Genomic DNA, 71,390 nt, shown 5'->3' on the forward strand with positions numbered 1-71,390 from the left:
ACCTTGTAGACCAAAGCAGCAAGTGCCATTTCAGCTGTTTCTGGAACACCTTCAGAGATGCTGACTCCACCACCTCTCTGAACAGCCCATTGCAAGGTTTAACAACTCCTTCTGCTGCCAAACCACAGAAGAGGTAAAGAACTTTAAACATGAATGTAGACTTCTTTAAATGCCAGATTTACTTCCTTCCTTACAGAACAGCTGTTCTGGTCTGCAAATTAATGGACAAAATAAGCCTTATTTTGATTTTCACACTGTATGTGCTTTAAAAAAGATGGATTTCTGGTGACAATCCCTACAAATTGAAACTCAAATTAGATTTTATCTTCTCATATACTACCCTGTTTTACAACTAACTCTGAAAACCTTGAGGTTTTACTACTCCTGCTACCCCTGGCTCTTCCTGCTACAGTACAGAAACTATACTGCACACATATAAACCTGTATTTATGTACATACACAGAATCACAGAAATAAAAAGTAGGCAAATGTAAAAGCTGCCATTTGAGTTTATACTCTCCAATAGGAACTCCAGTTCAGCAGTGTTCTGCACACAAATGTAAAGAATTTTTTCATGGCCTTCAGGTCAGGCTCAGAAAGAATATCTTAAGGAAAAACTGCCAACTCCATTGCAAGATAAAACCTACAGCTCCTCAAAACCCCACCTATTTGAATTAATTTTCTTATGCTAACAACAAAAAATATACGTATCAAATTTTTAAAGTAGCAAATTTTATTTTTTTTTTCATACAAGGACTTTTTACTAGTTTTGTTATAGTACAGATGATCCTCCCTAAGAGAGTATTTACAGACAAGGAAAAATAGTTAAACATCAGGATATTTATTTTGCATACAAATATTTACAGAAAAATACTTACAAAAATTAAGTATTCAAATTTTAATTGACTCCACTTCAAAAAAGCTTAATGCTTTCATCTTATAAAAACATGTTGCCTTTACTGTGCTCAAATTTGCTGTTCAGATCTCTGGATTTTCTTAAAAGAGCTTTCTTTTGTGCTTCATCAAAGCGATTGACTTTGAGATCCTGCTCTCGGTCAAACGGCCTTCTCTCCTGAGGTTTGCTCTTCTCTTCAGATGCTTTGCTCTTCAGCTTTTTCTGGTGGATGTCCATGAGAGACTCTGACCTCTTTGACTCCTGGAAAAAATGAGGAGGAAGAGGAAGTAAAGTATTCAAGAACATCAACAACAACATACAGAAAATCCAAATGGAAAGATTGAAGTCTGGAAGGCTAAAAATTACAGAAGAAGACAGCTTAGTAAATGGATGTAGAATGATAAATTTAGTATGCATGGAGTAGAAAGTGTGAGCTATCTTGTCTAGGCTAAAATACTAACAATTCACTGATGTAGATGGCCATAATGCTGTAAATAGTCATGATGCTGTTGAATCTCTGCAGGCAATGCAGATAAATTATAAACTTAATGCAAAAGAAATATAGAAGTTGCTCTGACATTATTGGCAGAATGAAGAAACCATGTCAAAAAAATATCTCAAAATACAGGCCAAGTTTCCTATACACATCCCCTAAGCACATGGATTTGGTCACTGCTAGGGGCAGGAACAAGCTAGACACCTTTTTAATCTTTCAAGCACTACAGTGGGTTTTTAAATGTGTGCTCCTAACTTTGAATCATCTATTGAAAGCCCATAGGGTGAAGTCACAGGTTTGAGCTGGAGCATGTGTTTTGCCAACTCAAGGGCTTTAGCTGCATTTCTTAGAGAGCATGATCCAGCTCAAACACAACATAAAACTTCTGCTGCTTTCACACAGGAGCAAGATTAGCTCTCACAAGACCATGAGGGCCCTCACTTACTCAGATACAATGCATTTGTGTATCTAAACCAACTGTCTCATCAAAAAGTGCAAAAGTTGAGCACCTCTGTTTTCTCATGATTCTCCTTCACTTCCTGTGCAAACACTCACTACATCACATGCAAATAATAGCTTATGAATGAGTTAAGAGAATATTCTCAAGGAAAATAGACAATACTTATTCATGTGTTGAAAAAATTTTGCATCAGCATTGAAAAAAACTACTTTAAGAACAAAATCCTTTCTAGTGAGGTATCCTTGGTAAATGTCAGTGGAGAAAGAAATAGGAAAGAATAGAGGAATAAATTTTAAAAGAAAAATACCCAAAACAAGCACCTTAAAATCAGAAAAGAGGTGATTTAACAAAAAAAGAAAAAGTAACAACAAAACAACCCATGAAACATTGTTCTTGAACTTTGAGGCAACTCCATGAATATTAGAAACAGGAAAGGCCTGTATATGCTTTATTCCACCAGTGGCAGAGAGCAAAACCCATAGTTTTACATGAAAATTATTCTACTATATTCATAGTGACAGCGGAAACAGATGCTAAAGAAGAACCTTAAGACAGAATGCTAACAGCTCTGGATTTGCAAGTCTCTAAATCAGGAGAAACATGATTTAATCAACTACAAATAAATTCTCAGAAGTGCCAGATAAACAAGTAAAATAAGCCAAAGATGTGATTCTCAAGTGACAAGACTGCTATCCATAAGAGTTCAGGCCATCCATCAGGGAAGAACTGGAAGTAAGAGCTGTAAGGCAGGCAGTGGTCCCCACACTCCGAGGGACAGGGCTGACATAGAGAAAAGGGAGAGGGAATTTGACATGGAGTTCAGATCTCTAGTAATCAACATCTGTCTGTGAACATTAGCTGCTCCTGTAGAGATTGAGGAAAACTACATGTAATGAAGTTACTGCAATGAGTAGTTAATTTAATTAATGACAGAGGCTAATTAATGCAGTGACCTGCTTGGCCCATCAAGCCTCTTTAAGGTCAGTGCATTATGTTGGCCTAAAAGTTAAATCTGCACTATTGTTTTACTCTTGGGATGTCAGTAATTGGGTGAAGCAAGCTAGTATTTGAATTAAGGTTCCCAGCAACCCTGTCCTGACATGAGGATGACTGAAGGAAAGCATCTAAAATGGACGAAATATACACAAACCCAAATCCTGTCACTTTGGAGAGGACCCAAACCTGCTCTTGTTGATGTTAATGCCAAGTATTCTGATGTCTTTAAACAACAGTAGGTTTGGGCACTAAAAGGGAAAACTGTAGTGGCATCACCATGGAAACCAGCAGCATTAGAAATGAGAACCAGAAGAAGAATGAAGAACTAAAGGATATAGAAGAAGTATTTTGTGATTACACTTACATTGTATGAAGTCACCTGCTCAATAAGCCTCTTGTCCCTTCCAGATAATGCCATTTCTTCATTATCCTTACTGCTTGACTTTTTTGCCTCTTCTCTTTCCTGATGAGTAGAAGAAAACCACATGTTACAGTAATCAGACTGTCTCAAGTAAAAAGCAAGCAAATCTATACCTATTTTAATTAAATCTGGAGGGTAAAGTCCATGACAGAGGCCATCAGATATTTTCAGCTCAGCTTGACAGAAGAAGAGACTGGTCATGCTAATTGGAAAGTCAATGAGCTGATACAGAGTATCTGACTACTGCAAAAGTGAGCAGAAATAAATGCATATCAATGATATTTAAGTTGTTACTTCATTGCCTTTAAGCCTGAATTAGTAAATTTTGTTAACAAAGAAAAATCTGGTAAAGAAAATTTCATAGAACAACTCACAGTATCTTTACTGTGTTTACATCAATAACACCTACTGCCTGCAAGTGTATATGAAGGAATAAATGCTCACCTTGGCTTTTCTCTCTCTGTCAGCTGGAGTATCTGTCCAAATAGATCTATCACCTGATTTGTCATCAGCTCGTCTCTTGAATGTTCTTGGGCCAAATCCAAAGCTTTTCAACTCAGGTGGAAGCTCTGTCATCCATGATTCCCTGGTAACTTGTTTGGGTTCATCCTTTGCAAAAGAAGTAGGGGTGGAGGGAAGAGTGAAAAAAGCATAATCAAAAATTATTGCCTGAATCTCTTGGCTTCCAGCAGAAATCATAGATTTTCTGTGTTAACACCTGCACACATGTAGCCTCCCAAGCAGAACTGCAACCAGGTTTATACAGAAACAGGCAAAGAGAAAGACAAATACACTCCAGCAACAAAACACTAGAAATTAAGAAATCCAACTTACACTGTCTGCTGAAGTAAGCTTTTCTTTCATTCTCTGAGCTCTGCGTTCAAACTCTTCAGCCACATCAGACTCCACTGGTCCTTTTGCAGGCATTGGGCCTATAAAATTGTCTTCATCCTCACTACTATCTGTCAGCTGCCAAAAATAAAACATTTCTTTCAAACATAGTGTTAAGAGCATAAAGAAACATTTGAGCTTTATAGAATTAGAAAGACTTTGCCTAGAAAAGCATATAAACCTAATGCAACGCATCTCCCAGACAACAAAAACCTGGATTGGAACTCCAGATTAGACCTGTTCTAGCACTTGAACACAGACACTTCATCTCCATTTTGCAAAAGCAGCATCTCTTGTCTGAGGTAAGACTGCTGGTAAAGGCAGTGGCAGCACACTGAGCCCTGCTACTTCACACTGCTCTGCATGCAGCCTCTGTGGCCATGGGAAAATTTGGAACACACAAGCATACAACTTCCATATTTTGGGCTTTACCATCACTAGCAACATTTGGATGTATTTCCCTAATAAGGATCACAATTTCACACTGCAAGAACTGTCTCCAGCTCAGTGGCATGCATGGTACCACTCCTCTGTGTGTACAGCATCTCCAGCTAATCCCTTGGCTCTCTCACTCACTTCTTTGACTCCTCATGGATCCCTTCAGCAAGAATTCCTTCTCTGCAAGGGTTATCAAGCACTGGAACAAGCTGCCAAGGAGGTGGAGGAGTTATCATTCCTAAAAGTGTTGAGAACATGACTGGATATGCCCTTAGTGCCACAGTCTAGTTGACAGCGTGGTGATGAGTCAAAGGCTGGACTCAATGATCCAGGAAGTATTTTCCAACTTAATGATTCCTTGATTGTGACATAGCACTCTAAGCAATTTTTTGGAGAAGGGCTAAAAAAGTAAGTTTGTTAGGGACTAGATGTCAATAAAAATCTTCCTAGTTGCCAGGGGTTGTGCAGAAAGCTCACTGGTGCCTTCCTCCAAGTTCAAACAGTACAGATGTGGATGTAAGCAAAACTAGACAGAAAATGGTGATGCCACAGCGCCCTGGGAGCAAAGCTAAGGTGCCCAATACCTACAAAAGTGCAAAGATTTCTGACTGTGCATGATAAAGCAATGGGAGTAGGATGACAAGGCTGTGTAGCCAGGAGGCACAAAGCATTACTTAAGAATACACAAGGTGGTGAGTCATTAGATTCACTAAAGCAAAGTGAAGAGTCAGCATGCCTCTAAAGATGTACTTGAATACAAAATAATTAAGTATTTTTTTAAAAGCCAACAAGAAATCACTCATATTCAAAAATAAGAAAAAGAGTATTATTAGGAGGAAGTAATAAAAAGATAATTATTAGGGAAAGAAAAAAGATAAGTTCTGTAATACCAGTAAAAAAGCTGATGCTAGAAGATGTATTTATGAGAAAATAGACTTTTTTGTTTGCAAAATATAAAAGCAGGCTGGTTTTGACATCTTTGCCTCAAGAGATTTGTCACTGTGATAAATTGCTTAATCATTATTTGGAGTTATGAGACGATGAGTACCTCTGAAATGTCAGATAATCTTTCTGCACGATGAATTACAACACTACTCACTGCAGGAGGCTGGAGAATTACATGCTTTGCAACTACTAACCAAAAAAGTGAAGTTCCAGAGCAGCCTTTGCATCATTTTTTCCTAGCATGTCTAGCAACTTCCATAGTGTCTGGGAGTTAAATGTAAAAATGTAAGTATTTCAAAAATAAACTGAATAACCATTAATTCTCCCAAGAAATGAATTTAGTTTATCATAACATTAGAGAGATTCACTTGCTCAAGAAGGGCATGACCTTCTCTAAAAGTGTTACTCTCTACCTGCAAGTCCCCTCCTACAGGCAATTTGGATCCCTCAGAAGGTACTGAAAGCCTCCTTTAGGAAGCTCAATCTTCCCCACAGCTGTATTTTATCACACATCTTGTTCCTGAATGTTCTTTAGTAGCATTATTCTGCAACCAAGGATGGCAGACTACAGAACTTCTACCTAGTTTTACCTAACATAACCAGAAAAGTCAAAAAACATGAACTGAAAAGGTGTGTCAGTGTCACTGTCCTGCATGACTCACTCCCAGTTACAGGTATCATCCTGCAACTGCTAAGAACAGTTTAGTGACACTGCAATGCCATTCTTGATTGTATTCTTTTGGATAAACTTATTTAAAGGTTATAGCCACTAGTAAACATCTTTAAGGAGGTGAAGATGTGTTTTCTGCCTGCAGTTTAGGATGCCAAGACTGCTTGTGTTCAGTGAGTGCACCATCTATTTAACAGCAAAAGAACAACAAAGCAGACCAGTCTTTTCAGTTTCTCTTTTTTAAAGGCTTATTTATGCTTCGGTATTTGACTCCAGCAAAAATATGCCAGACACTTTCTAGTCCAAAATTAAACTGTCATCCTGAGAAGTATGTCTGATAGTCTCTTTCAGGCTGCAACTTGTTTAACCATTTCAGATAGCTTGCACCAAAAACAAAAAGCTTGTCTTTTCACAAACCTGGGGACGGGATTCTGATGAAACAGACTGTCCTATGAAACATCTGCTACTCCTGGTGTCCTCTGGTTTCTTAAAGCCAGGTGGTAATGCAGGACCTATAATGGGCCTTGACAGCAGGGAAAAAAAAAAAGGGAAAAAAAAAGAAAAACTTGGTTTTCAAGTTGAGGGGGAAAAAATATAACAGATCAATATAAAAGTAAAAATCAAACGTTGATGAGAAGTATGATTTTCTTTCCTCCCCATGCAAGGTGTGCCCCTGTGCACACATACTGTAGAAATAACTGAATATGAGTGTCTCTATTTTCCAGGAGGACCTGTGCAGACAGTTTTGATGCAAAAAAACCCAGGAAAGTCACAGCATGTAATCAAGAAAATCCACTTTTTTCCTCCCTAGCTTCCTTCACCAGATTCAAGAGCAATGAAAGGTCGTAAGACAAATACACACTCCTCCATTGCAATCAACAAACCCAATTTCAGTCTTCTTGTCTCACACCTCCGTTCCACTGGCCCTTAATAAGCAGAAACAGTGAACTGCACTGATTTTATTTCACCTTGGAGTGGGAAAGAGAAAAGTTTTGTGAGTCCAGGTAACTTCACTGATTTGTTTCTAAGCAGCAGCTCTGCAAGCAGTGTTGACTCAGTTGTCTTCACAAACACAGAAAGGTGAGAATCTCTTTTCAGTGGTGAAAAGAATACTACAAACTGTGCTCAAAGAGACTGTGCTTGTTGAATTGAAAGTCTTTCGAATGCAGATTCCTCTTAATAATCCACCATAATATTCTTTAAACCTAATAAAAAGTAATTAAAAACCCAAACAGCTGTCACCTGAAGACATAACCAAGTGACAGTATCCTCCCAATATAACAGCAGACCTTGTTTATTATGACCTTCAGTTATGAGCTTTAGGTTATCAAAAGTAACAACACCTGAATTTAATTTGCTAATTATGGCCTTTACTCAATCCCACGTAATCTAATCAGTACAGCTCTTCTGTACTGATATTATTGTCAAGGTTTAAAGAGGGGAAATAAAAGACACAAATTCTCACTGAAGAACCAACAACAGATGTACAGATATGAGCTCAGGCCAGTACAAGGGCACTGGTGAGATTTTAAACCCAGGCAAGAAGTCTGGGTTAATTTTGAAGTTCCACTCCCACCTAGCTGCTGCAGTTTTATCTTCCTTCCTGACTACCTTCTTGTTAAGACCATGTTTTAAATTCCTAATGTAATTTAAAGAGAGTGAGTTTAAACTTACATAGATACAGCCAATAAATATATTTTATTTTAGTATACAAGTACCTTTATTCTGCATGGAGAGACAGATAAACCAAACTATTAAAAAAGTTCTCTACTGAAATTTATATGAACATCTCTGTTGTGGGCTACATCTGTGCAGTCTGTGAAAAAGAACCAATTTCAAATGCTTTGTCTTGATTCTGTCACAGCTCAAAGGCTCTTTAGAGAACAGAAAAGTAGTTCTCATAGTCACCCTTCCCATGCTTTCCATTTCTTATGCTTTTTTTTTTCTCCACATGAACATGTCTTTGGTCTTTCCTCAGCAATGCACAGGTAATATGATCCTTGACAGTCTCCTGGATGTCCAAAGGGTCTCTGAACAGGTGAATTGAATCTAAATACTAGTAATATTTTAACTCTGATAATAGATTAACTACTAATAAATAACTGGTAGACACATTTTACTGCTGTAGGCAGCTTCAGTACCTATACATGTCAAAAATATCCCCCAAACTTATGGACTAAGGAGTAATTTAAGGAATATTGCATTTCATGTATGGCAAGGACTGTTCTCCTGTTGCTGGACTTGGAAGTTCTTGCTAACTCATATTTTGAGATGGGTATTTCAGCATTCTTCTAATGTATAACATAACTTTTTTTAAGATCACCTTTGATCTTTACCTTGATGTGTGAACACTTCAGTAATATTTATGACTCTTGCACTTCTGCCTAATATTGCTAAACAGTAATATAATCTTCAAAATTGAAGGGAATCTTTTCACATATATATTTTTCGCTGGAATGATTCAAACCATTTTCAATAAGCTGCATATTGTCACACGAGCTGCCCCTAATCATGACCATGTTGCTTTGACAAGTCTGGAAAAGATGTAAGAGAATAAAAGCTTTTCTAAAAGAACGAGTATGTCACAGAGAGCTGATAAACAGCCTGTCCACACACTGAAACAAACGACCTGCATTTGTTTCAGTTATTCATGGCTCAGTTGGCAGCTGGCAATCTGCTCAAGGCTAAGGGCAATGCAGCAGGCAGACAGCAGCATTGTCTCTGCTCCCTGCACAGCTTACACGCCTCCCAGACTCCCAGGTGTGTGTGGGTGGAAGACAGACAAGGCTCTTCCCACACATCACACCGTTCCCACCTATTCAGGGAATCAGGCTGGGTGCAAAACAGCTCTCCTCAATCTGCTTTCTCACAGTGTGCTAGGAGCAATTGCATGGTGAGGTAGGAAAAAACAATACAGTGAGTGCCAAGTGCCTTCTACTGCTTTAATCTATCACAGACACAGAGCAGACTCTTGTCTCAATGTCACAGAATCACAGAATATTCTGAGTTGGAAGAGAACCACAAGGTTCCCAAGAAAAGAAACCAAGAAAGCAAAGCTAGCTCTGCTGATACTAGAAGCTACAAGCATTTTTTTTTTTTTTTAATAGACAATACATTATTTTTAACGACCTGCTAAATTTTATAATTAAAATAATACTTTGTGCATATGGGACACAAGAAAAAGGAAAACAAGTTGTTCATGGGACCATCAAGGCACCAAATGATTCCACTGAGCATGATACCCACAACTAGAAGAGTTTTTTTGATTACAGCAAAGAGAAAGATACTTCCAAATAACCTTAGTTATATAAATTCTTACTTATTTACATAAATTTTATGCTGCCAAGCACCATAAAAATTTATGCAAACTGGAAAAACACCCGAAACTTTGAGACTTCTTTTGAGATGGTAGATTACACACACAGCTCAACAGTAAATTGAGTCACTTTCCTGGAACTGAAAACTCATACCTGACAGGCAAGTATTATTTTATCTACCAGCTCCCTACTGCCCTGAGAAAGATAAAAGTGATCAAGGGACTCTTGTACTTCTCACGAGGAAGTATCCCCTTGGAAGCACCAATTCCACTATAGACTATAATTTCAAATTATAGAAGGAAGTGCACAGATTGATGCAAAAACTAAAAGGCTGTGAGACACAGTTAAGTTCTGTATAGAAAATCCATAGAATATTTTGGGGGAGAAGTATTTTATAACTGTAAGCAATTAAATGGAAATCTTCCTGAGAGAGACCATAAATAATGCTTATTTGTGTAGACCTGACAGCCTCTTTTCCAGAAACCTACAGTGTTCAGAGTAGTTTTGTACCTATTATTGTAAACAATAATCCTTGATGCATTAGCAAATGGTCTTGCACCACACACAAGGTAACTGCTCCATTCCCTCACAGACCAGAATAAACTACAGGTCCTTGAACCTGTAATTCATTTTTTCTCCACTGATCTGAGACCTATCAAAAGAAATTGAGGAAATTTGACATCCAAAATACATCTCAGAAAATTTACATTGGTTCTTTTACTCTCCTTCCAACCTGATCTATGAGGGCTGTGTTCTCTGTTTCAAGGGAATGCTGTTCTTGTTCTCAGAAAATGGAGAAAACATTAGCTCTAATCATCTCAATCTCAAGTGCACAACTGAAATGTTCTGTAATAGTGATACAAAATACTTAATCTAAAATAATTGTGTTTTAAGCAAAAGATTCTGAATATAATTCCATTTTAATTACCTCTCTGGAGAATCATCCTGTTTTTTAAACCCAGGAGGAAGAGCTGGCCCAAAAAACCCATCATCATCATCATCTTCATGAATCCTTTTTGGCTTTCTGCAAATACAGATTTCACTTAATTATTACCTTGACATGCATAGCAATTATCTACATTTTAAAAAGAAAAAAAAAACCACATAAAATTATTTCATAGGGTCTTCTGTACTAAAAATCCTGCTGTTACCAAGGAAACAGTGCAAAAGGCTGCAAAATGATTTGAAGCAATTAAAAAATTGGGACTATAAGATTCACTTCAAAAATATTCTGACATTTAAAAAAAGAAAAAGAAATTTAAAAAACAACACTAAGAATGCTTTTGCTGTAGAAATAAGTTCAGTATAATGTTGAAATACCATTTTCTAGTCACAAAGTAATCTAAAATTCAGTACACTTCTTTCTTCATGTTTATACACTGTCTGCATTTTGAGTAGTATTTTTCCTGTTCAATTCAATTAGGTGAAAAACTATTGGCTAAGATAACAAGAGAAAAGTTGAATAATAATTACTCTAGCACTCATTAAGATGGCATAATGGCCTTCAAGCCTCTTATAGAAGGCTTAGAGCAAACACACAAATTCTTATCACAGCAATTGTGAGTAATCAACCCAAGAAATGAGAGTATCTTCAGACTCCTGTTACTTGCTAAACAATTCAGGCTTTTTTCATTAGAGTTGACTTTATGAATGCATAAATTCATGTCCATAAACAATCTTACAGCCTCTCAAAGGGAGCTAGTATGCCAAAACCAGGGCAAAACTCAAGTACCAAATACTTATGTACATGGTAAGTGGTGTGTGTCCTTAGCACAAACATGGAAAGTTGCAGAGCTAAAATAAAACATATAAATGCAGAGATTGATTTCCCCAAATAATTTAATTCCTCTGCAGGGTGTCAAGCAGGCCAGCTGGACATTCTTGGCCATGAAGAATGTGCAGAACATGTAATCAAAAGTTTTACACAGGTACAGAGTTTACCTTTTTTATACAACATTGTCCCTTTCTCATAAGCTAGACAGACACTTTTCATTTGCAATTAAATTTGTAAATATAAAAATAACCCAAAAACATACTCACTTGGGTGCTGGATCTCCTTCTGTCTCCTCTTCAGAATCTCTGTTTGCGTCTCTGGGTAGAGGAAGAGATTCTGAGTCGTCATCACTGTCAGGATTTTCTGAGCTACAGCTGCTTTTGTAGCCTGGAGGGAGTGCTGGTCCTGCAACTGAACATCCAGAGTTACTTAGGATCATAAAATCACAGAATGGTTTGGGTTGGAAGGGATCTTAAAGATTATCTAATTCCAATCTCCCTGCTATGGGCAAGGAACCTTCTACTACAGCAGGTTTAATAAGGACATCTACTAAACATTTCAAATGAGTATGATCTATCATGGCATTTCCAAAACACATATTTATTTGGAATTAAGTTTATTCAATCACTGCTCTCTCTAGCATTTAAAGAAGATATCTAAAGAAACTTCTAGAAGTTACTTCTTTCAGCACCATATTTCCATCATCAACCTGCCCCCAACTGTTCTGGCTTAGGACATTACTAATCCATTAGTACATGAGCATCCTCTGGAACAGGACTAGAAACCCCTGTTTTATAAAACCACAATGGATGTGGCATAAACTAGTATATTTAAAAGAAACACCTTAATAAAGCATTTGAAGCTTACTAGTGAAGAAACGTATAATCTGTACATACCCAGAGAGGGAGACCATAAATTATTAAATGGGAACATTTGTGACCATAAAGTATTAAATTAATTGCCAGCTTGCTTTAGGAATGGTTTAATGATTAAGGTTATTCCCAGTTCAGCTAAATGTGAACAATAGGAACAGATTTAAGTACTCTGCTGAAAGGGGTATGATTTAGGCATCCAGAGAATGAATTCAAAGAATTGTTGCTGTCAGAAGGCCAGGGCAATGGATGGAGCTCTCATGCTCCAGTAAAACCTTCATCCTCTGGGGCAATATCTCAGCAAAATTAAAATTCAGACACTAACACTGCTATCAGGCCTGAGCTGTTTCTGGCACTGTGCCCACCAGCAGACACTGGACCTTATAGATTTATTTGGATACAGTACCATGTGCAATGGGTCCAGAAGCAGCTCAGCCATTGATCCTACCAGCAAATGCCCTCCAAACAAGATCCTTAACACAGATTCCCTCACAGGCTCGATCAACAAGGGATCAGCTGGAGCAAGCAAAAACCAGCAATGGTCCCAAAGCAAGAGGCCTTCCCAATCCAGGGCAAGGCACCCATTTACACACAGTGCAAACAGCCCACACTCCCATGTAATGGATATTTGATTCTACTGATGATTTAGCAGCCTGAGACACAGACACCACTCCTGCTCTTAATATCTCAAGCACTGAGTACAAGACTTGCAGGACAGAGAGGTGTTTTGGTGAGAAAAAGACATTGTTCCCTTTATAAATAGTCAAGAGTCAGATGAAAAGATTAATGGTACCAGGAAATTAGATCTCCAGTTGAAGAACTACAACTTTTTGATTGTACAAAACCCAACCCAATGCATATTATGGTTCCATTGTTAGCTGACAAAGGCTAGGCAGAAACCAAGTCCTTTGAGTGAGCTTCACAAAGCTTTTAATCATCTTTAGCACAAGACACAAGGACAGTCCACTAGGTACAAAGCATCCAGGCAGATCTGCCTTCATTGTTTCCTGTTTTAATACTTTTAATTGGGACATACACATCCATTTCACCATTAGGAAGGAAAAAAAGAAAAACAACCAAACAAACCACTTTTCTCATCCCAAAAAACCCCAAACACAACACTCTAGCCCATAAAGATAAAGTAAGTTCAAGAAGAAAGGAAACAAAAAGATGAATGATAAGTAGGAATAAAAACTGCTATCAAGAAGTCTCCTCTTTCAGTCCAAAAAGCACCACTTGAATTAAAGCACTTAAGACCCAGATAAAACCCAGATAAAGACAACTGCTTTCTCCAGCCACCTGGGCTCTGACATCATGCCAGCAGACTTTATTTGCTCTAAATGCAAAAGAAAAGGCTTGGAGTGGAAGGAACAAACTCAGACAATTTGATGAGTCTGATACTAGAGAGGAAGAGAGAAACCAGGAGTAGTTTTGTGAGCTGCACAGAACGAGTAAGACCAAAACTATTTAAGGAAGGAGACTGGTCCCACTTGCATGTTGTTCAACACCAGGGCTAACCCATATACTTTCATCCCAATTCCTCTCTGTTATGTTGGCAAGACTATAGGCTATGCAATAAGCTGGATCAGGGAACTTAAAAGGCATAAAAAAATCACAGCAAACCACAGCACCCCCCTGAAAGAACTGTTTGTTTGTGGAACTGCAGCCTAAGCAGGACAACCAGAAATTAAACAGAGACTGACTAATGAAGGGTAAACGGCATTTAAAGCTTGAGGAAGAAAAAGTCATTGGACATGGTGAAAATAAATGAGGGTAAAGAAAACCGGGATTAAAAATTAATGTGGTCATGGTACTGACTTGAGACTAACAATCAGCACAGGCAAAGATCCATATGGCTATGGATCAGAATGGTTTGGGGAGCCACAACAAAGAGCAGAAAGGTAGGAATGGAACTTGCTAAGGGTAAATTATGGGAGCAAAGAAAGAAAAGGGTGAGCAGGGAGGTCAAGATCTAATCAGAAGTTTGTGAAATTCCCCAAAATCCACAGAAAAGTGGAAAAACACAGATGAAAGGAGGAACAAAGGAGAGCTCCGAGAGTCTCGAAACTAAACCTAATGAGGTGAGAAGGACAAATGGATGTAGCAATGGCAGAGCAACAGAAAAGTGACAAAGTAACCAGAGCTCGGAACAATTTAGAGCGGAACAAAGGGATAAAAAAGTGTGAGAAGAAAATTTTGGGGATAGTGAGGAGAGAAGCAGGACCAAGTGAGACTTAAGTGAATGTTTCATAGCTACTAGAAGTGATCATCCTACTAATGAGCTGGCTCTGGTGACTAACTGCCTGAAAATTATGTCAATTCAACCCAGAAACCAATATTTCTGCTGTATTTGGGGATTCTAAGCCATCTACACCATCAGAGATGTACTGGGAAGCTCTCAAGGACAGACAAGGCCTTGCAGCTCCAGCAGAGTGGTAGAACAACCCAGACATATCAACACATCCATATTTTACAAAACTCCCTTCTGCGCCTCTGGTTATTTTTAACCATTCCCTAGCACTTCTCTCCTTCTGGGACAAGGACAGCCCAGAGGCAGGGACAAATGGGCCAAAGGAAGTATGATTCCTTCAGCAGGAGCACAGTTAGTTCAGCTTCAAAGCACTGCCATGAAGTGAAGAATCAGGGAATGAGGAAATGAGTGTGTCCCATGAGTTGGAGAAGCTGAAGAAGGTAAAGCATTCACCAGGGATGTGCTTTTGGGTCTGTCCAGCTACCATTTGCTTCCATCCTGTCCCCGATTAAGGGTCACAGAAGTACTATTAGCATCATTTTTCTGACACCAGAGGTAGTCCATGGGCAATGTGGTTTGCCTTATGGTAAGAACACCAGTGGGTATTGAGGGAGAAATTGTCTGGATGCTAGTATCCAGAGGGGTGGGGAGAGTGGGGCTCAAGGGGGCTGAGATATTTGCTACTGACTGTGGTGCACATCAGCCTGCACAAGGGTATAAAATGCTGCTGGAAACTGTGCCAAGAAGTCTCCCAAGGATGCAGACAGCTCCCAGGTGGAGTGCCTCCAGAAGGAATGTATTAGCAATAAATCTAATCATAATCATACAAAATCAGTCTCCTATTTCTTGTGTCTGAGAGTCTACTCTTGTGCCTGAGAGTCTTCTCTGCCACAGGCTGCTCAAAGTCCTACTTTGTTGCTGTTGGGAGACAGAAGCTATGAAAAAAGACTAAAGAAACAAGTGCTCTTCAAGAAAAGCAATGAGCAGCTCAAATATCAGTGAGACTACTATGACAGGAAAAATACTGGAAAAGCTCTCCAGCTTTAAAAGGTGAAGCATCTCTTAAAATAGTTAGAAAACACAAGGGAAAATGTTACAGAACAAATTCTAGGCCCATTTGACTCAAGACCCAGCAAGTGTTGCAGCACAGAAGGTGCTGGTGGCAGCCCCACTGTGTGATTTTTGTCACTCCAGGTGCAGGGCTCCAGATGGAGCTGTAGTTCTGTACAGCAAAATGTGTTATGCCAAAGTACTTGCTCTCCTTTCTTCCTCTGCACTGCAGCAGTCTGCCTTATGGGGTGAGCTTGGACACCTAGCTGATGTAAGTCAAAGTCAGTACAAGTCTGTGAAAATTATAAAAGCAAACAATACCAATAGCTGGAGTTCAGGGTTTTTGTTTATTTGCTTTCAAAGGCAAATAAATTACTTCACCCACTTCACCCAGAAATTTCCAAGCAGATCTTGGATCAGTTGCCAGTGCAACTGTAATACCATGGACCTGATTGACACTGGGACAAAGAGGGGACAAACTCAGCTAAGTAACTTAGCCTAGACACTGCCCAAAACACCTGCTGTCACAAACCCATGGCCTAAGGATAAGTTTAACTTGTTTTGCTCATACACAATACAGATATTTGCAGCATGCATCAGCATGTTGATGGAAATGAACAAGCCATTAACACAAATACAGCCACGAAAGGCGGCACCAGCTCATGTAGTCGGTGCTTCTGCACAAAGCCAGATCCGGACCCAGAGCTTGGTGTTGCCATGGTGTCAGCTAATGCAACAGCTTTGTACCTCTTGGTATTGCTCCCTCTTCTGGATTGAAAAATTAGAGACAGACAAGCACAAACCTCTCCCATCAGAGTTGCTTTCTTTGGAGTAACCGAATGGTTAGTGACACACTGCTAGAAACTGAATATATGTCTAGTGCCTTGAACCTCGATTAAAGGCAAGGAGGGCAAATGCTCGAAGTGCAGCTTCCAGAGATATTACTGACAGAGAACCTGCAAGAATTTTAGTGGGGGAACTAAGCTCCACTGCAGAGGAGTCAGCCTGGCAGTCAGCTGGTCTCGGTGGGATCCCACCTCTGATGTGACAGCTCCCAACATGAGAGACCCTGACAGGCGAGGCACCACAGCCCCACCGACCGGAGGCTGCTCCACATCCTGAGCTACACCGCCTGGAAAACCACAGCCGATGAAGTGGCTTGGATTGGCAAAGGGCAGCATGCTGCACAGGCCCAGCCTCTCCTTTTCTACCCACTAATCTCATGCTTGGAGCTGCTGAAGAGCACGGGCTTCAAAGGACACGCGACACTTGAGTGGGAAAAAAGTGAGCGACTCAAAGCAGTATTTTTCTAAAACCAGTTTTAGAGCATTTGATATCTGTAGCATTACATCGTATGTGGAGCCTTTTTTTTTTTTTTTTTCTTTTTTTTCCCTTCACTGTAATAAACCTCCCGGGAAGTTTAGCTCCATCCAGGTGCCACACTGGAGGTCCACACCCCGCTATGTGACACACGGCCCGCACAGCCCCGCTATCCCACCCACGGAGCATCCATCCCGCGGGGACACACGGCCCGCACAGCCCCGCTATCGCACCCACGGAGCATCCATCCCGCTGTGACACACGGCCCGCACAGCCCCGCTATCCCACCCACGGAGCATCCATCCCGCGGGGACACTCGGCCCGCACAGCCCCGCTATCGCACCCACGGAGCATCCATCCCGCTGGGACACTCGGCCCGCACAGCCCCGCTATCGCACCCACGGAGCATCCATCCCGCGGGGACACACGGCCCGCACAGCCCCGCTATCGCACCCACGGAGCATCCATCCCGCTGGGACACACGGCCCGCACAGCCCCGCTATCGCACCCACGGAGCATCCATCCCGCGGGGACACACGGCCCGCACAGCCCCGCTATCCCACCCACGGAGCATCCATCCCGCGGGGACACACGGCCCGCACAGCCCCGCTATCGCACCCACGGAGCATCCATCCCGCGGGGACACACGGCCCGCACAGCCCCGCTATCCCACCCACAGAGCATCCATCCCGCTGGGACACACGGCCCGCACAGCCCCGCTATCCCACCCACGGAGCATCCATCCCGCTGGGACACACGGCCCGCACAGCCCCGCTATCCCACCCACGGAGCATCCATCCCGCGGGGACACTCGGCCCGCACAGCCCCGCTATCGCACCCACGGAGCATCCATCCCGCGGGGACACACGGCCCGCACAGCCCCGCTATCGCACCCACGGAGCATCCATCCCGCTGGGACACACGGCCCGCACAGCCCCGCTATCCCACCCACGGAGCATCCATCCCGCGGGGACACTCGGCCCGCACAGCCCCGCTATCCCACCCACGGAGCATCCATCCCGCGGGGACACACGGCCCGCACAGCCCCGCTATCCCCCGGCCGGCGATCCCTGTGCTCCTACCCTGGCTGAAGTCCTCGCCCGGCTCGGCCTCGGCGCGGCGCGGGAAGCCGGGCGGCAGCGCGGGGCCGATGAGCTGGCGGGCCATGGCTCCGGGGGCAGCCCGGCCGCGCCCCCGTCAGCTCCGCTGCCCTGCTCCCGGCCCGGCGGCGCTCCCCGATGACGCCGCGCCCGCCGGGAAGGAAGGAGGGCGGGAAGGAGGGAGGGTTCAGCTCCTTCAGCCCGGACGTGACGCGTTCAGCCGCCGCCGAGGGCCCCACGTGGTGGCGCGGGCTCGGCGCGGAGCGGGGTCTGTACCGAGCGCCTCTGCGGCCCGACATGAACCCCTTCGCCTGGTACCCGCCGCCGCCGCCGGGGCTGCCCCCGCCGGGCATGCCGCCGCCCTTCTTCTGCCCGCCGCCCTCCTGGGACGCCAGCTTCTGGGCTGCCCCCGTGCCCTTCCCGCCGCCCGGCCGCTACCCTCCGCCCGACAGCACCTACGCGGCCGCCGACACCTACTCACAGCCCAAGGGCTACTCACAGCCCGCCGACAGCTACTCGGATCCCGCCCAGAGCATCCCTCCCGCCGAGAGCTACCCGCAGCCCGCCGAGGGCTACCCGCCGGCTCAGAGCTACCCGCAGCCCGAGGGCTTCCTCCCCCCTCAGAGCTACACGCCGCCGGCCGCCTGGTTCCCGCCGGCCTACGGAGCGCGCCCGCAGGGCCCGCACGCTGGTGAGGGCAGGGGAAGGGGAGAAGCCTCTCTTGGGCCCGTGGGCTCCTTCCCATCCCACGCAGGCAGGAGCCACGCGGCTGTCCTGAGCCCTTGGGGCTGCAGGACTCTCCTCCCAGCATGTTGCTCATGCAGCCTTCTCTTATCTCTTCCATACATCCTTCTCTGTTGCCCACCGAGGTGTAGGGAGGGATGTTTTAGCAGCTGTACCTGTGAATGGCTCATCTTTTCTTTCTCTGTTCTGAAGGTGGAAATGGTAATTTCTCCCAGAAATGGCAGGGCAAGCAAGTGCCTCCGTTCAGTAAACATTGTCCAGAAGAAAATAACAAGCCAAAGGTATGGATTGGGGTCCCCAGTGTTGGAGTGGGTTCTGGGAAAGGCTACGAAAATGATTGAGGCGGGGGAGCACCTCTCCTGGGAAGGCTGAGAGAGCTGGGGTTGTTCACCCTGGAGAAGAGAAGGCTTCAGGTCGAACCCTGCAGCATCCTTGCAATACTGTAAGGGAACTTAGGAGAAAGATGGGGACAGACTGTACAGTATGGTATGTAGTGATAGAACAAGGAGTAATGTGTTTAGATTGAAGCAGAGTAGATTTAGACTGGACATATGGAAGACTTTTTTTACTATGAAGGGGATGCAATACTGGCACAGATTGCTCAGAGAAGCTGTGCCCTGGAAGTGTTGAAGGCCAGATTGAATGGGGCTTTGAGCGGCCTGATCTAGTCACAGATTGTCCCTGCCTGTGGTGAGGGGGTTGAAGGTAGATGATCTTGGAAGGTGCCTTCCTATCCAAACCGTTCTGTGATGGTATCAGTCTTATGGGACTTGGCCCAAGGCACTATAAAGATCCCATTCTCTTGTCTAATGTGCTTGCTCTTGAAAGAGAGCAAATGTGTGACAGTCTGTAACTCTTGAAAGATATATGTCAACCAGATTTTTACACAGGTTTATGTAACCTTACTGTGGTGATGCTCAACTACCTAAATATCCTTAGTGCTCTTTTACATGGTCCAGACCAGCCAGCCAGATGACACTGATGTGTGTAGAGGGAGAAGGAAGGTTCTGTGCTGCCCTCTGAACTTGTCCATGTCATAGGAGTCATGGTCTGTCTTGGGAGGGAAGAGACATGGGGCTTTAGCCTAAACCCCAGAGCCCTTGGTAGTCTGTGGCAGCAGAATGGTGTGTTTGCAGAAGCAGTAATTGATTGGAAGGTGGTACTGGGAAGAGCTGAGTGCTGGGCACTTTTTTTAAAGATAAGTTAGTTGAGCTTAACTTTCATATTATGTTAGCTTATTTTTGAAACTCGTGCAACACATAACTGCTTTATTAACAAAAATACTAATAGTATTAGTATTTAGTAATTTATATATAATATTAGTAATGACTAATTAAATATAGGAATATCTTGTAACTGCAATCCTGAGATTATGTCTTCTTCTTCTTTTTTTTTTAAGGCCAAAAAGAAAAAGGAGCCAGTTTTCTCTCATTACTGTGATACTTGTGACCGCGGGTATAAAAACCAGGAGAAGTATGATGAACACATTTCACAGCATACACAGGTTAATGAGTTTGGCTTCTTTTATTCACACTTTGATTTTTTTTCCTTTGTACCTTACAAGCAGTTAGCTATAGTCACTCTTTGAACAGAAGACATAGGAAAGAGATTCCAGAACTATTTCAGCTATTAGTGGGGGATTTTTTTCTGAACGCTGTATGTAGGGAAGGCTTCAGTTGTATTCTTGGTTTTATTACTGAAGCCTTTTAAACTGTTTTTCTTGTGAAGTATTGCTAAGTCATAGGAATTAATTCATTGACACCCCTATAGCATATACAGTTTTTGTGTGGAAACATTAAAAAAATTCCTTTATTGAAAATTATCAAAATTTGCAAGTATCAAAATTTGAAGGAAAAAAATTTGAGATTGAAGAGTCTTGCAAATTTTATCTTAGGTAAACTTCACATTCTCTTCAGTATCAGATACATTGCCTACACTGGTTATTCTAAAACCAGATGAAATTTAAAGGTATGTTATCCCTGCTTGCTGTTTTTATAATCACCTTTGTTAGCAAACTGGGTAGCTTACACAGGCTGTACAACACACTGTACAGGCAACTGGCACAAATAAACTGGAGTTTATTTGAAGTGTGCTTGTTTATAATTTGTGTAAATTGGTATGTTTTAAGTTCACTCTCTTGTCTTGCAGTGCTCAGAAGAAGGTTGCAATTTCAGTGCCCATGAGAAGATTGTTCAGATACACTGGAAAAATGTAGGTAACCCTCTGGGCCCAAAATAGGAGTCTGTGCTGTCTTTACCATAGCCCCTTTTCTCATTCTTCAGTGGTTTCCTTTCATTCATCTAGAAAGAAAATGTATCACCTCTGAGGAGAATCTGTTTCAAGTCAATATTGTGGATGAAAATACGTTAAATACCATGGAGTTATCTTAATGGATTCATGTTATCATCTCTGTGTACACTCTCACCAGTTTTGGAGATGAGAACAGTATGATACCACTGTACCTGACATAATGATGTTGTCTTTTTAACTTGTGGGTTTTTTCCTTCCTCTTTTAAATGCCTGTGAAATACTTTTTCCTTAGGCACATGCACCTGGTGCTAAAAGAATAAAATTAGATAGTCCAGAAGAGATTGCTAGATGGAGAGAAGAAAGAAAAAGGTAAGACTTATGGTCTATGGATATGTTTTACTGTATTTTCCCCTGTTGGGAGCATTAGCTGAAGGGCAGGAGCAGCACTTGTTGTTTTTGCTATTCCATTGACCCTGCAAAAGTCCTGCAGAAGTGATCTGTGTCAGAACACCTAAGCCAGGAGAATGTGTGCTGCAGAGACTGTAATAATTTAGAAGATTATAACAGCAGGCAAGGTATCAGCTGAGAAAGGAAGCAGCTTTCCTAGGTGCTTGATGTGGTACCCCAGGTTAGGTGAATGTCTCATTCTTTTTAGCCTGATCATTGATCATGTGTTGGGTCAGAAGTGTTTGTGTAGTGGTTTTAAATAGCTTAAAAATCTGGAACTGTTGTACTGAATATAATTGTAATACTGTGAGCAGATTTCCCCAGTTTCAGTTGTTCCAGTAGACCAGGGAGTTTTTCTAATTTTTAAAGGGCTTTCTCTGTTGCTTGGTGCTTTTCTAGTGAAAGAGAACAGAAACCATGAGTGATAGGTTCTCAGGCAGTCTAACTTACATTGTATGCAGGGTGCAGGGTAAAATTTTCCAATAAGAAGTATTTCTCACTATTTCTTATCCTGTGATGGAACAGGGTATAACTTTTTTACGTTGACTGGGATTGAAGTATTTATCTCCTGGATTTATTTTTTTTTTCCTTCAGAGTTCAAAGGATTAAAATCTGCACTTTCCTGGCAGGAGAAAGATGCTGCAGGCTTTCTTCACTTCTATTCATAATTTAGAATATAGTCTTGCAAGTGATTAGTTCATGAGTTTTGTTTCCATGAGCAAGCAAAAGTCATATATGCAGAATGGGAAGTGATATAAATTTAATTTTGAGATCAGTGGTGATAAGTTAGGGCAGTGTACTAGTCACGTGGGGTTTTTTTAGTGAAAATAAACCCAATGGTCTGATGGAATCTTTCTGATGTATCCACTTTGCATCCATGTCAGAAGGCAATGTTAATGTGTTCTTGCTTTGAACTTCACTTCCCTTAATACATTTTTACACTATTTTTGTTGAAAAAAAAAATGAATGGAATTTATTGTAGAATTTTTTAACTGCCTCCCATCTATTTTTTCCTGTATGGAAAAGCAAAATTTCTCCCCATGCAATTTCATTCTTGGAGGTTTTAATTTTTCTTTGGACTTGATTTCAGCTTTTTCTGCAAATTTCAGAAAGGCAAAGGGAGATCTTACCACTGTGTCAGCACATCACAGCTGTCAGCTGTTGCACCTGCAACTGCTGTTCATTTTTTACAAATGAAAATAATCCATAGGTTCTTAAAAAAAAAAAAAAAAAAAAAAAGCTTTTTTGATACAGAAGCGAGAGATGATTTTCTCCCATTTTTAAAATGCTGTCATTAACCAGACAAAATGGATCGTGATCTGTGCAAATGTAAGTTTGGTGTTAGATTAGGCAAGTTATGGTGCTAGGTTACTTTTCCTTCCAAGGTTTCCTTTTATTCAAAAAATGCTTGAGGGCTTGGTTTTTATTTGCTTTCAGTCTGCATATTGCTGTTGTGTTTTTTTGGTGACCTAATTTTCTAATGGTGACTCCAAGGAAGAAGATCCACACTTGTATGCAGTCTCTGAGAGGAGAGTCTTTGCTACTCACTTTCAACTTTTCATACGCTTCTCTGTTTTGGGAAGTGTTCAGGAGAGTTCCTGTCTGGCAGCTGATGCAGAGGTTTAAGTGTTGAAACGATATTTAAGGTGTATATGTCAGTATGTGCTCTACTAGAACATTAGGAAAGCTGGAATTGAACATAGAATTGTGGATAAGATACTGTTTGTGTGGGGAGTGGGTGCTGCAAGTCACAGGAACCTTTATCTACACTTTATTTTAAGGGTGATGCTCTGCCTGAGATGGTTTTGCTGAGCTTCTGAAGGATCTCTACAGGTGAATATAATTTGGCTGTGATACAGCATTGCTGAAAGCTTTAGCTTGCTGCAGCACAGTAAAATCAGAGGAAATAAAGTCTCATGGTCACAGCCACCAACCAGAAAAGGGGAAATGGAATTAGGACTGTCTGAGCCTAGGCCACTAGATGGAGTAGTGCCTTATCTTGGTACTTCAGGCCTTCTGTGGGCATCGTATTGAGCCGTGATGGATGGGTGTAGAATGACTACCTGGGTGGCTTTTGTTACTCTCTGTTCAGTAAGGAAGCCCCATGAGCATCCTTCTTTTTTTAATTAAAAGGAAAAAAAAAAAAAAACTGGGGGGAGGGGGTGGGAAGCAGGCAGAGAGAGAAAGCCAGCTGGAACTTTTGTGCAGCATTAATTGGGTCACCAGCAAAGCATCAGTTTAGTACTGAAGGTCTGTTGTTGACTCACAGTAAACATTGCATTGTACGGAAAAAAGGGACACCAGAGGGAGTCTGAGCTATTAAGCAGTTTTGGTTTATGGTGACAGGAAAAAACCTTTTTCTTTCTAGAAGCTCCAATCAAAGCTGAGAATGAATCTTTTTAGGTCATTAATAGTTTATTTCTAATTAGGTTGCAGTGATTTAATATGTGTGTTTCCATGCTGCATCCTGTCTCACTAGTTCTTCCAGCCGTTATAAATAATTACTTGCAGAGTTGAGATTTTTCTTCTTAATTAGCTGCTGTGTTGCTCAATTGTGTATCCTGCTTGAAATCTTCAAGAAAGAGCTTGTGTTTAAAGTATAGCCTTACTCTCATAGAAGAGAGAGGAGGAGGAGAGCTGGTAAAGAGTGTCTCTGGATGAAGCATGCTGGGTCGGAATGCTGTTTTCCTGTTGAACCTGCTGAGCCAAGAAATCTAATTAAGCAAAGAGCAGCAGAGATGAAGTTCCATGGGATCTCAGGGTTTCCCTGTGTTTTGCAGACAGATGGTTGTGAAGTCTGACATCAATGTTTCTTGTTTTGATTTGTCCTGTCCCTTCCAAGTGTTGAGAAATGTGCTGCCTTCAGCATATTTTTTCTTTAACATGATCTTAAAGAGAATTATCTGCAATGCATTTCCTTAATGTGTCAGAATGAGGTATTGCTGTCTTCCCTACTCCACAAGTGAGATCTGGGTCCTGCCAGCCCATCTGTTTCTCACCAATATTTCTTGAGCAATGGTTATTAGTAAGAATGTGGCAAGGCTGCTTTAGTGTTAAAGCAAATCATTAAACTTACTTTTGCTTAGCTCCTAATATGACATTGGGGATTTTCCTGAGCTGTGTTGCTTGTAAATTCTCCCCTTTCTACTCCTCTTTCTTTAAGTCTCTTGGCATTGGTTTGTTCAGATAGGAGTTGTCTGTTGTATTTTCTTGCAATACATCTCACAGGCTGAGCATGTACTTAGTGCCTGAAGTCCAGTACTGTTAACCACACCACTTTTAATTAATTTGTGGCTTTTTAATTCCATAATGATAATCCTAGAGTAGTTTGGAATCCTCCCTGGTGTTGCATTCATGAAGTATGTAATATGGAAAATAATTTCTTATACCTTGGTAAAAGCAGAGAAAAAAAAGCAAAATAGAAGGGGTGTGTAGTAGATCAAGGTAGACATAGATACAATAAAGTTTACTCTGATCTGCTGGCGTATGTTAGCAAAAAAACTGCCTCAGCTAACATATGGTTAAATCAGATGTGGGAAAGTTAAGGCAAGATTTTATCAGCTCTGTTGGGTCATTTTTGTTCCCTTTGGGCTATCCATGTCTCCTTTGCTGTTGGCTGTGCGTATGCAATTAAGACCAGCTCAAGAAATTATTGAGGCATTTTGCTCACAGTGCTGATCCTATTAAAATGATGAACTTGTATAGCTCTTGACTCAGGAATTCATTGTGTAAACTGCTATAGAAGCAGGTCTCTTTTCTGTTAGATGTTGGCAAAGCTCTGTTTCTTCACTGCTCACTAAGAGCTGCTTTACTCCAATGTTTATGAGAGCAAGATAAAGTGTGCTGGCCTATAAAAAAAAATGCATGGCTCTGGCTAGTGTGCTCGTTTATTGGGAAAAAAAATTGTTCACAAAGACACACGTGTTATTGATTATGCTCAGTGTCACTGTTCCCTGTCTCTCGAAGCTTTAGGGTGTCCTTTACCTGCATGTCTCACTTTGTTGGGGTATATTTAATATACTCATCTTAGCCTGAAAAGCAGTTTTCTGATATTATCAATTTATTTTGAAAAACTGTGGATTGTAGAAGTGTGTACAGTTGGAAATTGCAGCTACTATGAAAGAGGGCTGCCTTCTCAGGCTGTTCTGGCTTTATGAAGTCTGCTGTACCAGGCCATCACATCCTGGTTTAACTCCCTTTTGCTTAGGTTTGTAAAGCCCTGTGGGGCCTGATGAAGCTGCTTGTATTCAAGCTCTGACAAGTTGTATGCAAGGCATAAGTGCTGGGGTACTTCTACTTCAGTGATGTTTATAGGTAACATTTTAGGAACATCATTTTCTTAGGAGAGGAGGAGGGCTTGCCAGGGTGCAAATCCAAGTCAGCTCTTGGGATTTCAGCATATAGCCTTTTATGTGGAGATATGAGGTAAAGGCAGTGAGTAAAATGCCATTTAACATTTGAGAAGAGGTGGAGAAAATAAACACAGCCACTACAGATGCCTTCAGATGTGCTTCTGCAGGCATACTGGGACTTGTGACTTGAGCTCTCGCCAGCTGTCAGTTACTGCCTGTGTCAGCTGGAAGGCTGGTTTAGGAGGAATCTGTCAGTCTTGGCAGTAAAGGGAACTGAAAGCTTGGTGCAGTCCATTACGGTGGCTTGTGGAGGGAGTGGTAACTCACAGGAATGAAAGTGGGAGGCATTCATGTCTCAAATCGTGTTGCAAGAGCATGTCTGAATATGTCCTTCATCAGCATAAGTGCTGGAGCACTTGAAGACTTCTTTGCTCTAGTATTTAGGGTCTTCCCTTATATTTAAAACACACCCCACACCCCCTGCAATCTACAATAAGCTTGGGGATTTTTTGAGCATACCTACTTGTTTGATAGCTTGTTATCCTCCTGGGAGGCTTTGTGTTTGAAGGAAAGCACCTTCTCCTAGAACAGTGGAGCACGGGGGTCTTTGTCAATGCAAAGCTTTTGAGATTAAAGAGTTCATTGCACGTTTGCTGTGTGCTGGGAGTGTTGTAACATGGATGAACAAATCTAACTAACAGGGAAGAGTGGAGGTAAAACATCACATCCCTGTGCTCTTTTGTGCTGTATGGCAGATTTCTGGGAGAAATCCAAAGAAAATAGATGTTGACAGCTCATGTTCAAATCCTCTTAAAGGAGACAAGTTCTGCAGTGTGTTTAGGTTTGTCTTGTAGAAAATGCTTCTCTTTTTCCCTTGGTATGTGGTTGAAGCTGTCTTGAATCACTGTGACACTTAGCATTCATGCTGTAATATGGGGGAAATGCATGTGATAAGATTAAATATTTAAAGAAAGATACATGTCTTTTTTGATAGCTATTTTTAGTGATAAGCTGTTCTACATTTCTCTTTACTCCATTTTAATAGACATAAAATATTTATACTTTGTGTATTTATCCAGAAGCTGGGGAAGTGTGTGCATGTGTTTTTCATTTACCACCTTTGTCTCAAAGCACTGGCATTTAGCTAACTAATGTTTGCAGAGCAAGTGGTGTAGCCATTTTTGGGCTTTAATGGTAAAAAGCCTGCTGCTCAGGCTTTGTATGTTAGAACCAGTGAGGCATTTGTCTGGAGGGGAGGATGGATGTTAAGGGAAGTGGGGAATGGAAGAGACAGGATGGTTTGGGAGATGGTTTTAACAGTAGATTTCATCTGCATGATCTGGCAATTTTTCTTGAACCTGGAATTAAAAAGGGGCAGTAATTCTGGTGAACTTGGGGTCAGTGTGCAAGCACAGTGCTGAATATTGCTTGGGAAGGAACTTGTATGCTTTTCCCTGTCACATTAGAAGAATCTTGTGCACCCAGAAGCTGTTCACATAACCTTTTTTTTTTTTAAAGTTTACAAGAACTCAGCAGTTAGTTTGCTAAAGGCATGTCATTCAAATAATCCAGTTGAAGCTCCATAGGAATAAAATAGGAGGACTAACTCATGCTGTTATGTGTTGGGCAAATAGAGGGTCCATGACTATAACCAAACTGTCTGTACCTTGTTTGATGGTTTGATAAATCTAAGAATGCTAATGTGATAGATTTTTAAAATTTTTTTGTTTGTTTTTGGTTTTTGTTTTGTTTTGTTTTGTTTGGTCTTGTTCATTGTGTCTGGATATGTAAGCATAAATGCACTCAGGTTTCTTTTCCTCACTAATGCCTTTTTAGGAAAGAAACAGCCTGTTAAACTTCCTTGAAATTTTTTAAAAATCTGTAATGTTTATAGAGGAAGCTGGTTTAGTAAAGGGGGAATTGAGAAACTACAGTGGATCCTTTAAGAGCCAGTGAAACTATTTTTTTTCTTCTAGAAATTTTCCTACGTTGGCAAACATTGAAAAGAAGAAGGAAATGCAGGTGCAGAAGGAGGAAAGGGGAGAAGTGCTGACTACCCAGCAGTTTGGGTAAGTGTTTTGAACCAGGCTTGTTGCTTTCCTCCCACTGAGTTCAGAAGTATGCTCTGTTACTGTGGGATCCCAGCATTTTCTGCTTCCACTGTATACAGAATCTGGCTGCCCTTTAAGAGAGGACAGGCCTTTGACAAACTGCTGATATAATATTCCTTTGTTTACTTCATATTGCTCCAAAGTCCATTTCAGTTAAATGAAACTATAACTACACTAAAAATGTGGAATTCTGGCTGGTTTGAGAGCCACTTTCTAGTGGCTGTTCATTAGATCAGCATAACCTTGGTCTCTGAAAAAGTAGTAATGGGGACAAAAGTCATGCAACATAATGATTCCACATGGATTAATCCTTTATTTCCTGAAAATGGCCAACAGAGATTTTATTCTTACTCTCTCTCCTTTCTGATGATCAATCAATAGTCAAGTGAAGAGGGGAAAAAAATCAAGATGATGGAGGGTAGGAGAAAAAAGCAGCACTACTTAAGTTATAATGAAAACTATATGAAAATAAAATTAAATCTGTCTTCTACCATTTCTCTGAGCTAGTACTTGCTTATCTTGGATTTTTATCTTTTCTCTGCCTTATAAATTATTTTCCAGCATGGTTTTGTTCTTCTCTCTCAGTTAGGTGGAACCAGCTAACTTCATTGGCTCTGCTTTAGGACCTGTGGGAGGATGGTTTAAAAAAAACAAAAAAAGGGTTATAATGAGCCACACTCCTAAAACATCACTTGTTTAAACTAAAATGACTGGGCTGGAAAGCAGGAGCAGACTCAATCCTAAATGCCATTTTCTGCTGCATGGAAGTGAAGCTGGGATTTGCCTAACTTCTTGTATTGGGGATGAGAGCAAGCAAAACAAAACTTGCACCATGGTAAAATAGTTGAGCTAATGCAGAATAAGAAGTTAGTGTAATTTGTTAAATGTGGACAATGCAAATCACCTTGTTGCAGCATGTGCTTCAGAAGATCCAGCACTTACCTGCCCCCACCCAACCAGTTACCTTTCATGACTGAAAGAAAACATTTATAGAAGGCTGAAATAAAAGTTCCTTCTAAGGATATAAAATTGCAGGAGTGTTTTGCACCCCAGGAACCAAACCCGGGCGTTGAAACTAAAGCTGTAAACATACATGATATTATCTTTGGAGATTCTTAGGAGCAAAGGTGGATTTTCTTTGTCACAGTAACAAACTGTTTGATGTCTACAGATTTTATTTGCTAACTTTTGTGGCCCTAAGTCAGATGCATCAAGTATTTTTAAATGTCCATCAGCAATACCATGCTATTACATTTGTTAGTAGCTTTATATCTGGAAAACTGTTTGGAAAAAGAAAGCCCTCAAAACTGCAGGTTGTTTACTTCTGCATAGAAATTTTTTATTCTAGTTGATTCTACAAATCTCTTCTTTTTCTCCCCTCCCTCCCCTAAGCTGGTGTAGTAGCACTCTAGACTTGGTGAAATGTCCATAAGCTGTCATTTCTGCTTTGTTTATCAGCAGTAAAGATTCTGGAATTGGTGCTTATCTGGCAAATTTACTGATGTGTGAGGAAAAAATAGAATACAGCTTGTTCCCTGCAAGCTGTACTATTAAAGCAAATACCTAAGTAAGATTTAGGAAGGATTAGATGCTTAACACTTCCAAGGTGCTTTCCATTTGTGGTTCTCTGAAGTGCTTTGCACCTCCTAAGACTCAGCATCCCTGCATGTGAGATCAGAGATGCAGAAGGACTGCTTTGGAAGCCTGTCTGTTGTCTCACAACACCTGAGTAATAGTGCACAGCTCTCCATACCCTCTGAGTGGAGAATGAGGAGCAGGATATCTTCCAGGAGGGAATGGCAGAAGGCAGATACCAGGCTGATGTTTGCTGAGACATGTTTTTGACCTTGAGGTTTCTTTCAGGGTGTTTGAGGTCCCAGAGAATTTAGAAATATGTTTTTAACCCTGGGTCAAGGACAACAGCTTTAATTGAGACTGTATTTACCCAATACCTTCTAGGTTGTACAGCATGCTGAATTTAGAGTGTGGTTGTACAAATTCAGAAACACAGTTTTCTCTGTTGTTGGAGTTGAATCATAGGACACAATATTAGCCTTCTTTTGTGGATTAGGGACTGATGCACAGGAAGGCAGTGGTTTGCCACTTGTGCCACAGGAGCACTGTGGTGGGTGATGCCATCAGGGATGAGCTATCAGTGTTAGACACTGTAGTGAAATGACTGAGGAATGAAATTAAATAGGTTTTGTTGTCATATAAAGTCGTTTTGAGTGCTATGACAGGCCTTGTTCTCTTCTCAAGAAGGACTTGGTAAGGCCAGAAAAGCATGGAAGAGAGGAATGCTGTTAATGGGAGCATTTCTGAACAAGCAAAGTAGTGGGTTACTTGGAAGGGCTGTGTGATGGAGGCCTAGAAAAATTGCATAAGTAGAAGAGGTGAATATACACTGTTTCTCCAGAAAGATGGGGAGCTAAATGACTTGTTTAGACCTCAGAATGAAGACACACAAAAACAAGTCCCTTGTCACAAAATATTAGCACCTTGTCTCAAGATTTCAGGGATGCCAGACACGAGCACAGCATCCCACATCATGAGGCATGTGGTTGACTAGGGATAATAGGACCTCAGCCATGCTCTAGGTGAGGCTGAGGCAGGGAGGATCAGAGCCAACCATGGGGCTCATTCAGGACAGGACATCTTGTGTAGTTTTTGCTGTTGTAATGTACTGATGGTTAGTTACGGTCTTGTAATTAAGTTGATGAATTAAGTTGATGCTTCTCAGAAATAAATATTTTCAGGAAGCTTCAGTTGTTCATTCTATATTTGCTTTTCTCTCTTGGTCACATTTATTCTTGTATCTATAGAATTCAACCAGAGTTTATTAAGCTTTCCAGGTATTTTCCTATCAACATGTGTTTATAGGATAACCTGGAAGATAATGTAACCATGAAAGATAAGTGGAACCAGCATGCTGTGCTCTTTCTGTATTTCAGGACCTGCTCTTTTATTTCAGGTTTTAAAAAAATGCATTATCCTGATGGACATTTCTTTTATTCCTTTTCCTTGGAATGGAATAGATGAATGGCATGTTAGTTGGAGGCAGGAGTAGGTAGTCATTGCAGCTGATGGAGCCAGATGGCTGAATGGATTTGGTGCAGCAAGATGCGTCTCAGGGCTGTAACTGGAAAAAAGAGACTTCAGCAGTAAAATAATGTTTACAGTAGATGCTTTCCATTTAACTTTGTGTTGCTAGTGTTTTGAATTGCTTTAATGCTCAAGTGAGTAGAGTATTTGTTGACTTTGTCTGAAATGAAAATGCCATGTCCTCACTCTGCAGGTTCTTGAGGAACTTTCTTAGCCCATGTACCCTTAGCCTTGCTGAAAAATAAAAAGTAAGAGTAATGAACTTAAAACTGTTCATTCAGTTTCCAGCTTTGTCCCATTGCCCTGCCTGAGATGAGGTATGACTGATTTTATGGCCTGCCACCTCGTGTTAGCTGAGCTGGTGTAAGTCCTGGCATCATTCTGTGTTGCTGAACCTTAAACAAGGGCCTGAGCCATTTGGTTACATCAGTTGTTTTTATTCTCATAGCTTATCATCTGTATGAGCTTTCTGCTTCTATTCTCCAGCAAAATGAAGGGGATGTGGAAACCTCCAGAAAATGGAGAGGCTCTTGGGCATCAGCGAAGACAAAGAAGAAAACAGTGGCGTCCATTCTGGAAGAAATTTAGAAAAAATGGCAGCAATTATCATGAACATGGAACTCAAAATGAAGCCAATGGACCAGAAAACAGCACATGTGAAAAGGAACATGAAAAGCAAAATGCTTTGGCAGGCCAAGCATATGAGAAAGATGTGGACCCTCTTGGTCTTCTGGCAAATGGAGATGTTGGTAAGATGAAGACACTTGGAGAAGTTTTATTTTAAATAGTTGTTTTAAGTTTAGACACTGAGACTTTGTGCTTGCTAGTCACCATTTTAAAGTCTGGCATGAAGTTTGTGTGCAGCATTACATGTTCTGATATAAATACTGTGCAGTAGTCTAGAGGCCATGCAGCACCAACTTAGGTTGCTAAATTAACATGTGAAATAAGAAAATATTTATAAAACCAGAAGAAGAATGAAGTACTTCAACAGCCAAATTATTTTAAATGACTGTTAAATATCCTTTTGTGGTTTTGAAAGCAACAGTATTTAGAAAGTGAAAACAAATGGAGTTCCTTGTACGAGTTAAGTGAATTAGTTAAAATGTCAGTATTTTACTTTTAATTCAGTTCTTTGCTGTATTCTTATTCTTGATATTCTCCATATGTGTGTGTTCTCTGAAGTATTGCTGCTTAGTTTTTTGGGTTTGGATTTTTGTTGTTTTTTGTTTTTTTGTCAGCATGTCTTGTTTCCTCATGCTGGCAGCAATATAAATTCTTCAGATCTAACTATTTATAATATAGTCAGCAGTGATGCAGTACTCCTAGAATATGGCATGTAAACTGACTTATACTCTGGCTATTTTTAGCAACAAGGGTAGAATACATTCCCTGGATGAGTTCTTCCTCTTGAAAACATAATCTTCAATTAGTGAGAACAAGAACTCAGCATCCCTATGCAATTTGTTTATTCCATTAATCTTTGCGTGTTGGGAAACTTAAGTATGCTTAAATATATCTGTATTTCCCTGCAGCATCTGTGTTTTACTTAATGATAAAAGGTCTAATTATGCCAAAGTACAGCTAGTGACTTCTGGTATAGTAGGTAGAAAAGGAATGTAGTACTTGCTTATTACACATTATTAAAGCTAGTTGCAACTTTTTATACAACTGAGAAATATAACCAGAACAAATAATAACTAACACAATATAACAAGGTAGAATTAAAAAAAAAAAAAAGACCAGCCCAAATCCATTATTCTACTGTATAGGCACATCTTTTTGATTCTCCCTTTTTTTTTTTTTTTTTAATTTTTTTTTTTTAATTCCTTCTGATTGGCTTCTAAATCCTTCTCCTCCATCTCAGAACTCCAACTTCTCCTCCATCTCAGTTTAGCAAGACTTCGAAACATATTATGAAATCCTCTCTCTTTACCTACACTTGATAACAAAACCTATAATTTAACTTATAATTGTATTTGGTATGCAAAGGAGGAAGCAGAAGGCTCAGGCTTGTGCTCAGAAAACTTTTTGTTTCAGTAGTTTTGCTGGCAGGGCTATAAACTCCAAACTGGTGGAGGCACCAGTTTGCCACCACCTATCTGTGGAGGGCAGGCAGGTGTGGGGGGGTTTCTATCACTCCACAGCACTGGGCAGTGGTGCCCAACATCAGGTGTGTGTGGTGCTGAGACAGGGATTTAGCAGCAGGGCTGGCTCTTGGCAGGATTGTTGGGAAAAATCCCTCTTGCCTTTTGTTTCTCTGCAGAATCTGACAAGGATGAGGCAGCTGAGGAAGACGGGAGACTGGGAATGACAGTTGTCCCCAGGCAGGTGACCTCTGCCCTTAGCGCACTGTCGGTCAACTACGGCAGTGCATCCGACAGCGAGCCCGAAGGTGAGTAGAAACAACCTCTGCTCTTCTACCCCCCTTCTGTCCTGTGTCACACTGCAGTCTGGGGACTGCAAGCAGGACTGTGGCTTGTTTTGCTGCCCTTTTCTCAGCAGCATGTCCTGGGTTGAGAGAGGAGGCATAAAATGTCTTTGATTAGGTTGTGTGTCATCAAATTTCCCAAGCCTTTTCTCCCCTAGTTGGGGGAAAATAAGGAACCTGTTTTTGGTCTTGCTTCAAATCATGTTTGTATAGTGCCAGGAAAAAGCTGTTATTGTCACTCCATGAACTAATTTCCATGTCCTTAAGGGCTTTTTCCATAGAAGGCTGCTGGGTGTTGCAGTAGTACTTGAACTCTCTGTTGGATTTTGGGCTTCTCTGAGTGTATGCATCAATGTGTTGCTGTAAATATTTATTATGCCTTACTTGCCCTGGGTGATCTACCCAAAGTTAGAGAGCATCTACCAGATAGTGAATTGAACCTGGGCATCCTCTGCCCTAACTGTATTATGATTTTCTTAGCAGCCAAATTTGCAGCAAACTATAATGTGAAAATATAAATCTACCTCTTAATTGATAAGAAGGCAGAGGTTTGAAAATCTCAATTACTCCTTTTATTTTTCTTTTTGTGCTGTAGAATTGAAATACCTTGTTTTCCTTTCTGTGAATGTTTGGAGATTATTCTTTGTATTTAAAATGAAAACCCTCCCTTCCTCCAAGTAAACCTTGAATATCTTCACATCAGGTTGTGTGAGCAGGAATAGTACTAATGAACTGCCAGTGCATGGGGATATGAGCATGTTGAAGAGGCTTTTAAGTTTGAGATGAAAGTGTGTTCTTTTTCTTTAAGAATTCCCTGTCAAGACTGCAACAAAAGCTGAGAGAAACCAGGCTGTGCTCAGAAATACGCCTCAAACTACTGCTGCTCCTCAGAGTGAGAAACCAAATCCGCAGCGCCCGGAGTGTGCAGGCAGGGCGCTGAGGAGCTCCAATCCGCACGCGCGCGCCCGAGAGCCCGCCAAGCGCGGCAGGACAGCATCGCCTCGCCTTCCCAAGCGCCGCCCAACCCTGCTGGAAATGGTGAGAGGCTACAATACTGCCTCCTGTGCGAGGGTAGAACTGTTTGTCAGTGTTTCTCCCCTTCCCTGCAGGAAGTTAGAGCAGTCTGTTAGCTCAGGGCCTGGCTTAGCAATAGTAAAGTGAGCATTTCACTTGGAGAAGGTGAAGATGCTTTAAAAGACAAATAGGAATAGCCTGGCATGCATTCAGGTAATGACTGGCTTTGGTAAGCAGGAGATGACAACTGAATCATGTGTCTGAAATGAGCTACACAAGGCAAAAACCCTTGGTTCCTCTCTCTTCCCTCCCCTGTGGCAGTATCCAGTAGGTTTTATTTGTGTGTAATCCCAGCAGCCATCTTTGCTGTTCAGCCACCTTCCTTTGCTGGAGGAGCACACAGTTCTTTTTGCACATTCAAAGAGGTCTTGTTGAAAGTGTGTTGGTGACTTAAACTACAGAGTGGTGTTGAGCTGCAGCCTGCGTGCAGAAGGGTTTCTTCTCTAGGCATGTTTAGATCAATCTGAGGAAGGGACAGCACCTTGAAGAGCAGCAGTTTGGTGTCTCAGAAGGGTAGAAAGAGGTTTGTAAGGGTATTCCCAGTAGCAGTGCAAAGCAGCCCATTTGGCTTTCTTTAGACAGCTCTGACAAAACCTTGGAGCATTTATTGGATTTGTTACTAAAAAGTACTACCCTTGTGATTCTATAAATAGCATAAAGCTCTTCTGTCAAGGGAAAACTTGCAGTGTGCAGAAAAAGGGACAAAGCAGGGTGCCACTGACATCAGAGCTCTGAAATAGCACAGAGTGTTTCAGCAAGAGATACCTGATAAGGTACATCCCAAGCTGCAGATGTGGGAGAAATCCCTCAGCAGTCTTTTTAGCACATAGTACAATTTCTGCCAAGAATTAAAGTTCCTAGTGACTGGAAAGGAAGTGTTTGTCCTTTGTGTAGCTCCCAAAGCATGCACTTGCCTTTATCACTTGCTCTTCAAAGTTGTTGGTGATCAAAGCAGTGACGACTCTGGAAGAAAGTCAGATGAAGTCCCACATGCTGAGAGAAGCTGGCAGTACACAGGAAACCTGAGTTGAAGCTTGCCAGTATAGTCCATTTTTAAATTGCATTTTAGTGAGTTGTTTTTGCCTTTTCAAATTGCTCAGAGTTATTTTTAAAGAATGTGTGTTGTGGCTGTGAATCACAGAGGAGGGCCTGAGGTTTGCAGGTAGGCTTCTGCTGTCATTAGAAATGGTCAGTGTGTGAAAACCTTGAGAAGGGAGCAAGGTTGAAATTTTACAAAATGGATCCAGAAAGTGGATTAGAATGCTAAAAAAAGGTTGTATCAATGAAATGATGCTCTTAGAAAAGAAGGAAAGGGTGGTAGAAGAATAGTTGCAGGAATCTCTCGGCAGTCATTCAGCAGTGAGCTTGGGCACTACTAAAACATGTTTATTGTGGACATGCAAACACTAATATGCATTTAGTCATTCTCTATGCTGACAAAATCAAATGTTTGTGTACTGTCACTCCACTGATAACCATCCCCGCATTAAAAAATTAAATAGAAAAGTTCTTGATAGGGTTTTGATAGGATTGCTGCAGCCCAACTGAGCCCTAATTCCATTTGGGAATTCACTAGTTTCTCCCAGTCAAACAGAGACCTTCACGTGCTGTCCCTTGTCTGCCCTGAAATACATCTCCTGTTCAGATGGAAGGTTCCTGAAGGCTCATTTTAGGTGTCAGCTGCTTGTAATACCTCTTAGCAATTGATCTAAGTAGAAATATTCAGACTTAAAAGTGGCTGGTTAAACCACTATTGAAACTTGTAACAACAAAAAAGCTTAGTGGTGACATTGCAAGCCAGACTTAGCAAAATCTCCTGCAATGGGTAATACAGCTCTCCTGCAAATGATCAGGTACTTACAGATTTAGCAACTTGGCCCAGATTTTGTGTTTGTTCATACTCTAGTTCTGCTGACACTCGCAATGAAAAAGGTTCATTCAGCTCTCTGGCTGATAGGTTTCTTTTCCCTACTACCAAAATGAACTTCAATGAGATTAAAGTTGATGAGGGAGGCCTCTAGCACTTTGATTAAGCTATTAGAATTAGGTTGGTGTATGTATTATAGCCCAAACGAGTTAGTGCTGTTTAATTCATGGTCTGGTACCTGGTGAAAGATGCCCTTTCCTTGTATTTATCTTTTACTTGTAAGGGGTTTAAACTAAAAATGCATGGGATATTAAATTGCAGATATACTATAACTCAGAAAGTGTGAAAAATGATAATAGACTTGCTACCCTGACATACTGGAAGGCATGGCCTGCTATTATAGTTCATGGTATGAGAACAGCATTGTCTCTGGTACAGCAGTCTCCAGCCCCTTGTGTCCAGGACCTGTGTGAGAGAGCAACTGTTTAACTTGAAAGATGCTGGAAATGACTGAGTAGATCAGTATATCTTGCTATGCTAGTATCAGCTACAGAGCAATAGAGGAAATGTGCATCATCTTCTCTTTTTTTTAATTTCCAGTTACTGGCCCAGGACATCCGACACGAAAGGAATGTGATTTTGCAGTGTGTTCGATACCTCATCAGAAATAACATGTTTGGACTTCATCTTAAAACAGAACCACAGGCTGAAGCAGAAACTGAACAGTCCTCTCCTCCTGCAGCAGAGCCTTCTATGGACAAACCCAATGAATCTAATTGTTCCTGTAGCTCTGACCTTCAGTTGGAAGGAGGACAAGAAGATGCATTATTAATAGCCCAGGGTGAGAAAGAACCTGTGGATCAGACTTCACAGATGGCTCAGTTGGCAGATGAGGACACCTGGGAAACCCCATCAATTCAGTGTGAAGGAGCACCATAGAGGATGTCTGTTATGGACAGCAAAGCAAAGGCTCACATTTTCTACCCAACTGATGCTTTTTGAAAGACATCAGTGTAACAAAAAATCATTAAAGTACATACTGAGAGCTGTTAAAACCACTTTCCTCACGTGTTCTGCCCTAGGTGGCCATTTCCTTGGAAAACATGTCCAGTAATTCCATTTCCACATGGCACAAAGGCAGCAGTGGCACAGAATATGACCTTACCTAGAGTAGGTGCAGATCCCTGCTCTAGAGCTTCAGAGTTCTGAGTATCTTACCTTCTTACGAAACATGTGGGAGTCCATCCCCTGAGCCAAGTAGATAGTTCTTCCTCATGTGAAGTCATGGTCTGGTGTGTGTGGAGTATCTTGGGTGTCCGAAAGTATTTCAGTGTAGTTTCAAAATGGCAGTTCAGTGCACACATTGTTTTACTTCAGCTGTTACAAGATATATCCAATATAAACACAATATGTCCAGTGTAAAATATGGAAGATATAACTGACCTGGTTCAAAAAGTACTGTTCGTTCCAAGAGCCTCTTCCACCCTGAATTAAGTTGTTAACTGAGCAGAGAAATGGAAACAGGGGTGCAGGTTGTATTTATTTAACAAACAAACAAATAAATAAATAAACTATAACTGCTTGCATCAGTGCTGGGTTGCTTGTTGACCTAAAGTACCCAATATTGAGCTTTAACTGCTGTTACAGTTATTCCTGACAAATTAACTCCTGAAGCAAGCCCTCAATATCATGATCAAAGTTTAGAAAGCCTACCAAGAGTTACTAGTTACTTTTGCATATACTTTGGAAATTTATTGGTTGGCCTTCTGGAACAATGCCTTGGTACCTTGTTACAATGCTCCTTCAGCATCCAGTGATTGGTTTTTTTCATGGGTCTGTGCATACATCCATAGTGTTTTGAGCTCTAAAAAAGAAGCATCAACCAAGGTTTAGAAACAAATTTAGTCTTTTGATTATATTGTGCATTTGTTTGCCAGAATGCTTCTTGTCAAGGGCAGGTGTTAGTTTGTCACATTGACACTGAAAACACGCCACAAAAATAATCTATTCTCAAAACCTCCACTGCAGGATCTGCTCTTTGTCTTCTAGTTATGGTTAAATGTTGAGTTAACTCTCAGGGACTGGCTTTATTTTCTTTTTCTTTGGTAGAAAGTCTGGCCTTCCATTCTGCCATCTGAAATAGGGGGACTCACATGTTTTTTTTTTTATTGCTTAGTAGCTGTATTTTCTTTCCTTTAGTTCCTTAACTTGTGCCACAGATCTCATTTGTGAAGTATAGGAAGCAAGAAGTAGTTGAAAATTCTGTCCTGCTGCTCTGCTATTTATAACTACCACTGCATATTGTGTTTGTAATGCACTGTCTAAATTTATGGAATTATATAAATACGAACACCCTTGTAAAAGTTGTGTGTCTCAAGGATATATGTGCAGAATAGAAGCAGTGATCATAAACATTTATATTTCCAAGGCAGATGATTCATTCTTCCCATGATGATCTCACGAGCCATCTCAATCTCACTGACTTGCCTCTGGCTCTTACAGTTTTACTGCAATGAAAACACCAATGAAGAACACTCAGCCAAGGAGATCTGGCACTCCAGCAGAACCTGGTTTCAAAGTGGAGTGGTACCAGTGCTGTTGAAAGCATGAGTAACAGCTGCAGGAAAAGAAATGGATGTCTTGAATTTACTGTTAAATTGCACTTTAAACAACCCTGTGTCCTGTCAAGGTAATGGCAGAACTTTCTTTGACTACTCTTTCACCTTGTGTTTAAAAAGACAGAACTTTACCTTGAATTCTTTATACTGTTGTCATTATGACTTAAGAATATTAAACTTTCACACAAAATGAAAAACTTTGTCAGAAAAAAATTATTTTAAAAAGTGTATTTCATATAGATAGAAGGAGATCTGTACATGGCATAAACCAGAAGTTTAACCTAGGACTTGTTGCATACATGAAGAACTGCTATTTTTCTCATAACAAGGCTTTTCTGTCGACTCATATAGCAGCCATGTGGAGACAGACACTGCAGTGATGTCAAACCCTGAATAGCAGTCTTGGTCAATGGTAGGAGGTCTCTGTCCCTTCCTCTCTCCCAGTTTTCTTTTCCTGTTCTTCCAGACTTCACATACCCCTTGCTGCTCATCAAGGATGTGCTTTCTTAGTACTTTGGATTCAGCCTTTGTATAGGAAAGGTGCCATAATGACCTTCTCTGGTACTGTCAAATGCCTGCAGGCTTTTCTGGTCCCTGCAGTTTATCTGCTCTGAGTTAGCAGAGGTGGGTTTTGTTCACTGGAATAAAATACCTCTCTGTGTCTGTAAGAAGAGCCTGTTGTTTCTGGCATGCTGCTGGAGCCAGTGCCTTTAGTAAGCTTTGTGTAGCTTTTAGCTTTCTCATTGTCTTGAGTTGGGGTGGTTGTTTCTTAAAGTTTTTTTTTTTTTTGCAGTGTTATTAAGAAAAAAAAGAATCCTACTCCTCAGTCTTTGTGACTCACTTTAGATAAAAATATTCCAGTGACAACCTTCACACTTCTGAAATTTTATTTTTTATCTTTCTTCTTTTATAACTTAGCTACTGAAAATGTAGTTGTAGGCGTCTAGTTTAAATTCAGTTCCCTTGGGCTTTGCTGGTTTTTTGTTTGTTTTAAACCCATCTCACCTACTGAGCTAGAAGAGCTGAGAGAGGGAAGAAAGAAATCAAGACTATTCATTTGTGGAGGTGCAGCTTAGGCAATTCAAGCTTGTCTGTGAACAAAATCATTTGTGCTACAGCTCAGCTGCTCCTGGGAGGTAAGGGAAACAAGTGGTGTGCATTTCTAATCTGTGTGACTCCTTGGTCAGTGAGGGCTTTTGCAGCTGATTTTACATGTTGATGTTGCAGTCCTTGCACTGAAAGCACAGGAGAGGTTTGATTAGCCCTGCACCAAAGGGAGGTGCTGTCCCTGCTGCCAACACTCTGATCCTCTGTGTCACAACTGGGTGTCCCTCGTGTTTCCCCTTGTTCCTGTGACTGCTAATCCAAGTCATGTGGTGCAGTCATTATTCAGAATGACAGTCATGCAGTCCTAGCAGATCTTAGATGTTTGAAAAATGTTGAGGAATAAATACAGGCTCTTTGGGCTGGTTGTTCTGTCAAAGGCAGAGGTCTGCACTGGAATGCTGCATTCCCCAAACTGTATCCAGCATAATGCATCCTTCTGACTGTCTGTGAAAGCACAAAACAATTGGAGAAAGTACATGAGGACTGGAAAGAAAACAATATCAGTTCAGGAGGATCTCAGGCCCTCATCAGCCCATCAGCTTCAGCCTGATCCCACAGAAGGTTGAACAAATGAACCCATAAACTATGTCCAGACATAGTAAAGACAGTAATAGAACCATAGGGTGGTTTGGATTGGAAGGGGCCTTAGAAATCATCTGGTTCCAACCCTCTGCCATGGCAGGGACAATTTCCACTAGACCAGGCTGCTCAAAGCACCATCCAACCTGGTCTTGATATTTCCCGGGATGAAGCATCCACAACTCTTCTGTGCAAATTATTCTTTGCAAATTATTATTATTTCACACCACCCTCACAGTAAAGAATTTCTTCCTAATATCTAATCTACAAGAAGGCATTTGGGTTTAGTCAGCAGTTTTATGAAGGAGGAATGCTTTCTCAACTGGCTAGTCTTTCACAGAGAGATTGCCTGCTTGCTTGGCTGAGGAATGGGCAGTGGATATTGCTCACTGTAGATTTGGCAAGGCTTTAGATGCTGTGTTCTGTAAAGTCTTTAGTGGTGAGGTAGGGGCTGGATAGGTGGGTGATGAGTTAGACTGAACACCTGCTGAAGTGCCAGGCTCAAAGGGCTGTGATCAGTCGCCAGCAGGTTGAAAGAAGTGATCCTTTCCCTCTGTTCAGCACTGGTGATGTCCATCTGGAGTGCTGGGCTGCCCAGTGTAGGAGAGACATGGGCATACTGCAAGTCCAGTATGCCCACACTGCAGGGCCACAAAGGTGGTGGAGCATCTTTGCTGTGGGGAGAAGCTGAGAGTGCCTGGAGAAGAGAAGGTTCAGGGGGCTTTTATCCATGTGGATAGACACCTGATGAGGGAAATAAAGATACAGCCAGGATTTCCTCAGTAGTGCCCATGGACAAGACTTGAGAAGAGCACCTCTAATGGAAATACAGGTAATTTCTTTTAAATATCAGAAGAAATGTTTTTACTGTGAGAGGGGTCAAATACTGACACAGATTGCCCAGAAATGTTGTGGTATGTCCATCCTTGGGGATATTCCAAACCTGACAGGATGCAGCCCTGAGCAGGCTGCTGGGAGTGAGAGTTGGGAGGGATGATTCCAGAGGTGCTCACCAGCTCCAGCTGTGCTGGGACTCTGCTGGCTGAAGTGGATGTGCTGCTCAGATTTGCTTGTTGGTGTAAAACACGTGCTGTGAAGACACTGTCCCTAATGAAATGACAGAGCAGACAGACCCCACGGGCTGCCCTGCCTGCACAGGGCTGATGGACTGCATCAAGTATTGAAGAGAAGGTCCAAACTCAGCACCCACGACACCTGACACGACTCCATGGCCAACATTTGTCCCTAGTGTTTGCCCTTGTGCACCCTTGAACTTCAGCTCTGTGCATCAGTTTCCAGAGAGGAGAGCTAAATCCAACACTTTAACTCTCCTTGCAGTGTAATTTGAGATGGATGAATGAAAAATGCTGTGTAAGTGTTGGGCTTTGCTGTTACTTGGGAAGGTGAAAGAGAGTCGTGTTGGTCTGGTATTCACTGGCACAGGCTGGGAGTGCTCACTACCTGAAAGAAACTCCCACTCTCCCTACTTTTCATTACTCTTCTGGCTTATGTTGTGTGACTCTCTTCCTAAATTGTCCTCTGATTTCTAAATATACTCTTCAGGGGGTGGCTCTTGTTTGGCAAGACAGCTTTCTTGGCAGGGCATAATTTTTTCATCTTTCTTGTGTACATAAGGGAAGCTGTATAGACTGCATGGGCTCTTGTATGAAAGCAATACCAGCTCAGTAAAATAAAACTTGTGCTGAGGAGTATCTGATACATCGAGACCCCTAAGTGATCATAGGAGCAGTTGTTTTGGGTGAGGGAAATCCAGTGTGGATTTAATTTTCTTTTAGGTTGACTAAAGTCTTGATGAAAACACTGATATGTTGGGGAAACACTTGTTGGGGGAAAAGAAACTAGAAATTGGAACAAGTGCTACGTGTAGTTGGAGGAAAAGAACAAGTTTGTTCGCTATTTGTCACAGCAAGCCATATACTGAGTTATTAAACCTGCTTCCCCCTCTCCAGTCTCATGTCTCGCTTTCTGAACATGGGCTGATGTGCTTGAATGGTGGAAATACATCACTAGCTTTGGGGAAGCTGAGAGAAAATTGCACCAATATTTGTCTGTACTGATCCACACTCTCTTGACTAGTGGATATCTGTTCAGGGCTGGGCGCCTTTTGAACTCTGTTTTACTGGCAAACAGTTGAGGTGAAATGGCTAGATTTCCCACTGGATTGACTTATGGATGGATCTGTGCAAAAAGGGTATTTTTTCAGTTCCAGAAATGGCCTGAAACATACCAAAGTACACTTACTTGTAATGATTTCAGAAGAGATTTCTTTCTTATGTTTGTCCAGGGTATAACACTTGTTTTTTAGTTGGTGAAACCTTTCATTTCACAGGGGACAAAAGCATTTTGAAATGAGGGAACCAGAGCAGATCCTCCTCAGTGTGGGAGAAGGTGACTCCCCATTCCCAGGCTCCCAAGAGAGGGCTGCTTGGAGTATGCAGGTCTGGCTGATCCCATCTCCAGCCTCTCCATGGCCCAGAATGTTTGTCCCCTGATGCAGAGAGAACCTGCTGCTTTGCTGAGGGGCTGCATCTCTTGCCTGGGAGGCTAGACCTCTGCAAAATGGAATTTTAAAAAGCCAAAGCCAGAGGATGCTGGAGAGAGGCAAGGTGATGCTTGGAGTATTTCTGGTCAGGGACACATGGAGGCTTCATGTCATTGGTATGGCCATCTCCCAGGCAAGTACTTTTGTTAATTTTCTTGTTAATGAAAGGTGTCTGCCTGCTTGCTTCACCTCCTCCTGCTCCTCCTCTGCTGGGGATGGAGAGTGTAGTCCACACTCTCTCTCATTTGCTGGAGCTATTAAGTAGACTCAACCTGAATTGGAAAATAGCAGTGGGATTACTTAAAACCACATTCCTCAGCAAGTCCACGGTTTGTAAAACTCTTAATTCTGCTGTGCTTAAATCTAAACCCTCTTTATTTTCTTTTGGTCCCTTAGCAAAGAGATTTTGACTTTCAAGGGCAAGATGTCAGTATTGTACCAGGCAACATTGGAGGGAAGCTGATTGCATCATATAGCAGCAAAATGTTATTGCAGATTTCTAAAAGTAGAGCAGTTCTTCTCACCCTTCTAAAATTCATTCTGAATTTTGGTGCCTGTCTGGTCTTTTGTGTTATTAGGTGAAACTGTTGATAGATATTTTCTCACAAGAGAGAATGAAATTTGTCTGCCCTTGCACCATGGAGAGAAAATGACAATATGGGAAAAAGAATCTTCTTGTATTGCCCTTTGGTTTCATGGCCAGGAGCACAATTTCCCTCTCAGTTTCAGATGACCCTTTCAGAGACCTTGGTCTGAGCCTGTGACTTCCATCCACACATGGGAGCTCAGAGCTGGTGTCTGAGCTTCTGTGACACCCCCTGAGAAAACACCAAGATGACCAGAATCGACATCTGGTGTTCTCCAAGAACAGAGGTGAGTGGAGGGAGCAGCATGTGGCTTCCTGTATGTATTTATTTTTGAAAGTGGATATAAATAGTGTTTGGGTATTGCATTTGAACATAGATATTGGGAAAATAATGTAAATTTGCAATTTTTATGGGGTTAATATCCTTATATTTGCCTGTTGGGAGTGTTCCTCATTTTCCAGCATGGAAAATATTGGGGGAACCCTGGCATAAGCATCTTGCTGAAGCCTCTGCTATGCAGTCAGGTGTGGCATAAAAAATCAGTAATGTGAAAAGTGAGTCTCCTCTTAGGGAAACAACTGATTCATTGTCATCATTAAAGTTAGAGGCAATGTGGAGCACAGGCTGTTCTTGGTGGAGGATTACAAGATTCTGTTGGGATTTAGGGACGGAAATACATGCAGGATTTCCTTTAAAAAGCCCTGTGCTTGAGTAGCTGGTTTGTTGTTACACTAAAAATTAAAAACCTTGGGCTAATGGGCCACTTTCTGAATTTTTGGCTCACCCTGTGTCACGTCAATGGCAGCGTGATGTACTGACGTGTCTAAAAATGCACGTGCCTGAAAGTGCTAAAAATGCAGCTCTGTATTGGAGTTTCTTGATGGGGGTGCTGCAATGGTGTTCTTAATTGAAGTACCACAGCATGCACAGATAAAAAAAGTGGGAGCTAGTCACTTGTGGAGGAAAATGCAGGCTACTAGTGTATGCCTCCTGCCCCTCTGGTTCAAGGGACAGGAGCACTGGCTGCATGCAGGCAGCTCAAGGTCTTGGTGGGAGTGCAGATGACAGTGCTCCATCCCATTAAGCAAAGCAGGCCAAGACATCAGCCCACTGACCCATCTGTGTCTCAAGGCCAAGTCAACATCCCTCTGACCCACTTTGAATTTACCACTTAATTCATCTTCTCAGTGCTATAAATAATTCAGCCCGAGGCAGTTCGATGGTGATAAATAGGACAATAAACCTGGAGCTGCAGTGAAGGCTACAAAGAGAGCAGACTTTTAATTGACTGTTGCACAGTGACTGGGGAAAGCAGAGAAAACTCCCTCAAAGCACTGCACACCAACGTCACTGAGCACAGGTTCTTTGATGGCTTTGAAGTTTCCTGGAGTAATTCAGCCCTTGTCAAAGCACAGTCTCACGTAATGTTGAGGATTTGAACCAGGAGATTATTTGTGATACCAAAGTCTACACACAAACTAATTTAAACTCGTGGGACTGCTGTGGAGGTCCTGTTTTATTTCTAGTAGAGTCTCTCCTCTGTCTCATTCCTTCATTCTGCCCCCAGGAGAGCCTGATAAAAGCTGAAGGCTGTAGGTGGGGACAGCTCTTGCTGCCAAGCCCTGTGCTTAGACCACTGCACAACACTCTCTCAGTTAAAAGGTGCCTTCTTTGCACTCTAAGTCCAATGTCCTTACTGCCTCAGTGGGAGCCAAAGGCAGGAGTGACATCAGTGGCTTCACAGGGTTAGACCAGGAGGTTGTCCTCATGACATCAGCTGTCCCAAAGCTGTCCACTGCTGCCTGTCCTGCTCACTGACTGCCACCAACACTCCTGTTCCCGAGGGAAGTGAACTGCTCTGTCCTTTGGGCTACCAAGCCAGCCATGAAAGCAGGAGTGAACCTCCAGAGGCTGGAAAGGGTAGCACATCCCTAGGATGCTGTGTGAACATGCACATGTCTGAATGTGGAAAATAACCAGGCATGCAGGAAGCTGGGTCTTCTTGGCAGCAAAGCAGAGGCACAGCATCCTCCCTGTGCTTCTGGGGAGATCTGGTTAAAGCTTCCTGTCTCACTAGAGCTGCAGTTGCACTGTCTGAAGAACATCCCATGTGTTGGGATTTTCTGCTCCCTGATGAATTAGGCACAGAGTTTTTTTTGATGTGTGCCTGTGTTTAGTTTAATTTTAATGGTCTGCTAGACTTCTCTGTAGTTAGCTGACAAGATCTGGTTCAATAGGTTACTGTGTTATATCTGTGTCCGGTTTGACTCACAGTGATGAGAAAAACTGGGACTGGGCAGTCTTGGAGCCTGTATTTGTACACTGCTTTTTCTGCTCTGCTCCCAGAGCAGATGTGTCTCTGCTCTTTTCCCTGATCCCATCCAAGCATGGAGTCCCAGGGTGACTCATGGGAAAGGCCTGCTTAACTTTATAAGCCTGGGATTTCTCCTTGTCAGGGGTGGTGGGGATGTAACTGGAGAGGAGCTGAGATCCAGCAGAAACACTCCTTGGCTGCTGACAGCTCCAGGGAGCAGTGACAGAAAAGGCTTCTCCAGCCTGTGTCTCGTGCTCGCCTGGGAGCTGGGATTGCTGAGCAGTCTGAAATCCAGTCACCTTCAGCAGCATCTTGGCCACCACTGAGAGAAGCATGATGTGGAAGAGGAGGGGAGGGAAGGTAAGGAGATGGCACAGTCTCCAGAGCCTGCACAGCACTGATAGATGGCTTTGGGAATGTGTTGCCAAGTGAATGAGAGAGCAATTTAAATACCCACCATATCTTGGGAGAAAAGACCCAAGAGACAGTTGTGCCACCAGCCATCAGTTTCTGGACTGAAGAAGATGCTGTTTACACCAGCAGCATCTGAATCCATAACTCCAGTAGTAAGCATCAAAAGGGTTAACTATAACAAAACCCTAGCTTGGCAGTGTACCTTTCCACTGAGAGTCACTGAAGGAGAGATTTTCACTCTGGCCCATGTAGTTGAGTTCATTTCACTTGGAGGTCTCTTTAAATTCAGGCTAGCATCCTCTTGAGACAGTGTGGATGTTTTCTTAAGGCTTTTTCAAATTTGTGTTTGAAATGCTGTACCTGAAGCATTTTTACTGTTTTGATCAACTGATACTTGCTGCATTCCAAAAAAGGCAGTAAGGTTGCATCCCACCTGACCTTGGTAAAGTGAGACAGTTTTGCTTTTTTTCTCCATGTTTTTAGCTGTATCCCTCCATCATTGTTTCAGCTCCATGTAGCACTACATCAGAGGAGGAGCATAAATTCAGCAGGAGAGCAGGGACAAAGGGTCAGGGAAGCAGACCTTGGCAGATAAGCTGATGTGTGGAGCCTGGTCAGTACCTGGGTGGGCAATGCATCACCACTGCTGCAGAGAGAGAGAGGCCAGCCCCTACTGCAGCTGAAATGGAAACCCCTGCAGTAACAGGGCTTCTCCCAGGGATGGTGGTGGGGGAGGTAGATATGGGAGGGTCAGTTGTAGGTATTTGCCAGTACATGGGTGGGGGAAGCAGTGCCTCTGCAATTTTTTTCTCACTCAGGTGAAGCTAATCCTTAAAATCGCCTCCTGATCTCAACTAGAGACACTATATTCAGTATTAAGCTTCAAATAATTTGCTGCCCTCAATGGATGAGGTTTGGTCTCCAGAAGTAGGACTTGTTTCTCTTTGGGACAGGAAGCCACAGTGTAAGAAGCCAATTCCCTGAAAGAAAACATTAGCCTGGTTCTTTCTCCCTGACCAAGTGTCACACTTTGTGTTTTCTGTGAGAGGTATGCTCAACTCAGAAACACCTTCAGGGGACAGTGTGTGCCCCTTTGAGTACCTTGACCTTGAATTCCTAATAGAGAAACTTTGGCTCCCAAAACAAGGGTTCCTTCTTTTGCCTGTGAGTGTTATGACCTTAGAGCTCTTGCATTTATGGGTTCTCAGAAATTAAGCTAGTGAGTGCTCTGATCAGCACCACTGTGGGCAAGAAGGTCTGATGGGATGGTGTTGATGTAATTTGTAATCAATCACATCATTTGCAAGTGGCTGTGTAGTATTTACATGGGTTATGGCACTGAGACATTGCTTGAAAAATCTATCCTTAGGTCTCTTTCTGGGTATATCCACAGGAGTGTCTGTCAGGGAAGATATCACTCTCCACAGATGTTTAAGGGTAAAATGAATGCTGGGTCTGGTTTGCAGGTAGCAGGATCCCAAAAGCTCAGGAAATTATCCTGAATGCCTTGATCAATGCTGGTGGGAGTTTTTTGTCTGAGGGTAGTGGAGACTGGAGAACAGAACAAATGTTATCAGGCAGCCAGGTTTGGAGTGGAAGGGATTCAGGGCAGTGAAGACACTCCTGGGTTAGAATGCCCTGGAGCCTGCAAAGCAGTCCTGTAGCTCCTGCAGGGCCATAGCAAGGAGCAGTCTGCACCAACACCTTTCTCTAGGAGGGCCTGAGAGCAGAAGTGGTTCAAGCTGTTGCCCCTGAGCATTAAACTAGAAAACTACTCCATGCAGCCCAAATCAAAGATAGCTTTATAAGTGGGGAGGATTATTGGGAAAACCCTAGAGGGGCTGTGGTTCCCTCCTCCTTTTCCTCTGCCAACACTTTCCAGTGCAGCCAGCATTCAGGCAAGAGCTGCCACGTGCCACCTTCTTCCTTCCTCCCCCCATCAGCACTGCACTCGTGTCCAGCATTGTACCTTCCCATAATAGCAGCTATAACCAGCCCTGCAGATCAGCTCTGTAATTATGGGGCCCAGTGTGGAGTTACAGGATGAATGCATTGGTCAGCAGCCACTCTGAGGGAACAAGCAGATACACCAAGGGGCCCCTGTAGGTGCTGTAAACAGTTTGTACCAAAATCCAGACTGTCCTAACAATTTGTCTTAGTGGTGAGTTGTGCTTTTGCTGTCTCCAGATGTAGGAGAGCATTATCTCCCTCTGTCCCATTCTCCTCTGTAAAACTTCTCAAAGAGCAATTGCAGCAACAACTGCACAGTGAGCCAGGTCTCTTTGCAAAACAAGACTGGAAAATAAAACAGCAGGCAAGGCTTCAGTTTCCCTCTCTGTGCATTATTACAGATATTTGCAAAAGTGTCCTGATAAAGGCCCAGGTCTGCTGCAGAGTACTGGTGTTGTGCCTGAGATCCCAAACTTTGTGCTTTTAGGTTTTTAGTCATCGATAAACAGAGTGATTACACACTCCCTTTGGATGTGCTGCCTCTTCTGCAGTGAAATTATTTGTTACCATGGATATTGCTTTGTCTTGAGAGACACATAACCAAAATGAATTTAAACAGATGTTTGTGGGTCAATATTTCCATAGGAGCAAATGCACAGCTTGAGGCTTCCTGGTATCATTTTACTTGTCCCTAATGCAAGGAGAATGAAGCACCCAGAGGTTTAGCTGGAGAGGTAATGGGTACCCCTTAATTGTAAGGAAAGACAAATAAATTTTGTAAATTATTTTACCTAAACCCAGAAAGGTAAAGGAACTTCTCTGATCTCAGCAGCCAGAAAGATCAGGTAGAAGTTTCTCTATTGTTTCTTCTTGAAACTACTTTTTCTTGTCAGTCCTAATCTTTTTTTTTTTTTTTTTTTTTTTTTCAGACATGCCTTTCAGTCTGGGGTTTCCAAGATGTGTCATATTGCAGCTCATAAATGGACTTGTGTTCTGAGTGAACAATAGTTGTTACTGTTTAATGCAGAGATTTGATAAAATTTGCTAATGACTGCTGCAGAAAATGGGCAGATCAAGTGAAGAGAAGTTTTCGGTTTCTACCCAGGAGCAAAACTCCCACTCCCTGACTTATGAATTTCATTAGGTGGAACTAATTAAAGGGATGTTTCTTATTACCAAGATGAGAAGCAGTCCAAGAGGAGTCCAGGGAGGTTTGTACTCCACAGCACAACTGCTCCGCTTTTAAATCCTGCGAAAGCATTGCGTCCTATTTAATTTGACATTCCTTGTGTTTGTTTCTCTTCGTGACTCATAGCACAACACTGGCAGCAGGCCTAGGAAGTAGGTTTTGGGATCTGGCGTGGAGACACTGGTGGATTGTGTTCCAAGTGTTGTGCTTACATTGCACCACCAGCCGTGAGAGCATCCAGCAAACTGTGTTCATACTGCCCAGCAAGCTGGTGGCTGCAAAAATCAGAGTCACAGCTGCAGTGGGGAGTCAAGGCAGGCATGGCTTAGCATTTAATTTGAGCATCTATTAGCCTAACTTGTTTAATGTGGAGCAATTTTAGTCTGTGAATAAAAACGCTCTGCAAAAATGCAGCTCTGTTGCACTCTGTCTTTAAGCAGTAGGTTGATCCCTTCCAGCATCTCACCCATCCCCTGACAGCACTACAATCATCAGACCTGCACAAAAATAAGATGATCAAGCAGTTGTTGATAGAAATTGCACGAGGGTTCTGGTTTCACACACTGATGGGAAGCAAACACATTGATTTTCACAATGATGGGACTTGATGGGGCAGAGGGGAGGGTGGCAGGTGGCAGCAGCTCTTCCTCAGCTCTTCAGCTCTCATTCTCTCTGGTATAGCCCCAGAACTCGGATCTCTGCTCCCTCTGGCTCAAACTAATTAAAAGGCAAGGGCACCATGCTGCTCTTGTGACTCTGAAAGTGAAAGTACTAGGAATATATCTTGAGAAAGACAGGAGCTTATCTAGCATTGCTCTACCTTTGATCTTCTGTAGAATAAAAACCTCACAGCAAGGCAAATAAAGTGCTTGGGAGGGTGTTTTAGCTTTGCATGGACATTTTTCTACCAATAAAGCCAGCAAAGCACAAAATACAGCTGGATGGTAGGCTATGTCAAACCACAATTCTTTAACACAGTCACTCTCTGGGGAGGACCAGACTCAGGGTTTAGGTTGTCTGTCTGTCTTTGCAGATTTCTTCTGAAAGAGGACAGATGACTTCTTGCAGCTTGGTTACAGGATATGAGTAAGATTTGGGGAATGCACCATGAGAAACGATCATTTGCAAGCAGAAGAAATAAAAGCATCATTGAAAGATATTTTCCTGTGGTGCCTATCACAGTTGTGGTAGTGGCATCTTGTGTCACTGAAAATGCTGTGTGCATGCTTGTATGTGTTCTGCTGGCCACAGAGCTAAGACCTCAACTGAATTAAATTTAAGTTCTGTAAATTTATGGGGAATTTACAAAGTGACAGGTCAAGGACAAGATGCAACATTCATGCTGCCTTATGAAGAGCTGAACAGTGACATTAATTTTGAGCGATTCTGGATTGATCTTTTTAAATATTAACCAGAATTCAGCTAAGCAGTGGAGCAAAACAAAAACTACTCCCTAGTGCCTTCCTTGGGACTTGCTTTCTTAAGAAAATAGTTTCTCAAAAGCTGTCTGGCCTTCAGAATGACCATCCTAAGATCAACAGGAACAGTACAAATCCATCTCTTCTTCTACTGTGCAGCATCCAGGGCTGTGAAGAAACAGAAGTGTAGTTGGGAATCCAAGGCAGCATATACACATTCCAGGTATTCCTGGAAATGCCTGCTTGCATTTTAAATTCTCTCTGAAATGACATAACTCTTTCTTTTTTTTTTTTTTTTTTTTTTTTTTTCTTTCCCCAAGCAGTAGATGTAGAAAAGGAGAGTGTTATTTGCTGCTGTGGACTCACACCAGGGCATCTGTCCTCTTCCACAGTTACAGAACTCCTTTATTTAGAGTTACACAGTGAAACCTCTCTGGGGCTGCACACATACAGGGATACCTGAACAGAAGTTAAATTAATCAAGCCATTAATTTAGGATTAATTTAGCATTATTTAGGTTTTGGGGTTTTTATGGTTATTGTTGCATCTTGTAAACAAAGGAGGAAGCTGGTGCCACACCATCAGCCAGCTGGAGGTGAGCCAATGCCTGGATACACACACACACTCTCTCACACCGTCTCCTTCTTTCAAATTCTTGCACAAGATTTTCTCCAAGGCTCCCAACAGCTGCCTGTTTTCCCTTTGGGAGGGAGGAGGTGGAAAGAGGGGACATGAGCAAGAGGGACATGCACCCGCTGCAGTGGGAGCTCTGCCCAGGGGATGCAAGGAATGGCTTCATCTGTGTCACAGTGACAGATCCTTCTTGTCCAGGGCAGAGAGGATGGAAAACAAGGGATTATTGGTGGCTTCCTCTACATTGTGGTTTTATATATATGTTACACCTTTCAATGATGAGTGTGGTGAAAGGGCAATAACTTGTAATTCTTTGGGTTGTAGGGCAAGTTGAGCTCTGGAGATGTTGTTTGATTTTCATGCAGTCCAAATCAGTTTAGTGCTGGTTAAACATTGTTTTGTCCGTGAAAAGCAATATCTGTCTCCAGCCTGGGCTGGGCTGTCAGCTCTTCAGTACACACTCTTTCTCTGCAACAAATGTCCTTCTCCAAGGCTGTAATTTTCTGTAAGGGGAAGCATTAGATAGAGGTCTGATTTATCAATTATCCTGATAAAAATGATGTGGCTTCTCATGGTAAATTGATAGTATTTTTAGAATGACATTTTGCTACTCACTGAAATAATAAACACATTATAACAATGAGTTCAATTTTTTTTTAACCTTGTGCACATGAAATCAATGAGTTATCCAACTGAGAGGAATTACTTATCTTCTTTCTTAGACTTCCCTCCTCAAGCACTGCTTCTCCCACAGGGAAAGGTGGTGTGTCAGCAGGATGCACATTAAAAATGTAAGTGCACTTTCTTCTTGAAATCTTGCAACATGCCAGAAATATTCAAATGGAATAACCTGACTGTGGGGTTAACAACTGCAACCTGTCAAAACATCAACCTAAATCCAGCATTGGCCACTTGACTATGAGAAACATATCCTGATAATAACTTCTGCTTCCCTGCTGAATAGTGTGTTTTAGAAGTGTGTCTGGAGACCACCTAATGCCCCTTGCATCATTTCCCCCACCTCAGCACTGGATGGCTACATGGGAGGAACAATAATTGGAATTTCCTGAGCTAGTAGACCCATCCATCTGCAATCTTGCTGCTGCATCTTAAATAATGCACACGTCCTTATGTGCATGTAATTTCTGCATGAGAACAGGATCTATAATAGCTGAGCAGTAAGCTCATAAGAAGCTCTGCCTCACCTGAAGGTATAATCCTTTATTTGTAGCATCCCAGCTAGTTGCCACTGGAAGGGATTATGGCTCCAAGTGAGAAATGGACAGAACCTGTGGAACCTAAGAGGTTAAGAGGTGGAATTTTTCCCACACAATAAAATGTCTCTAAGATACATTTACTTAAGAACAAAGGAGGCATTTGGGTGTGCTTTGCCTGCAGAAATGCTCCTGAGTAAGTTTGCTCCTGGTATGGCTTGATAATGTCTGCCTGTGTTTTACTTTATTGTTGAAGAGAAATTATAAACTATACAAATTGTAATATAGTGAAAAATATCGAATAACAAAAAGTATCCACACTTCAATCCTGTGGAAGTGGCAACGATGAATGTTTCCTGACATGATTTTACCAGTATAACAAAATGGGGGTATTTCCACTAAAATCAAAACAGACAAAACAGAAAGACTGGAGGTCTGACCTAATTCAGTGCTCAAGCAGTGCTGCCTGTCCCCTGCTGAGCCCTGCTGAGGGGCCCAGGCTTGCCTGGGGAGGGGGTGAGGGATGCCCAGTGGCAGTGGGGCCACGTGTCCCCCCACCCAGCCCTTCTGTGAGGTGCAAACCTGCAGACCCAGCCCCACAGGGCTGTACTGGCAATTCCTGATGGTCCCAGGGACCACTGAAGTGTCATTCAGTTTTTTTGGAAAATGTAGCCTGCTGCAGTGACCTGGCCTCACTCACATCTCAGATTATAAGTACAGGCTTGTTTGTACTCGTGTCCTCACAACTTGTGCCGGAAGGGTTGGGGTAGAAATAGGATAGGGGGAGATTGCTTGCTAGGACAGGCACCAAAAATAAAAGGTGTCTGAGCAACAAGTGGAATCACACGGATGCAGCCTGTGGTTGGCACTTTTATGTGATATTTTCCTCTTCAGAGCAATTGTGGGAGGCTGTTAATGTACAGCCTGTGTAATTGTAACTGTGGAAGTGAGGGGTCCCTGTGCTTGGGACTTGTGGTGTGCACTGGATGCTGGTGCTCCCATGGAGCATGGCTTTGCTGCTGGGCTCTGCCTTCCAGCAGCTTAGAGGAGGGAAAGGAGAACTTGATGCTTTGATGTTGGTGCTGCTTGGCACAAGTGAAGGCACTATATAAGGGCAGGAGACATTAGTCCTAATTTGGGATTGCAATACAGGGCTATTCTGTCTCTCTTCATCCTTGCTCCATCATGGCTTGCACAGAAATCCTGGTGTGCTCATGGCAATGGGTGGCTGAGACATGAGCTGTTCTAAAAAGTGCAGTGAAACATCATCACAGGGCCTGAATTGCCCCTAAATACTCAAGACTGGACAAGCTTTTGCCCAGAGCTCCTCCCATGTGGCTGCACTAAGGGCACACAAAAATTTGCCTGTGCCTCTCTTACTGGGAATGCTGCTTGTTGCAGGTGAGCAAACCTGCCAGGTTAGGGCTGAAATGCTGCTTTTCCTGGCATGGTGGTTTCCCTTACAGCACTGGCACCTGGATGCCCTGGGCACACCAGGAATGTGCTGCACCATGAATGCCATGGGGCAGTTCATAAAGCAAGCCAGGCCCTTTCCCTCCAAATGGCAAAGCCCAGATTCTGCCTGGAGCTGGTTCATGCTTGTGAAATTAATGTCACCAATCCAGTCTGACTCCAGAATATCCCCACTGCTTAGTTTCTGGTTACAGAGTCCAGGGAGAAGCAAATCAAGCCAGAAGGGTGACCCAGCCCTCTGCCTGCTCACTCTGAGCCTGGAAGATGATACTACCAAGTGGTAGCTATTTACAGGAGGTTATGACTTTGTGCAACACCTGTAAAGTCCCCTGAAGCTTGGGAGTGAGGGCAGGGAGGTTTTACTCCATGAGATCTCCTCAGCTCAGCAGAACAGGCCAGGCAGTAAAATAACGCTAAATGAAAAATTACAGGGTGAATTTGGCCTCATAATCACACACAGATAATTTGGTGCTTGAACAGAGTCAGCTGAATATAAACAAGTCTACAATGTGCCTCATTAATTGGAGCTATTTTTCTAGCAAGCCCCATGGAAATATGAAGTGGTTTCGCTCTGCAATTTGCGATAGTTTGCCATTAAACGCCTTCAGTTTAATTGTGGCAATGCATCTCGTTTTGGAAGCTTTCACAGCCCCCACGTAAAAATAGCAGAAGATGGCAGAAGCCAATTGCCTGGCACAGATGTCCTGCTCCATTTGCTGTGTGCTCTTAGAGCAGACAGGTGTGCTGGGTGAACCTGAGCTGTGAGGCACAATAATGCTGATGGCAGTGAGAGGCATTTTGGGACAAGTGGATTTCCTCTGCCATGGCACCACACAGGATGTCACAGGTTTTGGCTGTCCAAACAGCCTGACCTTCATCCAGCTTTGGCTTTCTATCCATAATCACAGTGACAGACCCATACATCTTCACACAGATATAGTACCTAATGTTGATCATATCTCACTCTTTTATGCTCTGATCCCATGACCTGCCAAGGATGAGATCATGCTGCACTGCCATATATCAAATGCTCACATCAGCCTCTTGTTGACTTTGGCCATATGTTGTCAGAGCAATGAAACAAGGATATTTCTGACCTTGACATGCCAGGGCTTAAGATACCAACGTAAAACATTTTTCCCTAATTGGGGTTATAAAGCCTTCTCTTTAAATGTGTGGTTTATTTTAATCTGTGTGCTTTAGGTTGAACAGAAACCTGTTAGGAAGTGAAGGCCAAAGCTGATTAGGAGCCAGGTGAGCATGCCAAGCCCAGAGCTCTCTGTTTTAATGGCACAAAGCAGCCACTGCACCCACAGCCATAAAAGTCTGTTTCTTGAGACAACAAAACCAGACTATTCAACTGGTTTGGTTTGTCAATCACACTGCACAGATCTGAGCTTTCAGCAGTCTGAATGTGACCAAAAAGGGATCATCCAATCTGTTCAAAGAGCTCTGGACTTGCTGCTGGTAGGTGATATGTGGCCAAAAAGAATTAATGGTAACACAGTTTTGGGAGAATGAAAATAGCTGTCAAATATTTATCCAGCATCTCTCTCATCCTTGCAGCCGCTGCTAGTGATGCACAATCTCTGCTGTGCCTGGTGCATCTTCTGGTTATTATGGAGCCTGTGACATGATGAATTGTGGCTTTACTCACTGCCATGAGGAGGACAGGTCTCACTCACAGGGAAAGCAGCAGTGCAGAGCCATCTGAAGCAGAAGGTGCCCAGAAGTCTCATCTGTACAAGCAGAGTTCAGTGATGACCCACAAACTCAGTGCCATGTGCACTGGGATCTTCCCCAGCCCGTTGTCTGGGTTTACCACAGTGGGACAGACTCATCTCTTCACCAAGACCTTCTGGCTCCTGTCCTGCACACGTGAGCAGCCCGTCCCTGAGAATGTCAGAGCAATTTCACAGTGCCTGTTTTTCAGGGGCACGTACCGTGATGACACATGTCACCCAGTGTCATCTGTGGCTGAAAAAATATAGCATTCAGGAGTAAACACTTGGCAGAAGCAGCAGCACAGGCTCAAATTTAGACAGCCATAATTTATGCTGTGCAGACCCTGGCTTGCTGGAAGGGGGCACGCTCTCTGGAAGGCAGGCAGGGAAATGTGTTGCTAATTTTTCTAGACAACTTCTGCCCTCCCCTCCTTTTCCTTTTGTAGTTGCCAGCCTTCCTGGTTATTCTTAAAATAGAAACATCTGATGCCTTGTTTAACTTACTCTGGGGCCTGCAGGGAGGAGGAGGAGGGGATAAATCCCTCGCCACACTGTGTCCATCAGACACTTCTCTGCTGGGAATTGCATCCCGGTTTGCCACCTGCTGCCAGTTTCACACTTCCTCCCCGCTCTCCTTTTCCTGCCCCGAATTTGTCATGGCTAGGGGACTCCCCTGCCACAGTCCCAGTGTCTCACATCACCCTGTGGCTCCTCTTGTGTGCAGGGTGATGCAGGTGGCACCTGGCATGTACTGGGGGCGATGCTGTGCCACGCAGGCAGGGCACCCACTCCCACAGCAGGGAGAGGAGCTCAGAATGGAGAAGGGCTGTTTCAGTCTGGCTCAAAGGAGCTCTCCTTGAATTTCAATGAGCCCGTTATTGTTGCCTGCTTGCTCACAGTTAATCCCCCCATGTGGTATCAGCTTCAAGAGGGTGACTCGGTCGTGTTGTCATGAGCACACTGGGCTAGCTGTGAGCAGGGCAGATTGTGCCTCCAAACACTTTGAGAGCTTCCCAATACCATGATCCCCGTGTAAGATTGCAGTTTTCCTTATTTCCCCCTCCGTTGGGGGAATGCCTTTCCCCCCTACCAGAGATGAGAAACCCGGTTTGAACTGTGGGTTTTTTTTTTCTGAAGGAAATACAAGAAGAAAACCTGCAGGAGGCTTCATGAAACATCCTCCCAGGGCAGAATTTTTTGGCCCCTTTCTCCGGGGAAGATGGAGACAGTACTCAGAGGCAATGGAGCCTGTGTGCCCTTTATGGGCTCAAAGCAGCAGAGCACCCCTCCTTCCCTCCCTCCCTCCCCAGAGGAGGCAGGATAGAACTGAGCACAGAGCAGGAGCTCCAGCCACAGGACTGTGAGTCAATGCCCACCTCCCCTGTAATCACACTGCAGCTGCATCTGTCCCATCCCATTTGTCCCAGGGACAGACACAGGACAGTTCTCCAGAGGGGATGCCTGGCTCCACCTGATCTGGACTTCTTTTTTTTTTTTTTTTTTTTTTTTTTTTTTTTTTGGAAGGTGTTGTAATGCAGTCATGATGTCATTGGGCTAAATTCCATCCAAACCATGTCTTATACAATTATCTAGTCCTTGTTTCCCCTGCCAGCTCAAAAGTTGTCCCATCTTCTGTAAACCTTGATTACAAAGCAATGAGAAATGTAATGGAGCATGGGAAACACCAGTGAGAAATACACTCAGATGAAAAAATATAAGAAAACTTTCCTGGGAGAAAACTTTTGAACACTGGAGGTATAAGAAGTTTCTCTCCTTGAATTCTCCCTCTTTTCATTGTTTAACGAGCAGTCCCCACCCTCATGATTGGTCTTAAGCTGCTCACACCTTGGAAATGTAGTCTCTTTGTGTATGTGGAATCTGTTTGTTTTGTCATGGTTTTGCAGTGGAACAAGATATAAATATTAAGGTCCAGTGTAATATACAAGTTAATATTAATATAGAAATATTAATGGTGCCTCCATTCAGCTAAGGACAACCTCAGTTTTAAAAGAAGTAAGCAGGATCTCTACAATCTCAGGAATATTTGTACATTGTGATGGAGACCCATAAAGCATTTATATGTGCTAAAGCTGAAATGACCAACAGGCTTCCAACTATTTAAAAGCCAAGGCAACATTAGAAATTTCAATTTAGATAGATATGACAACGGCAGAGGCATGTGAGAGGCCCATCCTAGCTTTCCTCCAAGACTGCAAATATAGTTTGGCCATCTGGCACCTGAGACTAGGAAGTTTAAATTGGATTTTAATAATACATTGCACTGTCTGATACCAAAGGAAACTCTACTTGAAAAGTGCAGCCTGTGCTGAATCCCAAAGCATGGAGGAAATGTACTGTTTCTTTTCAAAAGGGTGTCAAGCACTTTGCTATAAAGAAAAAAAAAAAACCACCCCCACAATAAGAGTAAATGCCTTGAGCTTGTCATTTCTGTTTTACAAAGGAAGTGGCAATGGGGTGACAGGTGTGCAAATTCCCCAGCAATACTGCTGAACACAAAGCACACACCGATTTGAGTCTGTTCTTGGAAATCCTTTATCAACCCACCTCCTAGAAGGAAGTGATCACACTAAACCCATTATTTCCTGATGAGCTCAGAAAAGTCGGGATTCCTTTCCTTGTTTCCTTGATATCCTCCAGAGAAACTGAAAGGTTCGGAGATTGAAAACCTAATGATGGCTCTTAAAACAAACTGACTTTTAAAATTAGAGACTCATGCAAGAGAAAAGAGAGATGAATGATAGTTGTTAGAAGGGTTTGACACTCCTTCCAAACTTGGTATTCAGCTTTAAACAGCTGTAAATCATTTCCCTCTCTGACCTAGGCAAAGCATTATCAGTGGGTCCAGTGCAGCTTGCATGGCTCCTTTTCACACCTTCCTGCTATCACCTGTGTAAAGGCTTCAGTTTCTAAATAGCTGGGGTAAATTATTAATCACATGTGCTCTCAAACTAGCTACCACATGGTTTTCACCTTCCAACCTGGAACCAGCTCAATTTTTTACCTTCAGGATGAAAAATATATCTGGAAGCAGGCACATGGATTTCTCTGCATCTTTCATAATGTGTTAGTTAACCAGGCTAAAAAAATGTTTCTGTGTCCTCTGCATTTGTTGTAGCTTGAATTGCAAAGACCACAATGATGCACTTTATTGTCAGGAAGTCTCACCAGAGCTCCCTGAACGGGCAGGAACTCTACCTGGCCACCACCACCTTGTGTGACAAGTGATCCTCAGAGAGTGTTTTGGGTCAAGAAGTACCTGGCCTGAAATCTGAGCCAAAAAACCATATTTGCCTAGCAGGAGGGACAGAGGTGGATGGGCTCTGAGACCAGGGCCATTTTGTCTGAGCACAGAGGTGGCTGCAGGTGACCATCCCCAATCCAGGTGTAGAGCCCATCCCATCCTCACTGGCCTGCAGACACAGCCCCTGGATGTGTGCTGACAAGTGGTGAAATGCAGTGATTAGCTGCACAATAAAAACCCTTTGCCCTTGATCTGGGCAAAAATCATTGCCCAGAAGGTCTGCAGCTGAGCTGGAGAGACAAAACCCTCATTTTGTCCCTGCCTGGGGAGCCTCAGCCATACACTGCTCAGATTTGGCATCACCAGTCTCTTGGTGCATCTGGTCTGTAGTTGAATCATCCAGCCTTTGTGCTGCCAGGGAAGAACTTCAGATTCATTGTTGGCACAATGTTGCCTATGGGACACTACAATCCTGCCCAGTTTTACATTCTGGGAGAGGTGAACCAGTTATCTGCTTCCCTGGAGATTTCCCACTGTAGTTCCTTATCCTGCTAGCATCCCTCTTCTCCATCAGCAGTTATCTTCTGGAGGTGTTCCATCTGCTGTCTGTGGAGCACACAGCTGCAGCAAGCTGCATCTGCTGCACATCTGGAGGTAGGGATGGAGGGCTTCTACCCCATTTCTAAGACTGGCATTCTGGTTCTCTTGAACCCAGACTGTGGCTTCATGCAGTGACCTCTCTGGAATGCTGCCTTTCCCAGAACATGCACCAGCTCTGCAGGGGAAGGGTCTCTGGTCCATCTTCTGCACAGGGCCAACACCATTCCTGGCAGGTGTTTGCCCCCCTGTCATTGGTGGGGATCTTCAGTGATGGACAAACCACAGCTTTCTTGGTCTTCTCCAGTGTTTCCTATATTAACTTTTAAAAGCCTTTCATTCCCTTTGGTCTGATTTCCCACTTTTACAATTAAATTATTTCCTAGCAGACCTGACCACCCTTCTCTGACTGCCCTTTTGGTCCATCCATCTTACAGCATGCCTTTGTAGTGCTCTTGCTCACATTGTGCAGTTCAGTCCCACTGATGGCTTTGAGAGAGGACCATCAAGTGGAGCAGAGCAGAATTACCTTGTGTTTCCACACTGGGACACATGTTCGTACATTCAGTACAAAACTTAATTTTTAGCAGCAACAAGATATTCTTGAGTTGTGTTCAGCCTGTAGCCCACTTCCCCAAAACTCCTCCTGACCTGATAATTCCCTGGTGTGATTGTGCAAAGGTGTTTTTTGCTGTGCAATGCAGAATTTTGTATTTGAGCAATCAAATGTGAGCCACGATAATTCTTAAATTGTTATTTTTTAAATTCTTATTCTATGTATTAACATACATGCAAACTCTTCTAGCTTCCCTTGTCACTAGCAAAAGTCCCTTCTCTTCCCAGATTATTACTAAAAATGTGAAGTGCCATCAGACTTGCCACAGACCAGTGCCTGAGCATCCTTTCAGTCTATGAGATGAGATGAGACTATGGCACTGAGAACTACTCCCAGCTTTGATTTCCTGACACTTTTGCATCCACCCCAAATGATTTAACCTACACAATACTTTCCCAAGTGTGAAAAGTTAAGATATGTGACATCTACTGACTCTCTCATTTTTTTTTTGTGAAAAAAACATTTAGATTGTTCTGACAGAACTCGATACTATTCTATCTGTTTGATGTGTGCTGGCTGTTAATTATCTCCTTATTTTCTCCCAAGCACTTATAAAATTGTGAAGGTTTCTGTTCAGTCTGATGGAGTCTGGGTGCCCAGGGCCACGGGTCTGGGGTCAGGCTCATCCCTTTTCTTGCCTACCTTGCACACAGCAGTCGCATACTCCTAAGGGACTGCAGCTGCTCACAAAAAAGGAGGGCCTTGAGAGAGAAAAAACCCCTTTATGTCTGAATAATTATTGCAAATGGAGGATCCATGAGTTGTTTTGGGTCTGTAGACAAGGAGGAATCTCTCTCTCCCTGAAGGGCAGCCTAACTTTTTCCCAACAGCTTGGCCTGTAAAATAAATAGTCCTCCCATGAGTACTGCCTCCACTATTTCCCTTATTGGTGACCTAAGAACCTGTTTCAGGTCCTTAAACGTGGCAGGAAATACCCTGGATGAGTAAATTGCTCCCCAGCTCTGACGAGCGTGTTGCTCCTTCTAGAGCACTCACAAACACCTGGTGTGGTTCAGCATTTCACTCCTCATGTTTTCCCACACCAAGCCTAGACACCCTTACTTTTTAAAAAGCTTTATTCTATGGCATGGTGTGTTTGTTCCTATATATTTTTCTTGGTGGATCACTGCATCAATCCCATGAAAGGGTCTGTGCAATCCAGCCACGACAGGTGCCTTCAGCTGCTGCTGAAACTACATAAGGAATCCAAAAAAAGTAAAACTTCCAAGTTCCAGGGCAAATCTAGCTCATTGGGATTTATTAAAGCCACAAAAGAGGAGCAGGCTGGCTGGAGCTGAGCCCCTACCTGGTTCCTGTCTTGTGGCAGGGTGCACTGAGCTCTGCCCTTCCCACAGGAGCACAAGGGGAGCTGCCTCCTGCAGTGGGAACCTGGTGATTTCAGAGGAAGATCTGGTTCCTGCTGTGCCACATGCCAGGTTCTGATAAGCCAGGCAGTGTCCTCAGCATGCACCGTCTGCTTAGGGTCTGGGGGAGTGCAGAGGTCATGCCTGAGCTGTGACAACTCTTCTGTTCTCATGTCAGAAGTTCTTCTACACCAGCATGTAGGAGTGCTCATTCCCTTTAAACAGACTTTGTTTATCACAATTAAAAAAAAAAAAAAAAAAAAAAAAAAAAAAAAAAAAAAAAGAAAAAGAAAAAGAAAAAGAAAAAGGGGGGGGGGGGGGGGGGGGAAAGGCAAGTGAGCCACAGTTTTGTTTCTATGATTGCTTAAACCACTCAACCTGAAGCCAAGCTGCTGAACTTCCAAACACTATATAGGTGATTTCCCTTCCCCTTCTCACATCCTGATTTTCATAGCCACTGTATTTGGGGGTTTTTTTGCTCTATTTTTTTTTAACCATATAATATATTTTAGATCAGACTTACAAAAAAACACTAAGGAATATGACTGTGTTCATCCAAAAGTTATTATTCATATGGGATAATTTGACTAATGAAAGTTTTTGTATTTCAGAGAACTGTATGCCATTGTGGTGCATTATTTTTGTACCTCATAGCTTGTGCCATTAAAAAAATTACAGCTGATACAGAGTGATATGGGAGGATGCCAGCTGGATTCAGATAATTTAATCAGATTACTTTGGCTTTGAAATCCCTTCATTGGTTAGTTATAAAATTTCCTATTAATTTTAGGGCACTCCTGCTTACTTTTGAGGGCTCTAACAGCATTATCTTGAAACCTCAGAAATCATTTGAGAAAGAAGAGATATTTCATGTTCTCCTTCTCACTCTGTTTTCTTCCAGTCATTTTTTTCTGACATTTCAGCTTTGGGATGGGTGTTGAATAGTTTCTGAAAGTATGTGAGTGCGCTTTATTTTAAAGGCTGCTGTTCACATATCCAGAACCTCCTGTCTGTATAGATTTGAAAGTTCTTAACTCCATTTGCATATGCAGACCTTTCTGCAGTTTTGAAATTTGGAAGTTTCTTGCTTGAATAAAAGACATGCAGCTGCAAAAACCTGAAAAACATCAGTTACAAATTCAGCTTTCCCTGCACACTGATACGCTGGGGTGGATCATAACAGCTCCTGAGTGGAAGAAAAAAAGTGACTTTTAATGCTGGATAGCATAGGCAGAGGGAGAAATAAGCAACTGAATCCCAACTGACTTCACACAGCTGAGAAAAAATGCCCACCAGAAGGACATCAGATAACAGAGCCCTCTGCCTAGCAAGGTAATTGTGATTCTAACAGGAGATGTCTCCCAGGCAAGGTGAGATAAACTCTCCTGAGGTACAGTGTTGGCAGGAGGAAGGTGAGGGTCTGAGGGCCCCAGCCTGGTGTCCAGTGATGTGCTTCCCTTCCCAGCACCTCTGCACTGCCTTCAGCCTCTCCTGTTCCCAGGGGACACGGGCAGGGGGCTGGCAGGGAGCCTGCTGCACTTCCCAGGAAGGAACCGGGGCCGAGGTAACCACCTAATACACCCAAAAGTTTGGACGTGGGACAGACAGATGCACCAAATAAGGACAGCCAGGGTCTGATTCCCGAGGGTTTGAGCTTATCTGAGCCTGTTTGCTTGCTTCTTATCGAGTGGGGATGTATCTGGTGCCTGTGCTGCTGCCAGTCCTGGCTGGTGTTTTTTCAGCTTCTCATTACAGAGAAAAGGGAACTTCTGCTGTGTTTAAAGAGCAGGGGTGGGAAGAAAACCCCACTGACAGCATATGCCTTATGACAGTGCTAGCACATTCATTGTGAAAGTGATGGGCAGCTAATGATGTCAGCCTAGGAAAAAACCCAAAGCATGTTTGTTTTCTTTTTTCTCTCAAAAGCTCTGGCCTGAGAAGGGGCTGCAGAAACAATCACTGCCTGGGAAATCAGGGCAGTATTTAAAAAAAAAAAAAAAAGAGGTGGGGGAGAAAGGAGGATATATAAGTAGTGCCAGCTGGATGTGAAATCAATCTGGCATTTCAAAATAATGAAAATATTTCGTTCCCATTCATTTGGTCTGGCATGTAACATCAGTGCTGTTGCCACATCGTTATTCAGAGTTAGCATGCCAGAAAGGAGACACCAGTAGAGACCCAATTGCTGCTCAGCCCCCCCAGAACAGGACACTACTGTTCTGCAGTTACAGCACCACAGGGAGGGATGCTCCAAGCAGGAACACTCTCTGGATCCAGGGCAGCAGATGGAAAGGGGTCCTCAGAAAAAAATTACCAACAACCTTTGCAATTTGCAGGAGCAGCCACTGAAAACAGGGAGGGGGAGCTGCAGCTGGGATAGAAGAGGGCTGATGGCAATGGCACAAGCTTTTCTGTGTAAAATCTTGCATTAATTGAGTCAGGCCTTATTCATTTGGTCAGCATTTTAGGTCTGAACTTCCTATACACAGAAGATGAGAAAAATCTCCCCAAAATGCATGGCACAGCTCTTTTGTGTGTCTATGTGTCAGACTCTGTTGGCTGTTCTGAGCATCCCAATTAGCAACAGGAGATTTCAACTTCTTCAGTCTTCTCTAGCTGACCCTTGTCCCAAGCCACCTCTCTTGGAGCTCTGCTGCCACTGGTGAGTGGTGTCACACAAGGCATGTCAAAAGCTGTGTGTCACACATTCTAGTTTTCAGCTGGAATGGACTTTGCAAGGCAAGACTTCAAACCTATCTGGAAAAGCAATAGAAGGCTACTGGTGAAGAAGAAGGATTTAGAAAAGATTTAGAAAATAGGAGATTATTCCTAGCCACTTGGCCACTGTGGCCTGGGTGTTAGGAAAGGCTCAGAACAAAATTTGAAGGGCAAATAAAAGTTAAGAGGGTGGTCATGGTGAAAAAACCCTCCACTCATGAAATTCAGACTAGGTCTAGCAGGGGTAGCTCAAGCCAGACTAGTGTGGATGATAAACAATAGATGGGTAGATACTTAATAGATAATTCACTTTCTACACAGGAAAGATTAAATAGATCCAATACAGCTGAATTTCAAGAGATGATTTTGATGTGTAGATACTTGGAAAATTATGAGAGAAGCTCAAGAAGATGGACGTTAGTGCAAGAATTATGAGATAGGCAATGGTATGGCTCACAGTGAGAAACAGCTTGTGTGTTTTAGGGAAGCATCAAGCTGGAGGGAACCTGCCAGTGGCATTCCTTACACATTGGTCCTGGATTTCCTTTTTTGAAATACTTGCAGGACTGCTTTTGGCACAGACAAGTGGGAGCACCCCGGTGAACCCTTCTTTACTGCACTGTCATGGCAGAGCAGGATCAGGGCAGTTCTTCAGTGAAGAGCAGTCTGAATTTGCAGAGCTGGTTAGTATATGCAGGATGGGACAGGGTAACACAGAACTGCAAAGGGATGCACAAAGGAAATTTTGTGCTATGCTCTGGGAAATTTGTCCATTGAAAGGCATCTGGCCTGGAGAGACCTGAGCATTGGACTTGACTATGGAATACAAACACAAGGTGGCTGTGAAAATGCAAAGCAGACCTAATAGGTACAAAAGCTAGCATGGAGGAATAATAGCCCTAACAAAGGTGCTGGCAAGCCTTGACTTACACAACTCCCTTTCAGGAGAGACATATTTTACTGAAATGAAGTGCAGATAGAGATATAAAACTCAGCTAATGGGAGAAAAATTACCTAATAGATGAAAGGTCAATAAAATATTTGGCTTGTTTTCCTTAGCAAAACTGGGGCTGTGAATAATTATGGTTGCTGTCTATTGAAATAATGCAGGTAACACCAAAGGAGGGATTATTTTAATTATTTAAGCTGGGTAGATGGTCAACACAAAAGCAAATGTGTCTGAAGTGTCTGCTGTTAGCTAAGGCTGGAAATGAGAGGATGAGAGGAAGATGGATTTTGAGGAGGGTGAGAAAGAATTGTAAGCGAGGGGGCAAGACTTGAAGTCATATGTTTAATTCCCACCCTATCTTCTTCTGTTTGAGTAGTCAGCACTCTCCTGATGAGCCTCACAGCAGACTCTGTTTGCTCTGTGCTATATCAATGTTTATCTCATTCACAGCAGAAAATGCAAAACTGGGAAATGGGAATTTCAGCCGGAGTCAGAACGCTGCGGTGCCCTCACTCACTGCTTTGAAGGGCAGAGCTGCCCCCGGGTCTGAGCAGACTATTCTTCAGTCATCTTCCATTCATCTTTTGGAATGAGAGCTAAGTAACTCCTGGCCTGTTCCATAATGGAGAGACTTGCCTCTCTCTGAGGTAAAGACATTTCCTTTCTTTGCTTGAAACATCATGAACTTTCAAACTTGGCAAGGCTCTTTTGAGTTTGATCTAATAATAAACCCAAACCGTCCATTGCACGGGAGAAATGAGTCTGAACTTGCCTGAACTTGCCTCGGGGAGCTGAGATCCAAAGCTCTGTCATTCCCTCAAAAGCCTTTCTCCTTTTTGCAAGGACAGGATGTTGTTGTGACAAGGCATCCTTGCTGTTTGCTCAGCCTCTCTCCCTCGTGATGAAATCCCTCTATAGCCACTCTGGAGGTCCTACTTCAGCTCTGGGTTTTGGGCATACAAAGTGCTGCCCAACCAATCTCCGCTCTTTTCTATGAGTGATTTATGGAGGCTTGAAGGACATTGAGACTCAGCACATTCTGTGTTTTCCAAACGTTGGTGCAATGAGAGGGGCAATTTTCCTGCCAGTGGGAACCTGGAAGTCCTGATGGGCTTTTCTGGCAGGACTCGGTGTCAGTGAGAGGGGCGCCAAGGCGCCTGCGGAGCGAGCGGAAGTACAAATGGCTTTGCCTTCCACTGGGATCGACAGAAAAAATATCTTGACTTGATTTTACAGCTCAGTTTCTTGCTAGCACAAAACAAATGATCAGAAATGCCCTTGCTTAATTTGCATCTGTTCCCGTCCAGTTATTAGGCACAATTGGCAGGAGAAGAGCAAACAAACAACCTCCACATTGAAGAGCAATTGAAATACTTCTTCTTTTCTCATCAACTTTTTTGTTGTGGTACCAGTTCTTTTTTAAAAAGAGAATTATTCTTGCGTCGTCATGAAGTGTTTGCTCTGGGAGGGGAGGAGGGGAGTCTGCAATGTTTGTTCTGGGTATCTAAATTTGAATGACTAACCTAAGCACATAATCTCCCTAGGCTGCCTCTAAAAACCAGTGGAGAGGGAAGGGCTTCTCTAATGAGCAGTTCAAAGGCTCTTGCTTTAGCGAGCAATATTTTATTACCGTGCCATACAATGTTATAGGTGTTTAGGGTTTTATTTTGCCTTCTTGCATGCTTCTGTTCTCCAGTAGGATGTGAAAAGCAAAACCAAGAAGTTCTTTGTATATCAGGATTTGTTACCATATCTTCCTGTATTTCATTATGCAAATCACAAAATTACTAGAGAACAAGGGAATGAATTAGGTGACTTGCTTCCCCCTTGCAGAAAGCAAACATTCCATTCTGATGTTGGAGTTTGTGGGAATGGAGATTGCTGGTGGAATACCTTATACTTGGTTCTGGAAAGTGAATTTGGACTCATACAGGCCTGATCCAAATCTCATGGAAACCAGGAAGCCCACGGCTCAGCAACTGTTACTCTAAATTATTCCTAAATCCATTTAGTCCATCATCCTATTTAGTGCAGAGGAGATGACCAGCAGATGCTTTTGGTGAATGCTGGAATGGGTTTGCAACTGGCAGGCTGGGACATTTGGTCACATCCTAATCCTCCACAGACAGCAGCCAGCTGAATCAGCTCTGACACATGGAGGTTGGTTTCCCTTCTGTGTGTTTTCTTAGCATTAACCATCAAAAATAAAAATTTTCTTACTGCCTGTGTAGTATAATGCACCATTCTTATATGAAAATCAAAGAGAAAAGGTTTAGATGAAATGACTGAGAGTACTCAGAGAGCAGTTACCAGGTGAACACTGTCAAATGGGAAAGATTTATTGAGCTGGATCCCATGGGATATCCCCAGGGGCTCAGGCCTATTCAGTATTTTCATTAATAATTTGGATGAAGGGGTAGAGAGCCCTTTTGTTAGAGTTTCAGCTCAGAGCGAGAGACACCAGGGAGGAGGGGATTAGTGCTCCGGAGATCTCAGTAATTAGAGGAATGGTCTGGAAAGAAACAGGATGCAACCTAGTGAAGACAAGCACAAATCTGCACCTATGTTGATGCAACCAGCTGCACAGGCACACGGTGGGAGAGAGCAGCCAGTAAAGCTGTGCCTCAAAGCAGGGTCTGATGGAGCAATGACTCAGCCGTGGAAGGAAGGAAGGAACGTGGGGCTGGGTTGGACAGATGGGGATGTTGCAGGTCAGACACGGGGGATAAGCCCTTCAGCTGGATCACTGGGACTGGTTTCTGGCATTACACCTCGGGAAAGGAGTGCCTGCAAGTCCCAAGGGGAGCAAGGCTCCAGAGAGGAGAGTGGAAAGCTTCACATTTAGCCTAGGGTGAGCAAAGCTGAAAGGAGACACAATAACAGTCTTCAAGAGCAGTGTGCCAAAAAGAGGAAGGTGGTGAGCTGTTCTGTGTCCAGAAATTATCCTCTGTGGTTTAACCACGGTTTTCTGTGGTTAGAAAAAAAGAGAGAGGGAGAGAGAAATTGAGATGGTAGATAAGTTGACTTTACTGCTTTACTTATGAAGTGCCTTGGGGCATAAAGCACATGATCAAACATAGTTGAGTTACTGTAGCTTAATGAGTTATTGCCTGCTGGCTGAACCATACTAATTAACCATGTGTGTGCTCAGCCTGCCTCAATTGCCAGATGAAATGGCCTCACTGAAATACTGGGGTTTTATTTTGCAGGAGGCAGCCCAAATGCTTTTGTAGGGTCAATGATTACGGCTCAGCTGATGGAGGGGTGACTTCTAAGGGATGGAAACTTGGTCTTTAGTACTCAACAATAATGCTGGCACTGCTATATCAGGGAATAATAAAATGGGAGGAGGAGCAGAAAACAGACCTAAATACATGTTACTTCAGAGTAACATTTCTATTGACTTATGTCAGTAGAAACCTGCTCTATACAAGGGTATTGGAAATGCAACAACACTGAATTCTAGAAAACATCTCAGTGGGCTCTTGTTTGGGAAGGCTTGTGGTATGGTGATTTTAAAAATATAGCATTAGGAACTCTATGGAGCACTGCACACATTTTTCTTACAACTATATACACACTTGGTAAAAGTATCTCTTTTTTTAGTGTTTCCCAGTAAATTATTCTTTTTTGCTCACATCCACACAGCCCTTTCCAGTTGTTGCTCTTTGCCATCAGCAATGGCTGTTGTAGTTTCTGCATTCAGTGAGCTGCCTTTTTCCTCTTACTCTGATAATCAGTAGCTGTTGGAGTGGAGCCTGCCTGGTTCTGCTAAGTGTGAGGTGTGCTCCAGGTTCCTGCTTTCCCTGCCTTCCTTGCCACCTTCCTCCCTCCCTTCCTCTTTTTCCTCCTTTGTGGTTGTTCTTCCACCTCTGCCACAGTTTGAATTATGTGGCTGAGGATGAACATTTGGGTGTTGCAATGGCTGGGAAGTTTTATGTTCACAGCAGTGCTTCTGTCTGCCTTGTCCCATTGGAGCAAGCCATCCTTTTGCTTCCAGCATGCCATCTAGGCAGGCAGCAGGCTTGGCAAGTCTGCTTCACAGACCAGACACACTTGACAGGCTCTATGTGAAATGGAAACAGAGACTTCTGTTCTGTTAGCTCATTGCTTTTTTATGTCATCACACAAATTAGCCCAGAAGGGGACCTGAGGAAGTTATCTGGTTCCTTTCTGTGCTCAGGGCAGGATCAAATACATCCCTGCCCTTTTTGGCTGATGTTTGCTTTGGTTGTTTTTGAAGTCCTGCATTGCTGCAAACACCGAGCAACTTTTCTCTGTACTTTCCTGCATTTGACTACTCCATCTGATCTGAAACACAAAGCTGAGGATAAGTTAACACACAATTGAGCCTAAACCAGCCAAACTACATCCATTTGCTGCTGTGATCCTTTCAGTTTTCTGTAGGAAAATTCTGTATGATTTCTAAATCTTCATAGAGATTATTTGATAACATAACTATTCTGTTATCTAATTTAATCTAAAAATGATTGCTTTCCCTTCAGGAGACAGATTTTTACACTGAGAGAAAAACTACAACCAATTACAACAGTAATGCATACAGTGCATTTCTTTAATGCCTGCAACAAGGAAACAACTTTTCACAGCTGTGTTTTATACGTGTTAAAGGAGAGATATTATGTAGCTGTTGGTGTAAGGCTTTCCTCCTTTCCCAGAGACAGCCTCTAGGCTGAGGATGTGTCATTTGGTTGGAGCTGAAACTGAGTCCAGGTCTGGGGACAGACCTGTATTTCTGTAGCACAGAAATAATTAGCATCTGCATGAAGTTCTTACCCAGAAGTGGAAAGCCTGTGACTGATTCAAGATGGAGTTTGTCTTATCTCTAGTTTTACTGCGAAGAAATTTTATCTTAAGGCATTACTTTTGCAGGGTTCCATCAGTACTGCTAATCCCCCTTGGCATTACCAAGGAAATATCAGACCATAACTATTCCATGGAGATCTGAAGTGAAATTGTCATGCAAGAGGAGCGTGAGAACTGCTGAGCAGACTGTATTTCCTGTTATCTGAGAGCAACTGTGCACCCTCAAGTAGCTGAAAATTGTGATGCTTCTATGATCCTGCCATGTCCTTCAGCAGATACACTTTGCACAGATCCTTGTACTACGAGACAGGTAAAAAAACAAGTGAAACATTTTCTCCCCTGCATGTAGAAGAAAAAAAAAATCTGCTGCTTAAAATGAGGGGTGATGCTGGAAAAAACAATGCTTGAACTAGGAGGTCATCTTAAAAGAGATGAAAGAAAGTCTATTTCTTACACAATGAGCTGTGGACTTCTGGGATTTATTAATGCAGAGGGTGGTGGGTACTGGTACTATCAGATAGTTCAAGAAGCTGTTGGATAAATTCATGGACAACAGGTCCATAAAGGGAAAAAGCAGGGTTGTACTCACTCAGCTCCCTATGCAGCAACAGAGGCAGGATGTGGGGCAAGGTGGTAAATAAAATACTCATATGCCTCTCCTCCCCATCCTGTCTGTCCTGCCTGTGACTCCAGAGCCAAACCCAATAACACAAGGGTAAAAAGGCTCTTGGCTGGGCTTGCAATATTCAATTAAACTGGAACTAGCTTATGGGGAAATGAATAACTGGGGTCCTTCACATAAGGGAAACTAGATCCATATCCAGGTTAGACCTCTACCACCCTTGTCCAACAATAGTTCTAGAGGAAGGCTGGTGATAGCAAAACAGCCAAGGAACACCCAGGTATTCCTCAAAACCTGCTGAGGTTTGTATCTGGATTCCTCATATCCTCTGCTCCAGGAGAGGAGGGACAGACTATTGGACACACATCTTGCCTATTTTTG

General features: G+C 42.7%; 2 protein-coding genes across 2 annotated transcripts; one reads left to right on the forward strand and one right to left on the reverse strand.

The window, feature by feature from the left end:
* Positions 1–712: 712 nt before the first annotated feature.
* GPALPP1 (GPALPP motifs containing 1) lies at positions 713–18,060 on the reverse strand. Its single transcript, XM_056493315.1, has 8 exons — positions 17,879–18,060; positions 11,570–11,714; positions 10,458–10,553; positions 6,630–6,735; positions 4,103–4,237; positions 3,713–3,877; positions 3,212–3,310; positions 713–1,156 (listed from the first exon to the last, which is right to left on the reverse strand). The coding sequence occupies exons 1-8, from the start codon at positions 17,961–17,963 to the stop codon at positions 938–940; spliced, it is 1,050 nt and encodes a 349-aa protein (XP_056349290.1). The 5' UTR covers positions 17,964–18,060; the 3' UTR covers positions 713–937.
* NUFIP1 (nuclear FMR1 interacting protein 1) lies at positions 18,035–39,309 on the forward strand. Its single transcript, XM_056491728.1, has 11 exons — positions 18,035–18,587; positions 18,833–18,921; positions 20,040–20,144; positions 20,789–20,851; positions 21,183–21,259; positions 27,666–27,758; positions 31,389–31,651; positions 33,169–33,297; positions 34,142–34,371; positions 36,875–37,115; positions 38,777–39,309. The coding sequence occupies exons 1-11, from the start codon at positions 18,035–18,037 to the stop codon at positions 38,788–38,790; spliced, it is 1,857 nt and encodes a 618-aa protein (XP_056347703.1). The 3' UTR covers positions 38,791–39,309.
* Positions 39,310–71,390: the final 32,081 nt, after the last annotated feature.

This window comes from Oenanthe melanoleuca, chromosome 1 (genome assembly GCF_029582105.1).
Source record: "Oenanthe melanoleuca isolate GR-GAL-2019-014 chromosome 1, OMel1.0, whole genome shotgun sequence".
Classification (NCBI taxonomy): domain Eukaryota; kingdom Metazoa; phylum Chordata; class Aves; order Passeriformes; family Muscicapidae; genus Oenanthe; species Oenanthe melanoleuca.

Excerpts from the sequence above, each read along its gene's own strand:
- GPALPP1 (XM_056493315.1), bottom strand. The coding sequence starts at position 17,963 with ATGGCCCGCCAGCTCATCGGCCCCGCGCTGCCGCCCGGCTTCCCGCGC. Across the intron at positions 3,878-4,102 it reads AGCTTACTTCAGCAGACAGT|GATGAACCCAAACAAGTTAC; the intron begins GTAAGTTGGATT and ends TCTTTTGCAAAG. Across the intron at positions 1,157-3,211 it reads AGCAGGTGACTTCATACAAT|GAGTCAAAGAGGTCAGAGTC; the intron begins GTAAGTGTAATC and ends CATTTTTTCCAG.
- NUFIP1 (XM_056491728.1), top strand. The coding sequence starts at position 18,035 with ATGACGCCGCGCCCGCCGGGAAGGAAGGAGGGCGGGAAGGAGGGAGGG. Across the intron at positions 33,298-34,141 it reads ATCCGACAGCGAGCCCGAAG|AATTCCCTGTCAAGACTGCA; the intron begins GTGAGTAGAAAC and ends TTTTTCTTTAAG. Across the intron at positions 34,372-36,874 it reads GCCCAACCCTGCTGGAAATG|TTACTGGCCCAGGACATCCG; the intron begins GTGAGAGGCTAC and ends TTTAATTTCCAG.